At 40.0% G+C, this 56,329-nt stretch overlaps 2 protein-coding genes across 8 annotated transcripts; one reads left to right on the top strand and one right to left on the bottom strand.

Annotated features, from left to right (window-relative positions):
• Positions 1–3,859: 3,859 nt before the first annotated feature.
• On the top strand, positions 3,860–37,962 carry LOC131251679 (polyadenylate-binding protein-interacting protein 3-like). 5 transcript variants are annotated; one of them, XM_058252556.1, is made up of 16 exons: positions 3,860–4,091; positions 11,255–11,395; positions 11,463–11,624; positions 11,774–11,910; positions 12,648–12,838; positions 23,852–24,029; positions 24,309–24,385; positions 24,467–24,536; positions 27,598–27,725; positions 27,863–27,935; positions 28,313–28,346; positions 31,300–31,619; positions 32,906–33,052; positions 35,212–35,310; positions 35,423–35,485; positions 37,239–37,962. In XM_058252556.1, exons 1-16 carry the CDS (start codon positions 3,875–3,877, stop codon positions 37,266–37,268), a joined length of 2,067 nt encoding a protein of 688 aa, XP_058108539.1. In that variant the 5' UTR covers positions 3,860–3,874; the 3' UTR covers positions 37,269–37,962. The 5 variants fall into 5 exon arrangements, with proteins under 5 accessions (XP_058108539.1, XP_058108537.1, XP_058108535.1 ...); XM_058252554.1 differs by having other exon boundaries at positions 11,469–11,624; positions 24,309–24,536; XM_058252552.1 differs by having other exon boundaries at positions 24,309–24,536.
• A 2,217-nt stretch (positions 37,963–40,179) lies between these two features.
• LOC131251680 (PHD finger protein ALFIN-LIKE 4-like) lies at positions 40,180–53,752 on the bottom strand. 3 transcript variants are annotated; one of them, XM_058252559.1, is made up of 5 exons: positions 52,596–53,752; positions 52,468–52,500; positions 48,539–48,767; positions 41,999–42,134; positions 40,180–40,666 (listed from the first exon to the last, which is right to left on the bottom strand). In XM_058252559.1, exons 1-5 carry the CDS (start codon positions 52,693–52,695, stop codon positions 40,406–40,408), a joined length of 759 nt encoding a protein of 252 aa, XP_058108542.1. In that variant the 5' UTR covers positions 52,696–53,752; the 3' UTR covers positions 40,180–40,405. The 3 variants fall into 3 exon arrangements, with proteins under 3 accessions (XP_058108542.1, XP_058108541.1, XP_058108543.1); XM_058252558.1 differs by having other exon boundaries at positions 40,180–40,669; positions 52,596–53,749; XM_058252560.1 differs by lacking the exons at positions 52,468–52,500; positions 52,596–53,752 and adding an exon at positions 48,987–49,014 and having other exon boundaries at positions 40,180–40,669.
• Between the last annotated feature and the right edge of the window lie 2,577 nt (positions 53,753–56,329).

Genomic DNA, 56,329 nt, shown 5'->3' with positions numbered 1-56,329 from the left:
CGTGATGTGGATCCAAAATCTGAACCGTCCATGTGAAGCAGCACGTCATGAAACCCCCCAGGCCCAAGTTTTACTTTGATCCAAAACTTTGGTGGGCCATGAAAAATGAAAACAGTTTCCTCCCCTGATTTGCATTTTAATTTGCTGATGCCCACCAGAATTTTAGACCAGGGTGAAAATTTGCCCCTTGGGGTTTCATGGGATTCCGCATCACATGATCCATTCAGATTAGACACCCATGACACGTGTGCAAAGGTGTGCACGTGCGTAGGTGAGCATGACTCTATATATACGTGTGTGTCCCTCGATTATAAAATCAAACTTGCAAAAAAGATGGGAAGGCAACCCAATTTTATTCAACTATGAAATATTTACAGGTAACTACGAAGGTTTACTTTTGTAATGTGGATATGCAAGTTTCTAACTATAAAGATATACTTCAGACTGCCCAAATATAATATATGCTACCGTCTACTTTAACCTTAAAAATGTAATAAAAGAAGGCAAAAGCCCGGTAAGTGCATCTCTTGTGTGTGCGGCATTTATTGCAATGTACTTGCATGTAGCGTAATATGCTACTGGACCGGCTTGTTTCTTGGTTCTTGCCGGAGTTAGGCTAAGTTGTTGTATCTTTTAAAATTTAGGCCACCATAATGTCTTTGTAATATTCATTCCATCCATTGCTAGCTCACGTTTGAATGCGGCAATTGTACTCAAGTTTAATGAGGCCGTAGGTATGGCCTATCCTTACCCAATCAGTGCATATATGAAAAAAAATAAAAAAAATATGCATCCGTTTAATTCGCTGCTTAGGATATTGCCCTGTCAATCGGTTATTTAATCTGTTTCGGGCCTTGTTAAAAAAAAAAGAAAAAAAAACTCACGTGCACACACCCCACACACTCACGTTAGTGGAATTTCACCACCTATGGGTACTCCAACCCTTGACCAGGAGTTGAAACTCCTGTTTCGGGTCGCTAGCCCAGTACATTGACAAGCTATGTTGGTGGGTATTTGGGCAGGTGGGGTGCGGTAGAGTTCAACCCAGGCACGACCCATTTACTTGAGCGTGTCACGTTTTCTAACCCGAGGCGACCCACTGCTCATTCAGCTTGGCCCAAACCTGCCTCAGAATGGTTGATTTCGTGGCATAATCGTATGTTCAATGGTCACCGTTTAGTTGGTTACCATAGTCAGAGACGTCTAATTTTCTGAGTAAACTCTGAGCTTTGGATGTGCTTCATTTTTGGAATTACGATATAAAATTATCTGATAACACGGATGGACCACTCCACAGTAAATAGTTTGAATTGAACGTTCTGTCTACCGTTGAGAATTTCTTGGGGGCCAAAGAAGTTTTAGGTCGACCCATTAGACAAATAAACATCACTATGGGCCCTAGAAAGGTTTCAACTGTGGAAATCATTATTCCCACTTTTTTCTGTGGTATGGTATACCTGAGCTTTTGATATGCTTCATTTTTTTTTTTCAATCAACTTCTAAAATGATCTGGAAAAATAGACAGACGGCGTGGATAAACCACATTTACTCACGGTGGGCCCAATAAAGTTTACTCAGTATAATAAAAGCGAACTGAATAACTCAGTAGGCAATCCGATTCCCTACTCTCCCATCTACGGTGGTGGCAATGACATCCAGGACCTAGATCGGTCCGCACGGATGCCACGTGTGGCTGCATTATCTGCCGCAAGATTGTCGTTGGTGCAAACTCACGTTCAAAACGGACTTCGATTCGGCAGTGACCTATCCACATCGGAGGTCGGTACTAGTCATTGCTGTGAGCCCCACCATGATTTATGTGTTTAATCCACACCGTCCATCTATTTTTCCAGTTCGATTTAGTGCATGACCCCGGAAATGAGGAAGATCTAAATCTCAGTTGGGTCACACCACAGGAAAGATTGGTGATTGAACGCCCACCATTTAAAACTTCCTACGGCCTATTGTAATGTTCATTTGCCATCCTACCTGTTGATAAGGTCACGCAAACTTAGATGAAGGGAAACTCAAATATCAACTAGTTCCTAAACTTTTGTGGCCCCAAGAAGTTTTTAACGGTAGACGTTCGGTCACCAATCTTTCCTGTGGTGTGGTCCATCTGAGATTTTTATCTGCCTAATTTTTCGAATCACCCCCAACAATGATCTCGCAAAACGGATGGACGGCGTGGATAAAATATATATATATCATGGTGGGTCCCATAGTTTGGTCATCAGGTACATCAGTGATGTTGGGTCACCACGCAATCCGCTTCTGCTAGCACACGACCATCCATACGCTTGCAGACAGACACTTTCCACGTGGCATACAATTACATCAATCCAAACCGTCCAAGTCGTGATCCACATTAACGATGGTGTATAATCCATAAAATGATAATTAACCGATGGCTATAACTTCATGATTGGTGGGCACCAAACCAATATGATTTAGGAACTAATTCAATCTGAAAGTGGGGCCCACGATTTAGACGTGTGGATGAGATGGATTCCTGCCACGGGTGCATGTTGCCAAGAGACTCAATGGTCTTTTACCTTTTTTTGTCCCTGGAGAGTATGACCATCCGTACACGTTCTCACGAGCACTGCACACGTACCATACATGTACGTCAATCCAAACCGTCCAAGACCCAATAGCGTGGTCCACTTCAGAAAAAATATCTCTCCAGGTAGGTAGATATGATCCTATCCTCCGAACGATGTTGAATTTGGCAAATCGATCACTTATCATTTTGACCTTCTATTCTGCAGACACCAATCTGACGGTTCCAATCATCCTTCGCATCTTTGGGCTACAATCAGACCCATGACGTGTGCAATTTCAGCTGTCGTCGCATATGTGCAATCCGTAGGTTGACTGCTACTATTCGTGAGTATGGGTCTTCATACTCTGCCACCGCACTGAATCAGTTGCTGTACCCGCAAAAGGCTCCCATTGACACTGCATGCAATCTGCTCGTATTCGCGCCATAAAATTACCACAATCCAAACCGTTAAGACTGTGGGGCCCACGATTTTAGCCGTAAATCCGAAATTATATTGATTAGATCATGATGGCCATCCTATCAAGAGATTGTAGATCGTCGCTTTTGGATGGAATTTATGATTACCATTCAACGCATTGACGGATTTTGATGGTTTGTCCCACTATTTGAATGGTTGGGATTTATTAAAATTTATGATAGATTACAAAGCCATTGTGCCTATATATGGATGCTCCTATTCCGCAGTGTATTGAGGTTTTTCTTCCTTACCTAAACTAAAATGAATACGGACCCGATTCGCAAGTAGAGATTGGAAGTGCGCTTCGCGGCACATGTGACAACTGGAACACATGCAGGAGATCCTGTCCGCTCATCAAGTGGGAAACATTTCTCTTACCAAAAATCATGAAGGAACAATCATCACGCGATTCAGGTGCGTCCATTCTTAAGCGTCCATTTGAGAGGCCGGATCTCTCACACGCCTGCCACGTGGGCACCAGCACGATGACTCACGCCTTCAATCCATCCTCGCGCGACTCGCACCAGAAAAAGCATAGTGTAGCGATATCGGCTCACGATGTCCGGATGGTGACCAATACGTAAGAATGGGTCCCATGGTGCGGTGATCCAGACCGTTGATCATACGGGGGACTTCGTAAATTTCATAATCCTTCCATCGATGTTATTTACATATTAAAAAAGGGTTGGAAAAGAGGAAAAATATTTGATGGTTGAGATCATCCAATGTGCCAGATTTTTAATTTGGAGCCTTGTTTAACGTGATATCCATAAGATCAACGGCCTGGATCAACGAACCATGTGGCCCACTTCCAATCTGTATCCGAACCTAATATAATTCATCTTTTCCAAATGACCCTGCACTTCTCCAGATTTTCGAAACTCTCTCGCTCTCTTCGCGAAACGTATTCCTCTATTCTCCCATTTCTCTTTCGAAACCCTAAATCTCTCTCTCTCTCTCTCTTTCCTACTCTATACACCGATCGTTTCGGTGTATCTCCCCCACCTCTCTCTCCCAATACACCGATTATTTCGGTGCTTCTCCCTCCTTCCTTTTCCCACTCCAAAGGTACGGACTCTCTCTCTCTCTCTCTCTCTCTCTCTCTCTCTCTCCTTTTTTTTTTATAAATTTTTTTATATTGAAATTCCAGTTCATGATTTTCTCTCCTCACCTATCGTGTTGGATGAAAATCAACATTTTCACTCGATACATGTTTTAAATTTTGTGGACCACACTCATTCCAAACCGATCATTTTTCTCAGCGATGTGTCTTTTCATGATTGATCTGCATTCGTGTTCAGTAATTTAATTTGATCACATCTTGATTACTGTAATTGTTGTATTTTGTTTGATCGGGTTTCGATTTTCTTTGGTCCTGAATCGGGATTCTTATTGTTTGTACAAATCGTTTGGTAGTTTAGGCTGCGTTTGGATGTCTGCCAGATCTCAATGTGAGCTGATTTGGTGTTGGAATGCGTTTTTTGGGACGGGCATTCTTCTCCTTCTTTTCCTTGTGGCATGCATGCAAAAGTAGTGAATTTCAACTTACAAGCATGACTTGAAGCTATCTGGATTCTAATTTTGGAACACATCCTCTGCCTAAAAAAGCACGGGCACCCAGAATCAGTTTTAAGGTTTTTATGCTCCGGATGGGCCCCTTTTCAAATTAGAGTATTGATGGAAGGCTGTTTGGGTGGCGCATGTTTTCCACATGAAACTGAAATGGCACTGTTTTGTGATTTTGGCGGAAAGAATCTGTTTGTTTCAAGACAACTCGAGAAGACTTCGGATTCAGGATTGAGCGGATGAGCTGAATTTGGGATTGAGAAGACCTGTGTACATGTCATGTAATTAGATTTAAAGCAGCTCTGTGGGCTAAACTAGTTAGATTCAGGAATCGTATGAACCAAGTCTGCAAATTTTGTGCTTTTTTGGATGCTGGATTGTCTTTTGATTCTGATAATTAAGTTGCATATGAAATGGAAGCGAAAGATGATATCATTATTCCAGTTCAATTGTTAGAGATGTTGGTTGTTTCTTGATGTTAATGCAATTGTTTTTGTTGCCAGTCCAACTTCCGATGAATGCAGTCTTAGTAGGGACTGGTTATTCAGTTTGAGTAAAGTGGTATGGTGGTAGGAAACCAACTTTGGACACTTCATTCTATTCTCATGTAATATTGTAGTCCGAGAATCTTGTACATCCAAATGCAGCCTTTAGTGAATTTATGTGTTGAAACGAATGCATGCTGATTAATTGCTGCCAGAGATTGATTTTTCATTAGGTGTCCTGCAAATAACGACATGCAAATGAACTGACCTGATCTGTGAATCTTGCAACTATGGTGCTGACTGCATATAATAGTTAGATTGTTGCCATGTCAAAGGAGTTTCATCATACATCTCCATTGGAGGATCTAGCCTTTTATTTCCCTTTTTTATCAGAGGATTTCTGTAATCTTGTAGCCTACGTAGGTTTGTTGATGTTGGGTATGTTGGAATGAAAGATGGTATTTTTATGATTTATGGTTGGAGGGTGATAGTTCTCAAAGGAGCTTTGGCAATGGCATGCTGGTGTGGATGATGTTTTCTTCCAAATATCAATGATCAACTTGTGAGTTACTCTATGAAGTTATAGGAGAAGCTGGTGGAGCAAAGGCTATGACAAGAAACAAGGATATTAGAGAATAAGTTTCGCTTTATGCCTAGGAGATCAACACTTGAAGCTGCTGTTTCACTTCGTCAATTGGTGAAAAAGTATCGGAGATAGGAGAAATATCTTGAGAAAGCATGCGTGAGCACTTAAGGAGGTCGTTCGTTGTGCTCCGAAGAAGAAAAGGGTCTAGGGTTAATATATTAGCATCATTATAGACATGTATGAGGGGGCCATTACAAGAGTGAGAACGACTTGTAATGAGATTGACGTGTTCTTGTAGATGTAGATTTTAATATGACTTGGCATTAATCCTATCATTTTTCACTTGTTATGATGCATGACATGAAAATTTAAATATGCTATGCAAGATTCAGGCTTTAAATCATAATAGTTCAGAAACAATCACACAAAATTTCACATCCCGCATAAAGTCAAGCATTCAACAAGGGGAATCTATGCGGGTCCAGGCTTACATATGCTAGGGCTTGATCAATTAAAGTTATAGATCAAACAATGCTCAAAGGAGAGTAAATTCATCCACATATGCACAAAAATATTTTCCCAATCCAAGGGATTCACAGGTTTCAATTCGGGGAACCCTAGAGTTGAAGAAAGGGTATAAAAATTGGGGATTTAGGACAATCTAAGGTTAGGGTTAGGGAAATCAGGTAAGAGGAAAATTGGCGAGAATGACGAATCACACTTCTTTAGCATAGGGACAGTGGAGAAATAGATGGCTGATGGATTCTGCGTCTCCAAGGCATAGAAGACAAATGTTGAAGAGAATCCATTTCGTGTCCTAAGGGTTTTTTTTGGCTTCTTTGAAATTGAAAAGTGGAAATTGATTTTCCATGGAAATAAAATTTCCGTTGTCTTTTTCTTTATTTTTTAAATGGAAAATCAATTTTCATTCTTTCAAATTTCTAGGAAAATGACCCCCCTCAATTTCCATTTTAAACCCTATGAGTTCAATTTCCTCACTTGAGAGGAGAATTTATTTTCCTCCTCCTTCCCCTTGTCAACATTACTTTTGTATCCTTCCCCTTGTATCCTTAGTCAATCCTAAGATTCCTAACCACTTATATTCCACATGGGACCTAGTGCATGATGACCCTGACTAGGTGGGTCCCATGCTAGTCAATCCTAAACACTTTTATTTCCATGTGGGACCCTTGGTTGGTGATCGTAACCATATGTGGCCAATTGTTAGTCGATCATAACGGTGCATTTCCACATTGGGCCCATCATTAGATGAACTTAAATTCTTAATCGTGGGGGGCCCATCGCTAGTTGATCATATCCCTGGATATTTCCATGTTGGGCACGCCATTAATGATCTTAACCATGTGGTTCCAAATTAGTATATCATAACCATGTGTATCTCCATGTTGGGCCCACCATTAATGATCTTAATCATGTGGGTCTACATCAGTCGATCATAACCATGTGTATGTCCATGTTGGGCCCATTATTAGTTGATTCTAACCACATGTTTTTCCACATAGGTGCATCCTTAGATGTTCCCATCATTGAATGATCTTAACAATGTGGGCCATTGTTAGTTGCCCCTAACCATGTGTATTTTCATGTGGGGCCCATTTGTTAGATGATCGTAACCATGTGGAACCATCGCTAGTCAATCATGACCATGTGTATGTCCAAGTGGGGCCTCGTTAGATGATCTTAATTGCTTGGGGGCAATGTATTTGATCTTAACAATGTTTATTTCCATGTAGGGTCTATCATTCGTTGATACGAACCATGTGCATTTCCACATTCGGCCCATCACTAGATGATCTTAACTATGTAGTTCCCACCGTTAGCTGATCCGAGGTAAGTATGCACGTGGGTGACTGTAAAAGGTGGGCCATTGACCGAGGATATTTATTGATATGTATACCATCATACATTTCTCTGGATATAAGGTGATTTTGGAAAATTAGACCAATTTCCCTGAGAAAATTGATAAGGAAATAAACATAAAAAGTAATTTTTCATTTCCACCAAATTTTCCTAAAAATGTTATGTCTAATGAAATTAATTTTCCTCTGTTATGTTTCAATAACAAGACCTAATGTATCCGACGTGACAAACTCCAAAAACGTCGGGTATGAGAATTCTTTCGTACACAAATAAAGGATATGTTTAATAAATAAAGAAAATTAACTAATAAGGTAGAAAATAAAATAAAATGACGAGAACATTCAAAAGAAAGGAAATAGAAAAGAATACTCACATAGTTTTAACAAAACTCAATTACTTGTAATCTAAGCTAACAATAATTGACCAACAAGATATTGATTAATATAAATAGTAGTTTGTATCAACATCATTAGCTCTCTTTAAAAAAATAGAGAATCCTGATAAAAGAACAAATGGGCAAAAAGAACAACAACGCTTGTGGCTTTCTGTTGCATGGGTGATGGTACATCCTTTTTTTTTTTTTTTTTTTGTATAGGGAAGTTGGGTCGCACCGGAGACCTGGATGTTGAAATATCATGGTACTCATAATTAAAAATGACTCAAATCTAGAGAGTGAGAGGAACTCTGTGTGATATTTATCTAGAGAGTGAGTGGAACTCTTTGTAAAATATCATGGTCCTATTTTCTAATTTGTTTGGCTTGTTGATTGTTTTTGTCTCGCTTCTCGCGAGTCGATAATAAAAATTTATTCACTTTTCAAAAAAATAAAAAATAAAAAATCTAGCAACAACAGAATAGAGGATGCTTGAGGTGTAGGAGAGAGATCTTTAGCTTGGCATAAAAAAAAAGGATAATCGTAAATACCTCCTTTCTAGTTTTTGACAATTGTAAATGACTCTTCTCTAGTTTGGATTATTGCGAGTACCTCTCCTTTGCTAGAGATTTCAATTGAATCAACACCTAATGACAAAAAAAAAACCCCCAATCTTAAAAAAAAAAAGATGACAAAAAACCCATCTTAGGAGTTCGTTTTGCACACTTGCAAGGCCCACCATTGTGCATAAATTGTATCCAACCCGTCCAATAAAGTACCTCCCCATCCAGTTATTGGGCGGGCACACCTTTCCAAAAACCTCCAAATTTATGTCGTGAGTTGCCAGATGATTGGATTTGCATGATTTTTATTTTTTTATTTTTTTATTTTTTGGGTTTACCATTTTCATGGAGTGGTCATGTTGAATAGGTTGGATGACATACATGTACTATGGTAGGGCCACACGTCTTCAACTAGTTACCTATAGTATAGGGGTAAAGCAATCACTTTGTAAAAGATAAAGTTGCAAATAGACACTGCAGAGGAATCTGCAGCGAATCTGTAAACTGGAGTGGAGGTGCTTATAGTTACCCTTGTCTCCGTAGTTCATTTTTCACTCGTGTGGGGCCCATTGTTATGCATTAATGGTATCCCACCCATCTAGGAAAGTCCCTCCACCATCTAGACATTGGGTGGGCCACACCCAGTATTTGTAATATCGATAATATTGGCTAGTATTTTTCGGTATCACACCTTAACGATATGAAACCCTCGGGAAACACCCCCACTTCTTGGTGTCGACGATATATCGCATCGTATCGACGATATTGTCAATATGTTTGCGTATAGACGATGTCGACAGAGAGGGGGGTCGTTTTTCAGAGAGAGAGAGAGAGAGAGAGAGAGAGAGAGAGAGAGCTTGAAAAGGCTGATGTGTCGATACAGCTGGAGGCGCAACCGAGTCTTTTCAAAATGAAAAGGCTGCAACAATGACGTATCGTTCATTCATGCTATTTAAAAGGTGAGCCCCACCGTGATGTCTATGCAAAATCCACCCCGACCACTAGGTGCTCACCACATGTTAGGCCCGGGGCCCAACTATCAACACCACCCGTGATTCAGGTGGACCGCACTATTGGAAATAGTGTATAGGGCAATGCTCACCCTCCAAACTCTTTCCCTTGGTGTGGCCCACCTGAATCATTTTTGGGCCCCATGCCTAAATTTTGTTGCGGTATCTCATGGTTGGAGTGGATTTCATATAATCATTATGGTGGGCCCTATAAAATCAAGGATAGATGTCTCTCTCCAAACTGTTTCCTTTGGCTTGGCCCACCGGAATCACAAGGTCAGCCTAACTTTTTGGCCTTGGGCCTAACATGTGAGTGCACATTTAATGGTCGGAGTGGATTTCACATACCGCCTCATGGTGGGCCTTGTAAAAAAAAAATAGGGGTGGGTGTTCCTCCACTGACCGTTCATAAGTGAATATATTTTAAAAAAGAAGTTACGGGACCCTTAATTTTTATGGGGCCCACCTTGATGCGTATGTAAGATCCACTCTGATTATTAGATGTGCAATCTCACATTAAGCCAAGGGCCGAAAAATTAGGCTGACTTGTGATTCAAGTGGGCCACACCAAAGGAAACAGTTTGGAGAGAGACATTCACCCTTGATTTTTATGGGGCCCACCGTGTTGTTTTTATGAAATCCACTCTAACCAATAGATTCCACAACAAAATTTAGATATGGGGCCCAAAAATCAAATATAAAGGTGATTCAAGTAGGCCACGCCAAGGGAAAATGTTTTGGGTGTGAGCGTTACCCTGTGCGCTGTTTCCAATCATGCAGTCCACCTAAATCATGGATGGGGCTGATTTTTGGGCCTTGTGCCTAACATGGGGTTTACTAATTTCATGGTGGAGTGACCATGCTGATTGGGTTGGATGACATGCACACATTATGGTAGGCCTACACGTCTTCAACTAGTTATCTATGGGATAGGGGTAAAACAATCAACTGTAAAAGCTAAAGTTGCTAACAGACCGTTCCGGGGGGGGGGGGGGGGGGGAACAGGCAACAAATCTGTAAACTAGAGGAGAGGTGCTTGCAATAATCCTAACCAGTGGGGAAGTGCTTACAATTACCCTCATCTTAGGAGTTAGTTTTGCACACACATGAAGCCGTCCATCATGCATTATTGGTATCCAGCCCGTCCATTAAAGTCCCTCCACCATCCAGCCATCAGGTGGATCACACCTACACAAAAACCTCCAAATCTATGCTGTGGGCTACCTGATGGTTGGATCAGACTAATTTTTGGGGCTTACCATTTTCATGGTGGAGCGACCATGCGGAACGGGTTGGATGATATGCACACTCTATGGTACGCCAATGTTTCTTCAACTAGGTACCTATGGGAGGGGTAAAACAGTCAATTCCTAAACAATAAAGTTGCTAACAGACCGTGTTGTGGAATCTGCAATGAATCTGTAAACCAGAGGAGAGGTGCTTGCAATAATCCAATATAGAAGGGGAGAATATGTTTGGACACCTCACATAAAGTGTCCAACACATGGCACTTTCTGCTGACATCACTAGGACATTGTCAGTTCAGACTTTGAAGTGTCGTATTGTGTACAGGAGCATGTCCAAGCATCTGTCCTTCCCCAATTTCCTCACTGATGCTTTTGCCACATTAGGCAGAAAAAATAAAGCGTTTGCTCTGTTATCATGCCATCAGCTATCCATAATATCTGCTTCTTTCTTTGTTGCCCTTCATATTGGAATCTGAATCATAGCGGAAGCTGAAGATTAAAATATCTCTGTGATCTACAGTTAGCTACAAGCTATTGCCGACAATGAGTCTACAACAAGTGGTTCAACCCAGGTCTAACAATTCATTTGGCCGTCGGAGGGGTGACAGAGAGATGGGGACCCGGCTGGACAGGAAGTCATCCGGCAGTTTTAGCAATTCAGGTAAAGATCAATAATCTGAATTTGTCATATGGTTATTTGCTTTCCTTCTAACTGTCTTTTGGTGTAGGTCTAGTGAATGGCAGCAAATTTGGAGGGTTTGAAAGTCCTTCACGTGATCGGCTAGTATATGTGACAACATGTTTCATTGGACATCATGTGGAAGTCCAGATGAAGAATGGGTCTATTTTCTCTGGAATATTTCATGCGATGAGTACCGAAAAAGATTTTGGTATGTTTCATGACTTCATGACATTGCATTGGAACTGAAAGGATTTCATGCTTATTGAGCTCCAACCCCAATTCTTATAAAGTATATATCTTTCTTATTTGCATTAATGTCTTAGTACGGGTTCTCAATTTCGGATGTGATATTTTCAGGAATTATCCTCAAGATGGCTCGGCTCACGAAGGATGGTTCCTCGAGAGGACAGAAACCCATTCCTGATTCTGTTATCAAGGCTCCTTCAAAGACCCTAATAATTCCTTCTAAAGAATATGTGCAAGTTATCGCGAAGGTTTTCTCAACCGTATTTCCTTGGTTTAGTTTTCAATGACAAAAAACTAATCCGCACGACTTTTTTTTTTGAACTCACAAACCTACCATACATTATTGTAGGGTGATGAAGTGGTAGAGATGGACGTACCAGAATATGGTAACCCTCTCTCCACCATGAATGTGTGGCAGGGTGAACTAGGAATGTCCATCTAATGTTCCCTACTCTGGATGACCCATAGATTGAGAAAACCTTATCAATTGAATGATCCTAGCTGTCACTATTCTGCATTTTCATTCTGCATGCCCAATGTTAATCATTTGTCACTTCACCGTCACTTTGAAAGTCATTGATATTGGCCAGGATCATCCAATCAGTGGGCCATCCAGTCGATGAGGACTTTGAATCCCATGGCAATGTCAACTAGATGGATGAACACGTCTCATACATTCTCCACATATAAGTATTTTGCTTTAACTTTCTCTACCATATCAGTGGCAGTCTTACCATTAAAAAAACGAAAAAAAGAAAAAAGAAAAAAGTGATACCTTTGTAACCTTCTTCTTCTTCTTCTTCTTCTTCTTCTTTTATTTATTTATTTATTTAAAATAACAGAGTGAATATCTAAAGCAGATAAATGTGATTTTGGTGATCTTTGAAAGCTTTCTTGTAGTTGTTGGCAGCATAAACTTGCAGAATGTCTTACAGTTTTTAACTTCAACAAGTTCTGCTCTCATTTCGTTATATAATTCTATCAGGATCTTGCGTTAACTGCGGATGGGTTTGCAAACGGGCATGCCCAAGAAAAGCGGCAGGACATCATGATAGACTCCTACATATCCCAGTCTAACTATGTTGAGGTGGAGAGAGAACTCGAGCGGTGGACCCCAGATAAAGACGATCCCAATTTGCCTGAATTGGAAAATATATTTGATGGTACTTGGAACAGGTGATTACAGTAACTTGTATTTGAAAAGGGCACATCTTCAATGATGTAGCATTCCTATATTACCTGAACTAACCCTTTTCCTTTCTTCAATTTACTTCCCCAATTTGTACAAGTAATCTGTTTGCCAAAAACCTTGACCAGGGCCTGGCCCATGGGCCTAAAGTTCAGGTTCAAACCCAGCCATAGGAGATGGGCCTGGACCCAACATGCCACCATCACCCTACTGTGCTTGTTTTTTCCTCTCGGCAGTTTCGCTTATTGAATACTTTCCTATTTATATTATTTTTTCTTGCTTTTTATTATTTACTCCTTTTGTCCATTGTAGAGCTGCTGATTGTTGTTGCGGCTACAGTACATAGTTGCTTAATTCATCAAATAATAGAAGGTACAAGAAAATAGAATATAAATAGGTGGTGCTCTAGAGATTGTAATATTTAATACTCACAGAAGTTCAATTATTGTTGATAAGAGGTGGGGACACCCTGTGTCTTCAAAAAAAAATAAAATAATAATAATAAAAATAAAAATATTGTTGATAAGATGTATGTAGAAAGGTTGGCCTATCTTTGTGTTAAACATCCTTACAAATATAATCTAGAAGCAACTGACAGAAGGTTCAATTGCATTGGAATTGATGTAGAAGTATATGGGACAAGTTAAAAAACGCTACAAAAAAGGAAACATAACTTTTAGTTGTCTTTGACAAATTAAAATATTTTTTTTTTGGAAGGCAAGATAAATTTTTTGACCAATCAAAGATGGATCTAACCCCAATTACGAGCTACATATTATACAAAAGAACGATTCATCAGCCAGGAACAAAGCAGGCCACAGAACAGAGAAAGCTATGAGAAGCACATTAAAGGCTGAATTCTAGGTTGCATTAATTGGTCTTAAAATTTCAGCATGCTACATAAAGTGAGGGAAAGAGCAAGGCATGGGGATGGTGTGAAGTTTCTCAATCATTTTGCTATGCTTGTCTCTGATGATATCAACATGGGCATAGGAGAAATTCTGCAGATTGATGGAGCAACGCCTAGCTTGCATATGAAGAGGCCAGGCAGTGCGAATAGGATCTCGAATTACATCTCACAGGCTGATGCTATGAACTTCCAAAGAGACAGCTGGAACGCTCAATCTTGAATCTTGAGTAGGTCAACTGGGACAGCATTAACGTGATCGGCAGGGCTATTTTGATGGCGTTGATAGCTTGATTAGGTGACCAGCAAAGCAACCCGGCCTTATTATCAATTGAATAGATAGCCAAACACCGGCCAGGTTCCGTAATCACCAGAGGAATTGATCTGATTGGATTGCGTTGCACAGGATGGTAGGCGATTGGAAGATACCAAGCAGCAGATATGGAAGGAGGAGCTGAGAACACATTCTTTGGCCGACATCAGAATTAAAAATCTAGCACGAATATCCTCAAAATCATGTGCAAAATGGGCTCTGTAGAAGAATCCCCTTAGAAAATGCGGCTGTTTCTCTCATGCCAAACATTCCAAGAGAAGGAAGGAAAGCACAACTTGCCAAGAAGCTCACAAACCTCAGAACCAGAGACTTCTTCAACAAATACCCGATCTAATCTGAGGCATGACTGGAGAAAGGTCTACGGGGCCCAATTTAGCTGTTAATTGATCCTAAAGCCAGTGTGTAAGTGGACAGCGAGTAGTAAACTTATCTTTCTTCACTTCTTCCTACCAAAAAAAAGGAGGTATGTGGCCAGTGAGCAAACAGATTCTGATTAGATTCGACTGCCGCTTTGCGAAGGACATGGAGATCTCACTAATGATATCTTGACCTTTTAGAACATCCTTGGTTTTTAACTTGCCAAGCATAACCATCCTAGCGGTGCAAGAGTGACTAGGAATGCACCCTCTAAACCATGTCAGATCAGTCCATAGCACTGATAGGAAGTGATTTATGTTGACTTCAATTGCGGGAGAGTGAGAAAAAAAATAATTCCTTGGAGGGTCAGGCATCCACACGATTTCATCTTGAAGGACTTAAAGCTGGACATTTTGGATTTCATTGTAGGCATCAGCAAGCTCTGGTCGGCTGGGCTAAGGAAGGCACCCAGAGTTGTTGCAGATAAACCTGCTGACTGGAGTTTGAAGGCCTAACCTCATGTCATAGGCAGCACGGGCACCAAATCTATCAAGGAGAATACCTCCTGGGAGCCAAGGTTCGTTCCAGAACCAAGTTGAATTTCCATTTCAGATGAGAAACGAGTGTGAAGTTTTGCTGGATCTTGCAAAATGTTGATACTATGTCAGGCTCAAGGAGCGTCAGATGCCAGCTTGACCATCCAAAATGAGTGCTGCTTGATTTATTTTGTGTGCACCCACTTGCACCACAGACTTTGGTCACCTACTGGTGATTTTCCATGCTTGAGGTTGGCCTTGCTAGAGACGGATGAGAACAATGCCCAGTTTACCTTCAGTGGTGATCGGTTCGTCACCAACTAAGTGAACTTTGGAATTGCCCCACAAAATTCATGATTTTTTTTCAATAACACTAATGCAGGTCTTAGGCATGAGAAAAGCGTTTGACCAATAAATGTGAAGTGAAGAGAGCATAGATTTGATTAGCTCCAGCCTTCTCACAAAAGATAGAAGGGCTGAATGAAGCCAACCACCTAGCTTTTGGTCTATTTTGCCAATCAAGGAGGCTCATTCTCTTAATTGCAATGCAGCTGAATACAGAGGGAAGGCAAGGTATTTCATAGGACGAGATCCTTCCTTCATATTCAAAATACAGAGAAATGCATTTTCATGGAGATAGGAACCAGAAAAGATAGCAGAACTTTGCAAACAATGATACTCAAACCTGAATGGTTGCTGAAGTTTGCAGATGAATTATTGATGTGGCCAACTGTTAGAGGATTTGCATGAGAGAACAACAAGAGAATCAAGAAAGATGGTCAATGGACATTCCACCTTTAGAAAATGGAGTTTAGTAAATAGTTCCATCACAATAGCAAACATAAAGTGTGAGAAAGGATCTCCTTGTCCGATGCCCCGAGTGCTTTTAAAGAAACACAGGCCTCACAATTAACCAAAATTGCAAAGACTGCAAGTATTGATGCAAGCCTTAATCCAAAAAAGGTACAAGTTCACAAACTCAAAGGCTTTGAGGCCTTTAAAACGAATCCCATCTAACACAACCAAAATTTCAAAAACTGGAGTATTGATGCAAGCCTTAATCCAAAAAAGCTACAAGTTCGGAAACTCAAAGGCCTTGAGGGCCCTTAAAATGATTCCCATCTAACACAATCAAAAGGCTTCTTGAGATCCAACTTGATGCATATTCTAGGAGGATCCTAATCCTTATTATACCTGTAATGAGATCATTACTAAGCAAAATGTTGTATCTCTCTTGGGAACAAAGGCATATTGGTTTTGACTAATTATCACAAGTAATGTTGTCAAAATTGTTATGGTATTGCAAACCATAATAGTGGTTGAATCGTCTTGCAAATCATATTGTAAATTGTAAGATTTTTTATTATCTTCTTAAAAATATGAAAAATATAAATAAATCAGAAAAAATTAGAAACTCATAAATCATCCTTTTGCATCAATATGCACCAAGTAATACCATGTCATGATAGTGTTAAAGGATTCTTATATTGAAGTCTTTCAAGAAATTTTCCTTAAAAACATACCAGGACCCTTTGATAATTTATGTTCTTGTTAACTTGCTTGAATGTAGAATCAAGTTGAAAAGCGGCCTTTGATTCTGTAGATTGATGAAAAAAGATATTTTGATTTCTAACCATCATTCCACAATACATTAGTCAACCTGATCGTAACCATCCATAAAAGCATTCCAGATAAGTCATACATCAATTTGGTGTTTCGACTAGTTTAGAAGTAAGAAATAATAATAATAATAATAATAATAAAACTATACAATTTAAGAGAATATATATATCATTTGATCTCTTATAAAGAAGAAAATAAAGTAATTTATCTTTTCTAAACGATTCCTCTTCTTTTTTTTTTGAAAGGTTTTTTTCTAATTGATTCTTAAAGCCCCCACAAATTTAAAAACATAAAATGAATGTCACATGAAGCTTAAAATAGAAGAGAACATGTAGGATTTGAATCGTAAATTGTAGGATTCAAATCATAAAATCGTCGGATTCATATAAAAAGGGATTCAAAGGTGGGATTCAAATTGCTCTGCCTAAGATTTGACTCAAATTGTAAATCGTAGGATTTTTGACAACATTGATCACAAGCATGAGAGGCCTCATTTTATGGACCACGATGTGAGATGAGAGTATTGATCTTGTATAATCCATTGGTAATGGTAAGGGATATGGGTCTAAAATCATTAGGGGAGTCAACATTCTCAGACTTTCCGATGAGGACGATGTTGTTAAAAGTGCATAATGGCATATGCGATCACATACTTTCCATCTATTTTTATTTTTTTCATTTTTAAATTTTTTTTTTCAAAAAAAAGAAAAAGAAGTTGTGCGATCGCTAAGCGATTAGGCATAAGTGATCGCACATTATCGCTTATGCCATTTGTCAACATTGAATGAGGATGATGGATGTATTTTGGACTTGAAGTTAAGCTATGTGAAAAAAAAAAATTGTCGATGGCATTGTAAACATCTTTTCCTATAATTGGCCTCTTTTTTATTCGAGATTAATATAGAAGAGAAAAGAAGAACAAGTGTTGTAGAGAATATTTAGATGATAAAAACTGAAATGCCCAAAGTATCCCTAATTCCTAAACATTAAGAAATAAGACGAAACATCAAGGTTAGGCGTCCATACAGTTCTACGGCCCATACTCGTGTTTGTAACCCTCCCCCTAAAGTTAGAGCATAGATGGCGTTGATGCCAAGTGTGGAAGAAATGTGAGTAGATTGATTGCGACTAAGAGCCTTGGTCAACATGTTAAACAGTTGGATCTTGATATCGAATGTATGGTGTAGAGATTTCTCCACTAGAGACCTTACATATAAGGTGACAGTTAAGTTCGATATACTTAGTTCTTTCATGATAGACTTGATTGTTTTCAATATAGGAGTCTTGATAGTCACAAAACACTACATTGTTAGGTTCATTGCAAAACCCATTTTTTGCAGCAGCTTCTTGATCCACGAGCTCACAAGTGGTATGAGCCAATGCCGTATATTCTCCTTCATCGTTTAACCGGGCCACAACTCTCTGCTTATTCAAATTTCCTCCCATAAACGTGTAATAACTGGTAGTAGACCACTTATCAGTTAGAGAGCATGCCCAATCTAGATCAAAATACCCTATGACTTGAAGATAATTATTTCTTGTGTACGAAGTTCCCTAGCATGGAGCTCCCATTAGATACCACATAATTCGAACAACTGCATCCATGTGAGGCACTCTTGGAGATCTTGTAAACTGGCTCACTATGCTTGCAACATGTGATATGATATATCTAGCCTGGTGATAGTTTTATTTTATAGTTTTTGACCAATCTTCTATACGTTCTTGGGTCTTCAACCACATCTCTTTGATCACCAACAAGTTTGTGATTCAAATCCATTGGTGTATCAATTGGCTTAGTACCATGAAGGCATGTCTTTGTGAGTAAATCCAAAACATATTTTCGTTGAGACAATTAATTCCTTCATTTGATCTGGCAACTTATATACCAAGAATTTTGAAGATAACCTTACCAAATTGATCAAACTATGCACGGGGTGACTCTTCAACCTCTAAAATGCCTTTCTTAATTTATAAATCTTATTTGACTCCCCCTGAACAATGACCCTAAGTGGTTGCTCCATATAGACCTTTGTAAAATCACTATGGAGAATTGTATTTTTGACATCAAGCTGGAAGAGGGGTCAATCATGATTAAGAACCCCTGAGAGAATAAGTCGAATAGAATTAAGCTTGGGAGAGAAGGTTTTAGTATAATCGACACCGAGTGTCTGAGTATATCCCTTTGCGACCAAGCAAGCCTTCTATTGTACAACTCTACCATCGGGTTGAAATTTAATGATATACACCCACCAACAGGCAACAACCAATAGTATGTTTACTAGTGAGAAGACTGGTTAGTTCCCAAAGTGTTATTATGATAGGGCAAATCTACGGAAAGTGGAAGATAAGCACTAGAATGAAACTTATTTGGAGATGGGATGGTTAGTACACGCCCGGTTACCTTTCCTTAAAGCAATAAGAACAGCAGATGAATTAAGAGACATGAGGCATTGGATCAATATGCTTGGAAGAAGATATGGTGGATGACAAATTATGATTGGGCCACACTGTCTTCCCGTTTTTGTCGTGAGTAGAGTTTAAGAGGAGGCATAACAGGAAGTGATGAACCAATGGAAGGAGGCGATTCGATAGTATGTTCTCCAACATGAAATGGAATAGACACATGCACTGATGGTGAAACTTTCAAGTCAAGAGATTTACATACTTTTGAGAAGAATGTAGTTGACTAAAAAAATGGTAACATCCACATACATTGTTTTTGAAGTGAATGACTGTAACATCTGTAACCCTTTGTGTTCTAGAGTACCCAAGAAAATAGCTTTTAATTGCCCTAGGATCTAATTTATCATGGCCTGATTCCAGCTGATGAACAAAGTATATACGTTGAAAAACTTGGGAGGCAAGCGTGGCATGGTGTTAGCCTAGGCAAGCAAAGAACCCCTATTTGGAGATTAGCCCTCCTGGCTAGCTGGTGGGCAGTTTGGGAAGAAAGAAACGGAAGAACTTTCAGAAATGAGTCCAAGTCGATGGAGTCTCTAGTTCGTAGAGCTAAACAGATGATCATAGAATGGACCGTTAATGTAGATTCTTGTAAGGGTTGTAATGTTCTTTTCTTAGGAGTCTAGGCAGTCCGCTTCCTCAGCGGCCCCCCTCTCCTCTTCTCTCTCTCTCTCTCTCTCTCTCTCTCTCTCTTCAATGAAATCTTCGTAACCCAAAAAAAAGAAGAAGAAGAAGAAGAAGAAGAAGAAGAAGAAAGTGAAATATCCAGAAATAAAACCGCATGAGGTGATTGACACATTAAAACAATTGAGGACACTTGATCTGAAAGCATATTTTTAGAACTGTGTCACTCCATAAACTTTTGAGAACATTCATATGAATCAATAAAGCATGATCACCTCAAGCAAGTGACAACTTTTTTCATTCTACAACACTATTTTGTTGTAGGATGTGTGCACACGATGTTTAATGCAAGATACCGTTCTTAGAGAAATACAAATAAAAGACTTGGAAACATACTCCTTAGTATTGTCTGAACAAAACACAGACACTTTGGAAATAAACTAATTTTATACTTGCATATGAAAGGTCTTGAAAACATAGAACAATTTAGATCCATCTTCCATTAAATAAAGCAAAGTCGTTATTGAACAATCATCCACAAATGTAACAAAAATTCTTTGACCTATTAGAGACTCTAGCTAGTCCCCAAACATCTGAATGGACCATAGAAAAAGGAACTAAGCTAAGCTTCTCCACACATGGCGGAAAAGTGACTTGATGATGTTTACACAACTCACACACACTTTACATTCTAAAATTGATACCAACAACAAGGAATGAATAACGCTTTTCAGAATCTTTAGGGATGGATGATTGAAATGATAGTGTCATTGGTAAGGAGAGATGTTCTAATGTGCCACTGCACCAAGTTCTTCGTCTTTAAATCCTGAAAAACATAGTGTGAAGGATGGAAGATCATGGAGCGGTTAATAGATTTGGTGAATTCACTAACAGAAATATGGATTAAAGGAAATTTAGGGATATAAAGTATAAATGGTTGTGAAAGAGAGGAACTTGGATTAACAATACCCATTACACACACTTTGGATTGGGTACCATCTGCCAAAGTGATTGATGAAACTACGTAGGGGAAAAAGCACTGGATTCACATGTCATACGGTCATATGCCCAAAGTCAATGGCCTATGGAGTAGAAGACTTGGGACTCAAAGCATGTCATACCTAAGTTCATGAATGTAGTTGTAGGAGTGGGAGTAATAGTAGATATAGGTTGGTTCATCAATAACTTGGAATAGTCATCTTGGGTAAGCTTGACCGTCTCTTCAGATATATGTCATTGTTGAGTTGTAGAGGTAGAACTCATAGAATGGGGTCCATCGCTCTCTCCAATATAGTAAGCCTGATTAGCTCAGGGTATCTTCCCATGGAGATTTCAACACTTTTCAATAGAGTGATTTCTAAGCCCACAGTGGGTGGCACTTCCTAGGTCCACGACCTCTACCAAGACCTACTACTTTACCACAACCACCTTGATTACCTTTACCACCATGACCACCACCTCTGTCTTGTCCAGTAAATGATGCGAAAGTAGAGCTATCATTGACTCGGCTCGTAGATCCAACGATACTCGTTGGAGGCGAGCACAATTCATTTAGAGATGGAACATCCTTGCCACCCAATATCAATGAGAGGTTGATACATGTTGCTGAGAGAACTCTAGATAGATACTTAGCCACATGGAACTCCTCACATTGTTGACATTGCTTTTCCATATCACTAGTTAGAGGTAGATACACATTTAATTCCTCCCACATTATACACATTTAATTCCTCCCACATTCGTTTAAGTTCTGAATTATATTCATCGACTTTTCTCCTTTATGGAATGAGAAATCTCTTCAAACAATTGGTACATACTAGAGATGATTTTGTCAAATGGTGCATCTCTCGTAATGCATCCTAAACCTCCTTTGCAATATCCAAAAAAATACATCAGCACTTGTAGATGTTTCCATGTTCCACAACCATGTCATAATCTGAACATTCTCCTAGATCCTCTGATCATACATGCTATCATTCTTATATGGCTTCTCCATGGGTAAATATTTCAATTTGCCATTGGCTGTTGAAATATACTTGAATATATTTAGACCACTAGAGATAATTTGCTCCATTTAATTTTACAGAGTTTATTTGAACCTCTAGAAAATCTGATGGATCTATAAAACCAGAATTTGGATCACTGTTCATCTCCATTAGAATAACAGGTTAAGATGAATACCACAATGCTTACATGAATATGAGCCGATCTTTCATGATAGGCACAATGCTTACATGAATGCGATGTGCACAACACACTTGACAAGAACAATCAGCCCACACATCCACACATTCCAACTGTAGAGAAGTGATGATGATCATGAACTCGGCATCCAACGGGAACAATTAGCCCACACATTCACACATTCCAACTGAACACGAGAGGGGATGATAACGAACACGACATTCACCCTCTCACACGCGGACCATTACACAGGACTGGCACACGCACAAACAAAAAAAGAAAGAAAGAAAGAAAGAAAGAAAGAAACCTTAGGTTTCTTGAAGAGCTTTTAGCACAAGAGAGATAGGAAGGATAAAGAAGAAAAGAAAGAGAGCTTGTAAGATAGGGGACTGGAATATGGATAAGATTAGAAGTAAATACTCTTTGATTCTGTGTGGATTCATATAGAAGAGAAAAAAAGAAAAAGAGGAAGATAAAAGTTTTGTAGGGAAGAGGATGAGAAGCTTAGAGAATAGGTTAATAATGCACACCCCCCCCTCTCTCTCTCTCTCTCTCTTATATTTAAGAGGTAGAAACCAAAAATACCCAAAGTACCCCTAAACGTTAAGAAATAAGACTAAACACATAAATAAGACCAATCACCAAGACTTTGTGGGCCGCACTCATGTTCGTTAGCGCTGACAAACTTGATTTCCTCAATGATAACAAGCTTGCGCAAATTGTTGCTTTGGGAACGACTCAGCTTTTGAATGTTGTCAATGGGACTAAGGCCTGATTCAAGAATTAGAATATCTGCAGCTGGGATTCCTGAAAATGATCAATAAAAACAGATTTGATGGTAGCTTGGGAATTGCACGTGTGGCCGTATTTATTGTGAATAACCCAGATTTTGTTTGAATCTTGACGGGCTTTGATGGAAGAGTAGAAGAACTTCTAGTTGAAATCCTTGTGATGCAGCAATCTGTCTAGATTTCTGCTTAAGCATGGTAGCTTCCAAAGATTGAAGCCAATTAAGACGGCCTTTAGCATTTCTCTCAATTTGGATATTCTGGTTGGAAGAATCGGACTGAATAATTGAATGATAGGTAGAAGCTCTGGATTGGGAGACTTTTAATCTTTCCTGTTAAATCTACTGCGAACTGTTTCTGGAGAACTATGTACATATTTTTTCTAAAATATTAGATGTAAGAGGTCACATCCTAGATGTCAGGCTGAGAAACCCCTGAACAAAGCCTTGTAAACAAACCATCCTGATGCTTCTTGCCACGAAATTGCTCCTTTTTAAAATTATTTTGTGATGCCCATTTCTTTGGTGGTTCTCTCTGTAAAACAGGACTGTTAGATCTATTGAGGGTCAAGAGCTACTTTTCTTGGGGATATTCTTACGTTTTCATATTCACTTTAGTGTCGGTGGGCGCTTTCTGTAGGAAAGTTTCTTGTATGTGGAAATATAATCCTTGAGAAGTGGAAGTTGTTAAGATCTTTGGATTGTTCTTGCTTGGTCCGTTGGGAGTTGATTATATGTGAATGGTCTTATTTACGTTTCTTTTTTTTTTTGCTTTTCCAAATTTGCTTTTAAGAAAAATAAAAATAAATTGATTCTCTCAGTACCAATAGCCATTCAGGCTACATTTTGATGTACGAATGAATTGAATTTGCAAACACCCAGCTCAGTCAAGAGGAAATGATGTGACTATAGCAGTGTTTCTCAGCATTAATAACAAAGATCTGACCTCCAAGAAGTTGCGTTTGTTTGAAATTCAACTTGGAAACTAATTTAAGTTCTTTTTTCGAGACTAGTCTCTCGTTATGAATACTCGGTAGGATAATAAAAATCTGCCTTCTTCCACTTTATTTTGATTTCTGAACTAATTATTAAAGTTCTATTCAATTCAACAATTCATGCAATGCAGGCAAAATTAGTCCACACTAATCTTATATTGACTGTGGCATTTTTCTCATATTTCCTAATCAGGAACTGGGATCAGTTTGAAACAAATGAAGCATTGTTTGGAGTGAAGAGTACATTTGATGAGGAGCTTTATACTACAAAACTTGAGAGAGGTCCTCAAATGAGAGAGCTAGAAAGAGAAGCTTTACGAATAGCGAGAGAAATTGAGGGAGAGGAAACACAAGATATTCATTTAGCTGAGGTGACATCAACATGCTGAAACCTTTTATGCTTCAAACTTTCTTTTGATTGTGAAAGTGCTCCAATCGTTTATTTTCTTTTTTAATGGATACTAAAAAGCTGAGTTAAAGAAGCAAAACATGCATCTTGTAGCTCCTTCTTTCTCTAAGGTGTTGAGAATTTCATTTGCCCCTCTCTCTATCTCTCTGTCTATTGACCTTTTATGATTGTCTCCTCTGATGAGCTGTATTAATTCTTATTTTGTCCCCATTCTGAAATGCCTTTGTTGGAATACCAACAGGAAAGAGGCATCCATTTTAATGACGATGACGAGGAGAGCAGATTCTCATCAGTATTTAGGGGAGTTGATGATGGGAGGTATGAGGAAAATGAAGACATGGTGCTGAATGATCGCAATTCTGAAACATTTGGTGACTCCTCTGCCTCTGTCACTAGTAGGTCATTTTCTGATGTAGCCAGGGGAAAAAACAATGATGGAACTCAGCCATCATCAAGCTGTTCATCAGTGGTAATCCCTCTAGCGTTGACTTTATTTCTAGGAATTCTGGAGGCATTGCATAACTGTGGAAATGCACATTATTATTTTCCCTGTGAGTTACATCATTTACCCATCATGGCTTATGTTGCAGTATGGGCATTAGTCAAACTTGTTGAAAGTGGAAATAGAATATGTAGCAAGTGTGCAGTGTATTTTTAGTAGGTAATAGCTGTTGGCATGGGCCCACGGTTAATTCTCGGAATATTCCCGGTTGGACATCCCTTCTCCAACTCTCTTCTCCGAAAATTCAAATACAAACTAGAGAGGATTGGGATGAGAGAGAGAGAGAGAGAGAGAGAGAGAGAGAGATCGGGATAATCCCTATCGTATTTGAATTTAGTTGAGGGCATTAATCAACCATTTGTGGTTTAATTGGGCCATGATTTGAGAAGTGACGAAGGGTAATTTGGCAACATCTATCCAATGGCGTGGTCCATTTTTGCAATCAATGGCTCGATCTCCCGTAATGATGATGATCAATCCTACTGATAGTAGGCCTCACATTTTCTTCCAAGATGCCTAAAATGTGTGACTCATCATAATCTAATTCTTTCTCATTATGATTACGTGTGTGCATGCATTATTACTGCAGTTGTGTGCGCATTATGACTGCGGTTGTGCGTACATTATGATTGCACGTGCGTACATCTTTGCGATTAACCCATGCATCACACTGATCATGGATTCACATGTGGTCGAATCCATCGTCAATGGTGATGATCAACATTGATGATTGGATTTATCATTAATGATTATCATCAATGTTGATGATTGGATCCATCATCAATGGTGATGGTTGGTTTCATTATAAGATTAGCATTCATTTTTCATTGATTCTTATGGTAGAGAACTATAAGTGATGTAAGGAGAAATACCACCAAAGCTTTAGACACTTAACAACTTGAAGGGTAAAATTCAATGGTAACAACTATGATGTTTGGTCTCGCGCCCTAAGAATCATCCTAAATGAGGATGACATATCGCATAATCTGGATGTAGTTGAAGTAGAATCAACTCTAGATGGCAACCTAGTCGACTATAGGGCTGTGATGAACTACCACAATAAGTGGTGTAAGGAGAATCGCTCGGCCCATAACCAAGGTATTGCATAATGGTAATGGTGGCTGTAACAGCCACTGCCATTACCATCACGATATGGGCCATAACAACGAATATCTTTTTTGGTTTTTTTTTTTTTTTTTGAAAAACCTATTTTGGTCTCGTAATGAATTGTTATGGGGCTGTTATAGGACCATTATGGGTCTTTTTCCGTAATAGCCAATATGACTCCGTAATGCATAACAGTTGCCACCATTACCATTACGTAGTGGCTTTTACATAACCGTTTTGGAATGCCTTGCTTGTAACATCTTGTCGAGCAGCATCACAAAGAGGTCATACCTATGAGGCATATGAGACTGCAAAAGGGATGTGGGATACATTGGCTAATGCATACGTAAGTCGGATGCACTAGAGTTCTAGGATTATAGGATGCTAGTCGGTTGAACCATCAAGAATCACCTATGTCATTGACTTGGCAAAGGATAACAAACACTACAAAAAGTTCAAGCCAAGGTATTCCAAAACGGTTGTGTAACGGCCGTTACTTTACGGTTACAGTGGTAACCGTTACACGTTACGGGTCATAATGACCATTATAAAAAAAGATGACTAATAATGGCCCGTTGGTAACGACAATGGCTGCTACAACCACCATTATCAGTATGGAATACCTTGGTCCAAGCACATCAAGATTAAGTATCATTATGTTTGTGATCAAGTGAGACAGAGATGTTGGCAGATCCCATGACGAAACGTACAAGTAGAGATATATTCTAAGTTCACATCAAGTAGAAGAGCTCGAGTGATGTAGTTAGGTACCTCCATCTTATATGATATACCTTTTACCTCTCATTTATAAATTATCATTCATTTTGTCTTGTATTGTGCACTGTTTTTACTAGGTGTGTAAATCATCAACATTTGTCCTGAAATCTTGAGAGGTATGTCTGTCTTTGTCGGCAAGCTAGTTGTCCACTCGCATGGGTAAACCAACCCTAAATGTACATGAGATGTACAATTTAGTTGATGTTTCATACAATGAGGTGTGAATCACCCTCTATTAAGAGGAATAGAGGATGGCGATATGGGTGATGAGACATCGTGTCCACCTTCGGTCCTAATGAACTTTTTATAAGGATAATAAGCTCATTTTATTAAGAGGTTGCACACTTAGAATTCAAAATATCACAAAAAAAACAAGTATGCATAACAAGTTTCCTTTGTATAGTCCTAATCCGTGCATTTGTCTAACAAAAATGATGCAACTATATAAGAAGTGAGTTCGTATAATTCACAAATCATAGCGCAATGTATTGCTATGTACACTGATACATAACGCAATGTATCAATACAGAAGAATTTTATGAAAGGTTTTTTTGCAAAATATTGCAATGCATCAATATATCGCTATAATATCGGCGATACATTGCAATATTTTTTGTGATACATGGAATTTAATAACTCCCCTTACATCATATCGGCCACATGCAATATCGATGGTATTGACCGATACTGTCAATAGTTAAATGGTCCACAGCCAATGAAAAACAGGCAAAATATTGAAAGGTTAGTGTCTCTCAATTTGGGATAATTTTGGGGCATCCCCATGCACAGTCGGTCCAATCAGATAAATGGTCTTGTTCAGAGAACCGTAGGCCCCATAAATTCGTAATCTTGTGCCTCAGCCGACCATGCATTTTCTGAGGCTCGGTTCCTTATAATTCCTCTCTAGTGATTAATTACTGTAGACAAATGTGTGCAGAATAGTTGAAAGGCACTTCTCATGTATTATGCTGATCACTACTGTACTAATTGAAATTCTTATTGAGTTACAAATCAGAGGTTTCAAGGAAGAAAGTGAAAAATAGAATCGGAGGTTTTAATGGTGGTGGTCTGGGTGGAAAAAAAACTTCCCCTGTAATTGTTGCTGTTCTATTTTACAATCAATAATTCGGTTTTTGCTGCACAGGATGGGGGGACATCTTCTCAGATACCGGCTGTCAGGGATCTATATCGTTCTGGTTCTGGGGATCATGTTAGGGAGCTGTCCTCCGATTGTGCCTCTAATGATGTCCTAGCTGTGGCTAGTGAGAGGAGGTTTGTAGTTGTTCCTCTTTTGCGTTAATCTTTGTCTATCTTCTTTGTTATGATTAGAACTTGATAATCTTTTTCGCATGGACACCATTTAGTCTTTTTCATAGAATCTGTCTATGTGACTTGTGAAATACTATCAGGATGAACGAGTGCCGGGTCAGAGACCAGCATGGAGGAAAGAGTGGACCAAAGGAATCCACAGAAAGGAATACCGTAAGTTGATTTTTAGATATCATGAAATAATGCTCTCATTGCAAACTTACTGTCTCTTTTTCTAATTAATAAAATTTTATATAATAAAGAGAAATCAAAGAAAGGGGAAATGTTCCCAATGCAAAGATTGGACCTCAGCGGACCTTCTTTACCTAAACTGTTGGTAAGATCCTCAGCTTCTTTACCAACAAGTGCAAACAGAAGGTTGACCTAGATGCTCGAACATGATTCTCATAGAAAATAAACTCATACTAGCATGGAACAGATAAAGGATTCAAGAAACATGAGTCTAGATTGACATGTTCTTTGATGATCCTTGGATATTCATGCATGTTCTTTCTTTCAACAACTTACTACAGATCTTTTACTAAATGCAGGTCTCTGTGGAGGCTCAAACTTCAAAGTCTGAGGGTGAGTAAAACAATATTTTGCTTGATAAACATTCCTAGGCATTTGTTTGTATGTCGTTATTGAAAAATGTGGTCTGCTCTCTATATAACTTATGATGACTGGGTCTTGGTTTATTATTGAGGATATTGCATGCCGTGAATAATAGCATTGTTTCCTGCATCAACTCTTATCTGGTTCACAAGGAATTGTGCAAGCCTCACCCTGTGGATGTGCGTGGTATCCTTGGGATTTCATTTATAAAAGTTGGGCCAATGATTCAGTGATCCCGTTCATTGATTTGATGGGTCCCACCTAGAATGCACCATGCTGTAAAAACCCACATTGGAGGATCCTAGCCACTCCAGTCCGTGGCCTTTTCAAACAATCTGGACCATACTAACCTTCACCTATGAATCTGCACAACTCACCTAAGTCATTTTGTTTCCATTACAACAGAAAGAATGATGTATGATGAAGTTTAGTTTGCCTGAAACGGATCTTGTCTCATTGTCTATCTTGCTCATGGAAGTTACCAGCAAAATGCAGTGAATGGGATCTGCTAGTGGCAAATAGAAAACGAGAATGGATCTTCGCATTCTTATTTCACTTTCTTTTCTTTTTTTTTTCTTTTTTTTGTTGGGGGGGGGGGGGGGGGAAGAGAAAAGCAGCAACCCAAACTAATGCTGTTCCTTTCACCGAGCCTCTACAAACACTTGATGGTTCTGCTGAAAAGCAGGATCAATCGTGATTTTGAGGAATTCCAAATGGAGCCTTAAGTTGTGCTTCTATTAGTTAAAGATTTTAACCATGTTGGTTCTTTGGTGCAATCTGCTCTGAGCAGTAGCCCATTTGCAATAGGGCTAGTTGATTGAACTAAGCAAGGATATTCAAGTTCGTCTACATTTCTCAAAGTGGATCCTTTCTCTTCTCTTTCTTTCTTTCTTTTTTCTTCTTTTTCTCTTTTCAAAAGGTAGATGCTCTTGTCACTTTAATGGCAATGGGGGAACACGCAAAAAGCAAGAAGTCTATGAAATCACACATAAACAACTGACTCACAGTTCCTATTAATAGACAAACAAGAATGCCCTGCAAAATCTGGCTGGACTAACAACCCTTCCACACAGGATGAAATAATAGTCTGCTTGATGGATTCCACCCGCACAACCTTCCCTTCAAACATCCTGTTGTTCCTTCTTCTTTTTTTTCTCGAAGAGCCATCCTGGTGTTCCTTGTTCTCGAAATCCCCACAAAATGGCAAAAGGCACCAGCTTCCATATTAACTTACAAGGAGCCAGAAAAGGGCTGACAGGCAAACCAGCTATTACCTCAAAAACCAATCCATTGGCAACCAACTAATCTTGAATCTCTGCCAAAAGTTCCCACACAGCCTGCGCAACCGAATAATGCAGAAACATGTGATCCCATATTCCTTAGCAGTACTACCCATGACATGTTTGGGATCGCCATATTCTGCTTCTTTTTTTAAAAAAGAAGTAACGGGCTTGTATTAAATAAAAAGGAAGAGAAGAAAAACAACAGACACTGCCAAGGTGGCAGAAGCAGAAAAGAAAAGCTCAAAAAGAAAGGAAACTAGAATCCTAAAAACTGGAAATCAAAACCCTTGAGTGCTGAGACATTTGCAGCCCATTCGATGAGTAATTTCTTCGCTGAGGAACCCACTACTAAAGCCGAAGATTGAGAGTTGTTGAAGCATCTCTCATTTATTTCCTTCCACACCACCCACCAGATAGCGACGATAGCCATTTTCCAGACCCTGGATCTGCTTTTGCTCAATTTAAAACCATTCCAGTAAGCCAGTAAGTGACAAGCAGAGCCCGGCACGCACCCTATGACGTTGAATCTCGACAGAAAGTCCTCCCGAATCTGGGATACGAAAGGACAGTGAACCAACAGGTGGTCGACAGATTCCTCGTTTCCCATACAGCAGAGGCAGATGTTGGGGAGTTGCATTCCTTTTTTAGATTGTCCACTGAAGAATTTTATTTGTTGCAGCAACTCACACAAAAACCTGCACTCTAGGGGGATTGGTGACTTTCCGAACATAAGAACAGTAGTGGCTGGTAGATCCGCCATCACATAACTTTGACAGTGATATTTTAGAAGAAAAGATCCCCCTTGGGACCATTTCCAATACTTCTAGTCCTCGCATGAGAGATTGATCTTAACTACATAGAGGACTCCTAATTGATAGCATAATCTAGCATTTCATTGTTTCTCAGGCCTCATCCCAAGCATATGCATTCCACACTACCGCTTCACCCAACACAACATAATTGTCACTGACCATGGCCTCGCTATGCAAGGCGACTGAAACAAGCATGGATAAGCCATCTCCAATGAGGAATCCCTAAGCCACACATCTCTAAATAAATGATGCAGTTGCCCTTTCCCACTACAAATCTTATCCGTCCCCTCAACTTACAGGTCCTACGCATATTGCCAGGAATAGAGCGTTTCATCAGACCCTGGACTCCTACCCACCAAATCAATACTTTCCAGACCTTTGAGCATTCATTTCCTCTAGGATGACCCAGGAACCAGCCCCCCCAACCCAGAACATCCATACTTACGGATTATCACCTCTCTCCATGAGGCTTCCAGCTCCTTCCTAAACCTCCACCACCACCATTTAATGAGGAGAGACCAATTCTCTTCCCTCATTTTCCCCAATCCCAGCCCTCCTTAGATTTTTGGACATCCTCCACCTAAATAGATGAAATTTATGAACCTCATCTCTTACGTTCCACGAGAGGTCCCTCGTAATTTTCTCTGTTCTCCTATTTCTTTTATTGTTCACGATGCATATGATCATGTATTTGGATTAAGATTTTGTCAGGCTTACTTGAGGCTTGCAACAGTGATTGCATCTCCCATGCTTATAGTTATGGTCTATTTTACTATTGGAACAATGGCAATATGCTACTGACTGGTGCCATGCCATCCCTTGATGCAGAGATGCAACACTCAGTGAATCTGAAAAAGGCTAGCTTTGATAAAGGGGGATTATCACCCCGTGCCACTGCATATGCCCCATCTTCTATACCAACAAAAAGTCAAGAGCCTGCTGTTTCTGCACGCGAATCTACAGAGCATGCACGTACCGGCAAAGATGCTACTCAATCTGTTAACCCTCATGTACGACCGGGTAGTTCTACATCATCCACCTCAGAGCGTGTAGTTGCTACCTCTGTTTCGAGCGGTCCTGCTTTGTCACCAAGCTCATCAGTGGGATCACTATCTTCAGAAAAATCTACCCTGAATCCTTTTGCTAAGGTGAAACAGATTTTACACCTTTTTACGGGGAAAGTATCTGGTACAAACACTTGCATGTGGTTATCAAGTACTCTATTTCCATATATGGCATGCGTCAGGATTTGGACTGTCCATTTTTCTAGGTTATACCATGAATGGGTCGTACCGCAAAAATCAGCCCGGTTGGTTCACCCTACCCTATATTCACAGAATCTTGATGATTACAAATTGACGTATAGAGAACATCCCCACAATGGTGAACATTGAATGTGCAAACATCATCAAATTGTCAACAAGAATCATCTGATTGGTTTGATACTTGAGTATGTACCGCAGACAATATGTCCCAACGGATGAATGGCGCTTATCTTGTAAATGTGTGGCATAAGGGCCTGTTTGGCTTTGCTAAAAAATGTGTTTTTTGAAATTATTTGATTCTGAAAACCACTTTTTAGGCTCTAAGTATGTTTTGTTAGCCACATAATTAATCAATTTTAGAAAAATAAAAAATAAAAAATCCACATATCCTCTTTTTTCCACTGCACCTGGCTCCCTGTTTCCTACAGCCATTTCCGCTTCTACAAACTTGTGAAAAGAACTCATAAAATTGAAGCTCTCTTGTTGAAAGGTTTGTAAATTGCACTCGAGTGTGGGCCATACACCTCCACAAATGTGCCATGATGGCATGTAGGTCTGTGATCAAATTTATCCACCCGTTAGTTGACCATGTTTTCCCTAAAATAATCTGGTCCACTAAGGTGGACCCCAATATTGGTGAATGGGCACAAAATTTCAGCCAAGTGTTTTAGAGCTGTACATTTGTTGTACATTTGCAAACTAGTGCCTTTCTAATGGATGGATTGGATCTTGGACCCACATACCATGATGGAAAACACATGGTGGACCACACCTTGTTGGGTAAGATGAGGTAGATCCAAGACTTAAGTAGGCCACACCACAGGAAACAGTGGGGATTCAACACTCACTATTGAAACATTCATTGGGAAATTGTTTTTTTTATGCTGTTTGCTAAGCATGCACCTTTTCACATATGCAATTCTCAAGAAACAACTCAATAGAACTTCTTGTTGAGAATCAGTTCTGCAGTGGCTAGAAGTACCACCAACAGGCCCTGAGGAAATAGAGTTTGCTTGATAAGTGACTCGTAAGTGCTAGAACCAGATTCGTTCTTATATAGGAATTTTCTTTACAAACTTTGATGCTAACAGCTGCACTGGCTTTCTGGTTTGTGACTAGTGGATATTGCCAAACTGTGTTTCTTTGTTTTTGTAAAATTGTTGATACAGGAGTTTAAGCTCAACCCAAATGCAAAGAGTTTCATTCCATCTCAGGCTTCCTTAAGGCCACCTTCTCCTGCTTCTGAAGGCTCCTTCTATTTTCCAACTAACATGTCTGCCGTCCCACATATGCATGGCCTCCCGGTGGGCATTGGGGTGAGCTCCTGATGCAACTTATATGATGTCTCTAGCTATCACCTGCCTTTCTCCTTGCCTGTTTTTTAGCCCATATACACTTGTTCAAGTGCTTTTACAAAAAACTGCAGATGGTGCATTTTTCATGCCGTCACGTTTTTGTTTTTGTTTTTTTTAAATCATTTTATGATGATTATGGAAAGCGTTGTTTTTTTCTCCTTTTTGCCGCTCTTCAGATTCTTATGGGAATTTTTATATCCTATGCTTGCGAATTCTTCTTAAACATGCTGCTTCTCTGCACTGTTGTCCAAGTCCAATTTATTTTATGTCATTTTTCCTTTCTGGTTGGTAACAAAAAATTGTTAGAAACATGATGCAACTAATTTTAGAATGGAGGGTGGAAAAAAGAAAAAGTTAAAGAGAAAAATTCACTAGGAAAAAATTAGTCATGAAAAAGGCTAAGGGAACTGAAATAGGGAGAATAGCTCGTCCCATCTATTCACCCAATTGACAAGGTTTGACAATTCCCTCTCGGCTAGAAGAGCCCGTCTGAAGAGCTTAAAAAACCTGAAATCCCTGCATTATAGTTTCAGCTTCACCCTCAATAGTATCCCTCTCTCCGTAAACGCCTGAGAAATGCATCTTCTTACAAGAACGCCGAGAACAGTTGGGCTCACATTTTCGAACGAAATACTGTTGAAGTTGAGCTTAAGGATCCTCGTGGAGGTAGAATCTATCTAACAATCAACTTTGCCCCAGTAGCCCACTTTCATTTCTTTCCAGCATCTATGCATCTCCACACATCTAACTCAAATTCTTTCGATCAAGGCCCATGAAATAATAGAACTCTTAATCTGATCTGTGATGATGATAGCATCCAATCTTTCCCTCTAAAATCCAATCGCCATGCTCTTTGCAAACACTCCGAAGAATGGCTACTGGGCACAAGTTAGATAAAAGCCCTTGCCCCTTGGAGACGAGGTTTTTTTTTTTTTTTTGAATGATTTGGAGATGAGGAATACCATACCAAGTCCACAAAATACTGTCCATGAAACACTGAAGAGACAAAAGAAGAGAGACCAGGGCAATGGAATGAATGGGTGGATAGCTAGATCTAGCACATGACAGCTTGGAAAATGCTAACACAATGTTGGAAGGGATTACAAGTCAGAAACTTCTCCAAAGGCCTGTCCAACAGAAAGCATCATTACCCTAGGGGGGCATTGTAATATCCTCCGCACCCAAGAGGGTTAGAAAAATCAGCACCTCTTTTTATAAAGGCATTTGAACTTCAAAAATGTAACCAAGGAGAAAATTCTTAGCCTCTGTAGTTGGATTGCAAACGTGGCATGAGGTAATAAAATTCTTGAGTAAAAAAGATAAATAGTAGCCCATTTCCCTCAATGCTTCGAAGGGTAGGACTTCACACTATCCCCTCCTACGGTAGTAAATGAGCTGGGCTGGGCTGATCCAATTGGAGTCCAGGCCCCTTCTAGCTGAGGTATAAGCCCGTGCCTTGAGGCTCATGGGCTGGACACAAGCCTGAGTATTAGGCCCGGCAATTAATTGGACTTGGTGTGGGTTTGCACCGTGCCTAAAATCCCAACAAGTATGCTCAGCCAGCTTGACTTTGGATGATGGGGTGTTTTTATTGTTGGCCTGGCTCAGCCTTGGGCCTGATTTGGTTTCGACAGGGCCTGGGTGGAGTCCTTTGCTCCTGGACTGGATTTGGACATGCTTTAAGCCTGGCCCATTTGCCACTTTAATGGTAATTACCACCACCTTCTTACCTGGAGCAAGTTGAAGCATAATTGGAAAGAATTGACATCAGTGCTTGCCCCTCACGTCTAGCATCTCTTCAAATTTCTTTCTCATCAGGGTTTGGTTGTTGTGGGCTGAGGAACCATCCTATTTGCTGTCTCCGTGCCTATCAGTTGGTGGTTTTTTTTTAATTATTATTAAATACATTAGCCAGTCTTATCAGCAATAGGCTTGATACTGTTTACTACATGGGACTTAACACATACTGGATTTGTCTTCTTATTACATCATAACCATCACCATTCTCATCATCATCATTATTGTTGCTGTTCTCCGTGTTTTGTGCTGGATTTACATCTAACTTCATGTCGGAGCATCATTTTTTAACAATAAGTTATTGAACCCTTTTTTTTTGGTAGATCGGACCCTCATTTGGTGGACACCAGCCTGTTATTTACAATCCACAGGCTGCACCAGTGCAATCACCTCAGGCATATGTCCATCCAAACGGGCCTTTGGTATGTGGATGGATTTCATTTCTCTGTTGGTCTAAAATAATATTCCACTGCTATCATTCCCTTGCAAACTCCATAGGAAGTCTATACTCATTTGCACTTCTATAATTTGTAGTACGGACAGCAGATGATTATAGGTCAGCCCCGGCAAGTTCTTTACATGCCCAGCTATCCCCCAGTAAGACCTCTTAATCAATATGCTTTTACTTTATGTGCCTGACAATAACACAGGTTTTTCTTATCCTTTTTCGTTTTCTATTTTGGAGAATCAAGCTGTGTAGACTAATCATAGATTGTCTGGTGAAGATAAATGCTAAAAGTAGATTTAGGCAAAGGCAGATTTGAAGAGGAGATTTTAATACATGTGCGAGCCTAGCATTTGTGTAAAATCCAGGCCATTCATCAGGCAGGTGCACCATGAACATACCCTGTTCCTGAAAATCAGGCAGGTCCAGTCATCTGGTGGGTAATGTGTGTATGAAAAAGTTCGTGGTGGGACCCCACGTGATCAATTGCACTGAACGTATGTACCACGGTTCTCATCCATCTGCCTTCATGCAAATGTCATTAGCATTTCTCGAGTGTGAATTTGGCATCTAATTTATCCTGAGAGATGCTTATGTCCAACCTGTTGGATGATAACTTGCTATCCACCCAGCAGATAACTTCCAACCTGTCATATGCACGTGACATCCACCCTGTCCAATGGGTTGACCCCACCATAAGGATCAGCTTGTGCAAAATTCAAACCATCCAATGGGTTGACCCACCACTCATCAGGTCGGCCTACACGATAGAAAAGTATGTATAGCCATTGATAAATAACAAAATACAACTTCAGTCTGCCTAATGATTGAATGGGGCTATATTTTACTCAAGGTGATCCTCATGGCGCACACATGACACGTTGGAAGTTACCCACTGGGTGGACGGCTACTTATTGTCCAACTAGTTGGATGTGAAAATCTCTCGTTCTTCCCTACAAGATGGTTCCAGCATTTTTGCATCACTTAGGACTCCACAATATATTCATCCGATGGAGTTTTTAAGCATTCGGTCACTGAGAAACTATTTCATTTCTGTTCAAAATCGTTGGTTTCTACAAATGATAAAGAGAACGAGATTTAATCAAATGCCACTACCCAGTTTCCAGTTCTTTCAAGCTTCCCATCTGGTGGGCCACACTGTTTATATCTTCTGGCCTAAATTTCACTCAGGTGGGCCATGGTTTACAAAACAAGTGGATGGTTAGGAAAACCTCTTTTAGTCATCCATTTGTTTTGTTCATCTGAGGCCTACTCTGAGCTCGTGTGGATGGGGCATGACTCTCCTCTACCTAGAATGTGGGCTTGGCAAGCCCTCTAGTTGTTTAAACAGAGGACTAGTATCCAGCGAGGAATTAAATGGCCTGTTCCAGCAGCCGATGATATTTGCAGTATACTTGAGTTGGTGTGAGTGGGCCCCATGGTTCTGTGATCTAGTCCTTTGATTGGATGGGCCCACTGTGATGCTTAATTTCCCAGATATCTTCCTCATGGAAAATTTAAAATTTCGAACTCTTGGATCTTTGGAATGCAAATATATGGTTAGGAAGGCAGTTAGCCATCCTAGTTCAAAAGAGGAGACGGCAAAGTGGAAAGCTACACAATCTTCCCATCAGGGAGATTTTCAGGGGTTTTTCTCCATGGGTCATTAAATCAACAGTCTGGATGTGACCAACAAATGGGCCCCACTAGTTCCGACTCAAGGCTTGAGATAGTATGCATGTGCTTGGCTCAAGGTCATATAATTCCCCATTTCTATATACCCCATCGAGTATGTTTATGTGTCAGTTAAGCATTTGATAATCCTGTATAAAATGTGAGCCCTGATTTATTTATTTTTACTCATCCATGGCTGGAGCTTTTGTGACGAGGATGGTTCTGATACAGGAAATGCAGTACAAAGGAAGAGATTTCTAACCTGCCAGGCAGCCTTCCCATGGCCGAAGGTGTTTGTAAATACCAGCTTCAAAAGAGAAATGGCTCAAGCGATTTCAGACTCTCCTGGCAAGATTCAATAATTGAAGAGCTGTGACTGGAGCCATGGGAAATTTTAAAATAACTTCTGAGATAGGTTTTGCTATGCTCATGCGCACCATCATAACTAGTATGTGGGACACCAGACCTGTGCATCATGAGTGCCCCACTGCGTAGATAGTCTGGCTGAGAAATCAGGCCAGCCAGCCTGCTAATTGGGTGGGGCGCATGTGCAAGCCCAATGCAGGCTGCTGGCCAACTGGACGAGTGAACTCGCTAATATATTTTTTTGGGGTGGGTGGGGAGCAGGGCTGTTACACAGTGGGGCCCATCTCTAAAGGTTGATAAGTTGGTGGAATACAAAATATTCTGATATGATGCCATTCCCATCATGCATGGCTCAGATGCCCCACCTGGGTGTGTTCATGGTGCGTGTGAGCTTCTGAAGACCGTCTTCATCAGGCCTTTTGTATTTGTAACTAATGAAAATGCCACCTTACTTGCCATAAGACTTCAAAGGTTCTTGGTATTTGGATTATTTTGGGGTTTTTTCTTTTTTCTTTTTCCTTTTTGTGTTTTTAATTGGAGGATGATATATCAAACTCGTTCATTCAAATAAAAATACTAATTGCTAACATTGATTGATGCCCATTTCTTGACATTGTTGACCCCACCTTTCACGGTTTAAACATTGGAAGCCCACTTCCAAATACTCTGGGTCCCACATTTGATTGTTTAAGATCTCCTTTGGATGTACCCCAGTTTTTTTTTTTTCATTAAATTACCATCGAGTCCTACTTATGCACATGGTAAACGTGTACAAAATCCAAAATCGACCACCCATTGGGACCCATCTCGTATGGTTGATACACAGTTCCATATTCCATACTGTTAGGGCTGTTCCTCGTAAGACTCTAGGCCATGCTGTATTGAATTGGCCATCTTGGTTTGCATTGTCTTGCTTGTTTTTCAAACACCTTTTAACAGATGAGAAAGTGGACCTGCACATTTGGCACATGTGAGGTGCTTCTTATGGATGGTGCAGATTGACATGTGGCATATATAAGATTGATGGTGGAATGTAGTTCCTCCCAGCTAGGGATAGGCTTTTCTATTTTCATATCCCCATTTCAAAAATGCCATAATTCTTATCTATGTAGTTTTTAATCAGTTTTTGCCTATCATATGGATTGATCCCAGATCTGAGTTGGGCAAAGTATACATTTCATTAAAATTCAGCTACCATGTGGAAATCGCTTCAATCAGATCGTTTTAAGCATCCCATCAATGGCCTATAAAATTGATGTCTGAGATCACTCATGACATGAGTAGGTCTAACTTGAACCGTTTATTTTATTTTATTTTTATTTTTTTGGGCTTGCTATTCATCACTGGTGATTTCATAGAACACATGATTCTAAACATCCCACCATGGCTTGGAAAATGAATAGATGTAAACAATTGAACCAATATAGAGATGGGTTGGATAATCCGATCGGTGCGAGTTTTGTTTGGTGGCCATGAAATACAAGTTAGAACCAAATGGATATTCCGGATCGGTTGGTTGGATTGTCCATCAGTTCCGTTTTCGAAATATGCAGAACTTTCTCAATGGAGCCCTACACATCTTTGGATGTTTCTTTATGCATGCATGCCAATGCCATGGTATAGTGCGTGATTCACCCCATCCAAACCTTGTGACAACATTCATATACAGCAGCTCGTGCACGGTGACAAATCATGTTTAGGACATCTGATCCGTGAAAAAACGGAACCCATCATTTGTAGATTGCTTTACATGAAGACCAGCCTACTTGTTGGTGGGTCACGTTTATACATATGGTGGGCACAATACGGTAGATCCGGACCTTCCAAATAGAGCCTGTTTTTGGTACCATCATGTTCCAGGACATTACTGGGCCTAAAAACAACATTTCATGAGCCACGTTTTACTTGTCTGCACGTGATCCAGACCATCCAATTAGTAGGCTACTTGCTAGACCAGCTACAGGTCAAATTGAATTGTACAAGAGTACTAACATTTGGAAATTGTCCAAAAAAAAAAAAAAAGCGGGTTATATTGAACAATGGCCCATTCATGTGGACTCAAAAGCTGGTCAGTTGAGATTCTTCCATGCAAGAAGTAGCATCACTCATTTTCATCGTAAGCCAGGAGTTATGTTAACAATGCCACGCATGCGCTTGCGATCCAGTCCATCACTTAGGTCATACCCACCAGAGACACTCTGGCCAAATTGGCCATCCTGGTCATCACACCTGAGCCCTAAACTTTCACTAGCAGGGCATGTTCATGTCTCACACATTAAACCCAAGTCATGCCAACTGGGCTAAACCAACTGATATACTGAATCTTCCATCACAGTGCAGTTGCGTCCATGATTCTGCACAAGATTTAGATCATTTGGGGAATTGATATGCATTGGCAATGAACATGGAATCCATGTGAATTGGAACCACCGGTTGCATTTGGCAGCCTGCAATTGGAAGCCACTGGAACAATCCAGCGATTGGAATCACCTAATTGCCTTTTGTATTTGGAAGAGAGAGAGAGAGAGAGAGAGAGAGAGAGAGAGGACTTCTGACTTATGAATTGGTGGTAATCGGAATCCAAAAAGTGTCTTTTGGTGTGTATTTGACGCAAATTGGATTCCAATTCACATCCCGAATGCACCAATTGACGCTCCCAAGCCCCTATAACCAGAAATTTATGCCTTTTTGCATCGGATGAATAGAGAAAACACAGGTCATTAACCTAAGCTGCACTGCTGCTCTTCGGCAGGCAAGGATAGAGACATGATGGCAGGTGAAAAGAAACAAAGGAGAACAAAAAAAATGAAAGAAAGAAATGAATTCTACTCTGAGATCAAATGAAATGGGCAGTTTTAAAACCTACCTACAGGGAGTTTCTACTGTCCCCACGAGTGTGATTTCAAAAACCGTAAGTACTCGTACACGTGCAACCCAGTGTTCGCCCAAAGGAGCAGAAACCAGGCCAACACCCCCTCCTATAAATGAACTGAAAACTAGACAGACAGCAGGTGGGCCCTCCTTCCCCCCAATCAGGGGCGAGCTCTCTTGTTGCTGCAAGATGGGCACTTGTACTGCTTGATGTGCTCAGCCCTCGCCGGAGTGATCTTCACGCACTTACCATGGAACCACTTCTCGCAGATGTCGCAGCAGATCCAGAACTCATCTGATGCATAGTTCTCCCCACATGCTCCACACAGGGTCTCCCCATGCTCCTCGTCTTCCTCATCCAGGCCCTCCTCTTCTTCCTTCTCCACCCCCTTTGGGTACTTGGGCTGAGACTCGGAGACCCGCTGCTGTCGAAAATGAAACAATGAATGATACAAATGATGCAGTCATCCATTAGTACCCATAGGCGTGCAAAGTGAGCGCACATGTGAGCTTTCACATGCAGCAGTGTCTTCCCTGTGTAGGCAATCTGATCAGTACAAAAGGTCTGATCGAGTTGGGTCGGGTTGCAAGGTCCTCAGGTTGGAAAACATTAACCCAACTTGAAATCAGGTTGGGTTTGGGCTAAACAAATTTCGGTCAGGTTGGGAATAATCACATGCAGTCGGTTTGGGTCAATTGTAGAGGATTTCAGGTTAGTTTCGGGTCGGGCATGTCGGGTGGGACTTCAGGTCAGGTCAGGTTTCGGATTAGGTCCAGGTTGACCCTCAATCCGACCCAACCCGACTGAGTTGCATCCCTAGGCCACACTAGGGAGATCACAACCGGGGTAAAAATCAAGCCAATTCACTCGGTGTCTCAGTCACTTGAGCGATGACATCAGTTGTAATTTGATCTTGATAGTGTGGCCCGCCAGATGTGTGGATCAGCATGATCTTCATTCCATGTGATCTCCATGGTGTGGCCCACCTTTTGCACGGTTTGATGCTCTACACCAAACTGACACGTTGGCAGGTAAGACTGCTGTAAGAGAGAGTTCACAGACAATGCCATGTAAACAACTGATTCATAAACATTTCTCATCTTTTGCTAGAGATGTGTGGGACAGATTCTTTTTAAGTATTCAAAGTGTCATGGTTGGTGATGTTGGAGTCTATCAAATGTTTTTCTTCTAGGGTCGCATGGGAGTGGGGTTGGAAAAATGGAAGACTGATATGGAGGTGACCTCTTCTGGCATGCGGCTGGGCTCTATGGGGGGAATAGAAGTGGGTCAGCATTGCAGGTCAATAGAAGGGCAAAGCTAGATGCATTGGACCAGGGTCTCAAGTACAAAGGCCCTAGATGAGTGTACCCTTTCCTCTTTATATTGGTCTTCACTGGTCTAATCTGCCTTAGATTTCCTCCTTTGGCTTTCCTTTTTCTATAAAATTCAATTATCTTTCAGAAACAAAAAAACATTTCTGATCAGGTTTAAACCGGTTTAATACCTGTGTATTGTCCATGGACAATACAGCTGTATAGTACTGTATCGTCCCTAAATAAGCCCAATACAGGGCGAGATGACCCCATAGTGGTGCTGACCAATATGATGTGCCAAAAAAATTTAATTTTTAGATGGTGATTCTGACAAGTATGCTACGGTGACCAGCTTCGTTTGTTAAGAAGCTGGACATGAGCAACCATGCCAACACAGTTCTTGCAACCACTGCCCAACAGACTGTCACAGTGCTTTTTACCACTTTTGGATTTGGCTTCGATTTGTTGCTGCTGTGATTTGTCGTTGACGATTTCTCCTTGGATTGCTTCTTTGCAGTTCCTGTCACCACTTCAAATATTGTTGGGAGGTCGTTTATCATGCCGAAGAGGCGTTTCCTGCATCATAAATAAAATTGATCTTAATGAATAGAGAATAAATCATTAATCCAAAACATTTTTTATATGCAGTAATTTATGCCCACTTTGAGAGATGCTCACATCCAACCGGTTGGACGGGTTGGATGCCGCACACACATGATAGGTTAAAAAGAAAGAAGCTTCAGGCTCATATTGGTCATGGGTTGAGAATGGAAGTCCAATTCTGTGAGATTATCCACTGGGTGGACAGTAACTTATTGTCCAACCATGTGGATGTGAGCATTTACTCCTTCAAGAGATCCAAGCAATTTTCGTATGTTTGAAGAGCAAGGCAGGTCAGGACTTCTGTGGATATTTTATACCAAGATATCTGAATCCAAAAAATTCTAGGTGAGATCAGAAAAGACGTCAGGAAGGATACATTTTGCAGTCTCCCACCAGAACAAAATGGTATATGCCGGTGTGGAATAGGGATGGTTAGGTTCGGAATTGGGAAAAGCCAGGCAAGTTCTCATTTTTATTTTTTATTTTTCCATTTTATGATGCTATTCAATCTTCCCCATCTAGACGGAGAAGCTACCCGACAGAATTCATTTGGTCTTATAAAGGACAGCCTAGGGCAATGGCCTTCATGTGGCTTGTGGGCAAATGCAACCTTAATATTAAAGCATGGGGTGGCTACCGTTGAGCTACATGCTCGAACCCAAAACATTACGAGTGATGCAACAGCAAATGAGTGGCCAATTAGGGGTGGCAATGAGCTGGGTGACCCAACCCTGCAAGGCCAGGGCTTGGGCCACTAAACTGGATGCAAGAGCCAGGCACAGCTTGAAACCTAAGCCCAGTGCCTGGGCCAGCCTGGCCCATTCTAAATATCATGCCACCATTGTACAAAAAAGAATGGATGTTTTAAAGACACTTGTGGGCAGCTCCAATTCACCGAACATGTGTAGTTTAAAGCCACTTGTCCAGTCATGGTTCAGGTCTTTGATCATTTAAATCTTTTTCCTCACAAGACCAGCCTTAGCACGGCCAAGCCCTGTAGGCCATGGCTTGAGCTAGCTCGATTAGGATCAATGTTACCTAAAATGCAAAAACCCCACGTTTTCCATTTAGGATCAAGTGTTCTGTATTAGGGGTCATTTGCGATCGAGATTGCTTATCTTTAACAACCCAAATTATTGCTCTTTGTTAATATTATTGAAGTTGATGCAAATTTATGTTCACAATGTAAAGATCTATACCTTCATTTACTGAGTATTAATATAGCAATAACTATGCAGGGTTTATAACAATAGCATTCATCATTTCATATATAAACACTGCATTATGAATTCATATATAAAACTATATTGCATACCCCAGTGTGTGTATTGGAGTGATGCACATGATCCTAACCCTAGCGTACCACGTATTGAAGGAAGTAGTGTCCAGGTACCTGTCCCATTCCACGTACCAAAGTGACCAACAATCCAGGTAACCTTGGTTAGGACCACAGCCAAGCTAAGTCCAATGCATACGGAACAAGGGCTGTACTAGGGACAACCTCAGTCCCGTCCTAGCCCACCAATGCCAGCCCTAGGACCAATACAAGTTAATATATTCCATAGATCTGGAGCAGTGTTTTAAATAGCAGTAGTGTGTTGCGTAGCATTCAACCTATGTAGCGTGTAGCGTAAACTACATGATACTTCTATTTTTTAATTCAAAAAAATATGAAAAATAGAAAAATAAACAAAACAAAATAGAATAAAATAAAAATGCCTAAAAGATTATTCATTTTGTCAAGTATAACCATGTTCAAACAAGTTATTAATTATCATTTATCAAAAGTCAATCCACATATATAAACCAAACCAAATCATTATCACATCAACAATTTTCTATGCAAACCACTTTAATTAATAATGTCTAATTGAAACCACGAGTCAAATGTAAGAAAATAAATAAAATCACACAGGTTGAGAGTATTTAGTATAAAATATATACAGTTATCATTTATAAAAAATAAAATAAAATAAAATAAAAGCATAGTGTACGCTACATACACTACAACCCCTGTAGCGTACACTACAAGGGATTTACGCTATTTGCTAACACTACGTAGTGTCGTAGCTACGCTATGGGCACTATTCAAAACACTGATCTGGAGCAACAGTTGTTGTAGCATAATCACCAATGAAGAAATGACGACTCAAGGGAAGCTTCTAATAGTTCACTAGACATAAAATGCTAGCATTTACACACCCCTCTTCTACCAATTAGCAACACATGATAAACACTCAGAGAAACACTCCCTCTTTTATGCAGAAACAAAATATTGGGCTTGTATCAAAGCTTACTCAATCGGCTTTCAATAGGGACCAATTTCATGTCATTCAGACATTGTCTAGCCAAAATGTGGGAAGGCATATCTGACTATGCTAAGGGAATTTATTCCTTTTCTTTTCTTCTTCTTTTTTTTTTTTTTGGGAAATACTGCTAAGCAAAACTTGTATTTAGGAAAATGGACATCATTTGACGAAAATTCCAAGGGAACCTTGTTTAACTACGATTCCTCTTCTTCGCAAGGCTGGTCCATGTGGTGGTTTCTTAACCACTAAGTCAAAAGTTCGAGGAGTTGCTGTCAACATCTTCAAAAAACTTGTTTAGCTAATTCTATCCCTAGTAATCAACTAAATGAGAATTGATCTGATCCAAAATGGACATCAGGACACCTAGTACTCTCATCAGAGCAATGTAGACCCTCAAAATGGTCCGGATCTTCGATATGGATGGTAGAATATTCCAAATCATAGAACAAGACCTTTGGAGAGGCTTGATCTTCGATTAGTAGACATCAGGTTACATCAGTAAGCAGAGAATGCTGTGCATCATAAGCCATAGATGGTCGAATAGCTATCTTATAAGAATTTCCCTCAAGTTTCAACCGCATTGGGCAATTGCATAGCACTAGTTAAATGCTCTAAAGAATAGAACAAAAGTCACTTAAACCTAGAGGAAGAGATATATCACCTTGTTTCATTATCATTGACCAAATTTGTGGGCCAGACCAAAACCTGCCCATTGAGCCATGCACAATTTTTTGGATGCCAATCCACAAGATACAAGTGTTTTCTTCTAGTTTAGGAATGTTCATGCATCAATGGGCTCGTCGTCATGAATGTACTCTCAATATGTTACCTGTTGGGGCCCATCTGAGTTTTGGATCGGATTGATTTTGGGAATATGGGGGCTTTCTGACGTAAAGCATCTCATGACAGTTTGGATTCTGTAAACATATCACAAGGCCCCACATCTGCCCAGTGCCACTGTAAGCTTACAATTGAACTGCTAACATTTTTCCTATAGAATGAACCTCCTTACTCTTTTACTCGGCTTTGCCTAAAAATGGGTTAACACTAACAAATTACAAGTGACTCAAATATCTCTCCGACTTCGGAACCAATCAAGTCCGATTGATGGAAAGCATGACATATTACATGCGACAGAATCGAAGGTGTCTTAGTTGGGCTAAAATTAAGTGGAAAGCGAGTCGGATGTAACCAAATATGCATGAGAATGTTCCATCAATTCAAAACTAAGGATGAATTAAACATCTGTGAACACTCAATGAGTTGGAAAATCCATTCACAAGATGGGCAAGGAATGGAGTCTATAGTTTCAAGGAGATGTGGACGAGATGAATGAAACAATTGCTGCATTAGAGCATGGGAGGGAAGAGGAAATCAACTATTGGGAATGAAAGCAAGATCAATTGTGGAAAAGGGAAATCCAAATTAATTTCCTTAATTCTGATGGGAGCAAGGGGTAAATAACTGAGTGTTGAAAGAAGCTACAAGAGAACCATAACAGGATATGGAACAAGTTCACACGATACAAAGCCCCCAAGGAAAAATGCTGCAATTTCCCGCATCATCAGCTCTCTCTCTTTTTTATGATAACAAGGTGTCCCTGGCCCCTTTTGATGGCAAGACTACCCTGCGGATGCACGCAATCACCTGCAAACCATGTGCATCAGGTAAGAGCGTGGGAGGGGAATCGAAGCTACATCTATGGGGAGCACACCCACGACGCTAGCCATTCCCCCAAACCCACGTCGGGTATCATCAGCCTCTCTTACCACATAGGGAAACAAAATGTTTAGCCTAGAAATAGTTGTGCTGAACTTGCTCAATGGCAAAGGACAACTTTCAAGGCCCCAAATGCTGGAAATATGCCCAAGAGATGACCTTTTGGATCCCTTCCACAATCAGATCATTGAAGAAATTATTGAAAGATCAATGAGCCCTTGAAAAAAGAACTCAAGGTGAAAGCACCTCTAGGAGCAAATTTCCGCAACATAGCATCCCCTTCTTCTAGGAACAAACAACTTGCCCAAAAACCACACAATGCCAATGAATCTTTTGCTTCTTCCTCCTCAAGGTTCCTTCCACATGTGATATTCCTTAGAAATTTATACATTAGAATACAAGGGAAGGGACCAACAATTGAAGGATGGCATGAAAGAGATGCAAGGAGCATGCATTCATACATAGGTATGTCAATAGACCAAGCCCAGACCTGATTACCGAAGGAGATGGAAAGGGTGTGTGTGTGTGATTCATACATGTATATGAATGGTGTAATACATACATCACTCATTTCTATTATTATGGTTGGACCTATAACCCAAGCAAATGGACCTATCTGATCCCAGCCTGATTACTAATCATAATCAGGCTCTAACTTGTAAACATAACCCAACAAGCCTAGGAATATCTAGACCAAATCCCAACCCATGATAAGCCACAGCAAGCACTTGATGAGTTGGGAAACTAAAATAGAAAAGCCTCTGGTTTAAGTGACTGTTTAAAAAGAAGAAGAAGAAGAAGAAGAAAGAAGTGACACCCAGGTTGCCCAAGGACATCCAATTCCAAAGTTGGTGAAAATCCAGGGTGTTACACCTAACCCATTTAATAACCCATTTAATAGTAGGGTCTGGATTCAGCCCCAAACCCAATCTACTAGTATATGCATCAGGTCTGGGTGGGATCCAAGCATAACCAACCCATTAATCTACAACTCAGAGTCTGAGTTGGGTTGCTCTAATTTCTTATTCCTTATTTGATGTAAACTTCCTATTATGAAACAATTGAATTTTTCTTTAGGCAACGGAGGTGTTTGGGTGCACTAAAGTCGGGATTTCATGACTAATCAGTCTAATTTCATGCAAAATATCATGTAATTTGGTGCAACCAAATGCACCCAAACTTTTTACATTTTAGTCAAGAGAAATGACCAGGTACTGCTCCTAATACCATAAACTTACCATTATACACATTTCTTCTGCCAATGCATTCCATGTGCAGGACATTCACACTGCAAAATGTCAGGCTTCATGATGAAGATCACATGCAAGTAAAATCAGGACAGTACAAGCAGTCTGTGGGCCAAAGTGCCACAACTGACAATCTGACCCAACGTATAGGTTTAGCCTACAAAAATGGATTAGCCCTATTTTCAAGCTACATGTACTTCATGATGGGGCCAATCTTTGGCACCAATGGATTTCCAATACATGTGACACATTAGCAGAAAACAAACTGTGTGCAGAATCTTATGATAATAGGGGGCCATATGTGATTATTATCTTTAGCCAATCGCCATAATTACCTTAGTTACCTTAACTGAAGGGATTTTAAGAAGCTGTCTTAGATCAAGTTTAGGCATCTAGGCAGCCTCTATTTTTCAGTGGTCCAAATCCAACCCATTTAAAAGTCAGGTCTGGGGCAGGGTGGGTGGGATCAACTTTGAGGGGTTCTAGGACCAACACATTTGATAACTGGGGTGGCATTTTGAACCTAGACCTGACCCAGTGGGTCCAATTTCATATCCAAACCCATTTATTATTGGTTGAATCCAATGACCTGTCAGATCAACCCAATCTGTTTACAGCCAAGGATAACATTTGCCACACATAGATATCCCACAAATTATAATCCATTTTACCATAATGTGTTGTCCATACTAATGCTTGTTTCATCTAGTGAAATCGTGGTTGATGACTAAAGAATAGACATTAAGTTGTCCATAAACTTTAAGCCACAACTTACAAATAACATCAAATGGATTTACAACAGTAAACAAGTTACAACTAGTGGAAAACAGGCACAGTAAATTAAAATCAGAATGAAAGATATTAAACCCATGTTGAAACAGCCATCCAAAAGAAAGTACAAGGAGAAAACAGATTCTAATAGTTAGAAATTTGATGTTCGAGGAGATAGTCAGGGCAAAGAAATAAATTTAAAGAGATGAAAAAGTTTTAACACCAATGTCTCAAAATTTGGTAAAATGCATAGGTAAGAAAAACCAATCAACAGAACCTCTACCAATGGGATTAGATGACCAGCTTTCAAGTCAAATGGGTCAAAAATTACCTGTCACTTTTATCAAATCCAAATCTAGCACCAAAATAAAATGCAACGGCAAGTAACCATGCATCGCTGTGGACGGCAACTAAAGATAACCAATCCTTCTCTTGCATCCCATCTCTGGCAAAGTTGATGCCCAGTGCAGGTTCAGGGAGTTCTGGAGGAACCTCTTCAGCAGGTAAATTGACTTCCCATTGCTCATTAGGAAGCCCATAAAGGCACAAATTTTCCTTATCTGCAAGGTCAACCACATAACTGCCTTTGTTACAAAACCAACATCATTATGTAGAACCAAGAGCAACAATCAATGTGCTCAATCAGAATGATGCTTAGAGGCAAGAACAGAACACAAAATTACCATAAAAATGACAGTTTTCTAAAATGCCCATCAAAAGAAATTTTTTTTTCTAAAATGCCTCAACAAAAAATATCCTTTGATAGGCTACATACTGACCTATACATGCCATTTTTTCAACCATAATGATTAATTTGATATCCGTCTTGTGTCACCAGTGCCACACCACGTCCGAAAATTCGCACCGATAAAATTATATGAGATGTACATAATATAATATGCATAATTGCAGGAGCAACTGATACATGTTCTGCTACTTTGATCACCTCACAAGTTTCAACAAAATAATCCATTGCAGCCAATATCCATTCCAACATATCGAACACCGAACAAACCAAAAGTAACAACACGCGAGAAAAAAGAGAAGCCCGACCAAATACCAGCATTAGAAACGAAAACAAACATGTTTGGATATGATTGAGCTACAATCGCACCAACTAAGAGGTCAGAATAATCATCGTCACTACTATTATGCTAGCCTGCTCGCAGCTATTCATGTTCCACCATGCATACCAAGCTAAGGTCCTATCTTCAGCGCGTAAACCCTGATATCCCTTCTCACCACCTCAATCCAAAATCCATTAGAGGTCTTCCTTTGATCCTTCTTACAAGCCCTTCAACTAAATCAAAATGCTCTCCTCAGTGAGGTCATCTCAGTTGCATAGCACCTTTTTTTTTTAAGTGAATCGTCTCACTCAGATTTTCATCATTTTATCTCCTATTGGGACCACTCTTCAGCTGCTTCGAATATCCTACTTCTCGATTTTATCCTTCCTAGCATTCAATTCATCCATTTCAACATACTCATATTTGCAATGCTCATCTGCTGCCCGTGTTGTCTCAGAATTATCCAACCCTCAGACTTCTAGAACATAACAAATCAATGAGCATTCTTAGAAAAAATTTCCCTAAGTTTCATGGGCATGGGCCGCATGGTAGTCGTAGAACCAGTGTTTCAAATAGCGCCCGTAGCATAGCGGTAGCATACGCTACATAGCATAGCGTGGCTGTAGCGCTATGTAGTGTCCCAAATAGCATAAATCCCCTGTAACATATGCTACAAGGATCGTAGCATATGCTACAGCTACATAGCGCGTAGTGTCCGTAGCGTAAGCTACAATGAATTTTTTTACTATTTTATTTTTTATTATTTTTTTCTTGTTTTCTTTGTTTCTAATGTTGAGGAATGTGACACTTGTATTATACTTGATACTTTTAACCTATGGGATTTTTATTTCTTTTCATAATTGTGACTTGTGGTTTCAATTAGACATTATTAATTAAAGTGGTTTGATTAGAAAGTTGTTGATGTGATAATTATTTGATTTGGCTTATATATGTGGATTGGCTTTTGATAAATGATAACTAATAACTTTTTTGAACATGCTTATAAATGATAAAATGAATCATCTTTTATGCATTTTTATATTTTTTCCTTTTTTCACTATTTATTATATTTTTCATATTTTTAAATTAAAAAATAGAAGTATTGTGTAGCTTGCGCTACACACCACGTATTTACGCCATACGCTATAGAGGGCTGAGTGCTACGCATCACACTACCGCTATTTAAAACACTGCATAGAACACTTGAGAGGCACATCTCCACTTCATCCACCCATCTTTGATTCTATTACAAACTCTAGATCAAGCTCTTCATCCTTTTTGAATTATAAAGTCAAGGGAATGAAACAAATCACTATCCGCCAATGACAGATTCTAATACATGAAAAAATTGTCATTACAAGAATAGGATTCCAGAAAATTCCTGCCACCAAAAATACACATTTTCAATAAGCTTTAAAAGTCTACCATAGATGTGCATAACAACAAACCCAGTCTGAAAGTAAAATATTATCACAGACTTTATCACTTTTATTTTTCCTCCCTATAAGTGACTCAAATCCTGTGCAGAAGTGAAACTTTACAAGATCCAGATAGTTCATCTTCTGCCCCATTAGGAAGCCACAGCCCAAAACGATACCAATCAGATAATCCTAACCATCCAAAAGGAGAAATCCAGACAGTTGTAAGCAGTAGCGGATGATGAATGAAAGCTGACCAATGGTTCACATCCAGTGGGGAAAGTGGAAAGTGTCATATTGGAGGATTGTCAACCCAATGTGATTTTCAGGTTATGGCATATCCATAGAGGGGCCAATGGATGTAATTAGAATCACCAGCAGAACTAGGAGAAACAGAAGTGTTTGAAAAAGGTACACCTTCCCAGCATTATGGTGTATCAATTTCAAAAAGGAGAAGAGAAAAATAACCTGTCCATAGGATTACTTTGAATAGCTATCACACTGCACTTCAGTTTTTAAATATTTTAAATAAATAAATAAAAAAACACACACACACACACACAAAATGCCCTTCAATAAGATCAGAATATTTGTGTCTTCTGATTATGCTTTTACCAGAAATTAGCACATTGATGAATTGGAACACTTGAAATAGCACCTAAAGATCCCACTTCAAAAAAAAAAGAAGATGCATACATGCATTTTTTCCATTTCATGATACATACCACATAACACAGATTAACACACTCTTCAGACTGAATATTCCTCTAATATCCGGAGAACAATATTTTGTAAAAAAAAACAAAAATTGGGTCCCGCAATGAGGTTCGGATGAAGCATCATCATTCGCATTGTAATAAAAAAATTAAAATTGCTTGGGTGGAAATTCGGCACATTTTTTGAAGGAGAATCCCATGAACCAACAACACTCCATGCAAGTGGTCAACGTGGACCCACTCTTTTAAAAAGTTGAATTCAAATATCAACGAATATAGTAACAATAAGGCGGGCCTAAATCAAAATATAAGCACGGGCTACTCTCTGACGTGCATTTGCCACACCGTGCTGAACAGTTGTGACTCATACACTGTAACATACAATTATCTCAATCAAGACTGATCAATTTTTTTGCCCCCATTGTGACTGGGGCATAGCCCAAAAATCAAACCAATCACACAAACATAACCTCCTGATATCGTCCACTGAATTTGAAATGTTGGCCATTTTCTTTTTAAACCATCCAATTGATGGATCGGGTTCGTCAAATCATTGTTATTTACCAACTGTGCTTCATCCACTATGTGGCCCACAAATTGCGCAACCCAGATTAACGTACAAGTGCGCTGTGTATGTGGTTGATTAGTCACCATAACATAATGTGGGAGACTCGCACCAGTCCAACCCTACACATCACTCTGAACAATATCAATCACAATCCATAAAGAATGCCAAGAAAAAAAAAAACCATCTAATGCATCGTTCAGCTCTTGTACGCCCTGAAATTCAAAATTAAATAAATAAACTGGGTGGCCACTATTTACACCCCCATTTATATACTTTTTGGTTATATAGTACTACAAACTTGTACTGTTATATGACCAAGATTAGAAAAAGGGTGCATGTATCAAACTGGGTGGATGAAAATGTAAATTCCCTAAAACTAATGGAGAGCGAGAGGCACTAACAGAAACAACCTTTCAAAAATCACACATGCAGAAACCAACAAGGAAAATTTCAAAAATAAAAATAAAAAAATAAAAAATAGAAACCCTAACCTGGATCGCACTGCTGGTAGAATTCCTCAACATCTGCAGCCAAACGCGACAACATTCAAAACCCTAATTTCGAAAAAATACGTGAAAGATTTTTGAAAAAAAAAAGTGAAAAAAAGGGAGAAAAATACCGGTGGTGAGGGCTTTGATCATGCCAGCCCTCCGGCCCTTGAAATCTCTGAAGACTTCTTCGACGGTTCGAGGATTGTACTGTGCGGATCCAGGGTCCATCTCTCTCCCTCTCTCTCTCTCTCTCTCTCGAACGGTTAGAAAGCTTGAAGAGGAGGGAAAGGAAAAGATAAAAAGATGGGTAGGATATGGAAGGAATTTTAATTATTGATAGGGGTATTTCGAGGGATTTGAAGGAAGAGAGTGAGAAAACAGCATATTTGAGAGAGAGGGAAGGAGGTGGGGGTTTTTGTTTTGAAAGCGGAAAGACAGTGAGAGGGAGAGAGGGGCTATATGATCCTCCGCCCAACGATATGGATATACTCGGGGTTCTTAGTTTGGAGAACTGGGTCCACATTCCAGTGATCTAGACCGTTGGTCTATCGAGACACAACGTAGATGTATCAAATAACAATAAAAAATCTCAGATGCAATTATTCTGGCCGATAATCTTGGACATCTTTTCGAACTGAATTGGACTGTTGCTGGATTTCTCTTCTCAACGGTCCATTTGCATGATAGAAGACGGATGACTTGTTAATGGCGCATTTAAGGTAGAGGGGTAAAATATCAACGGTCAGGATTAATGAATCCTGGGCCCATTTTGTACCGACTAAAAGCCCGAGTATACTTTTACCGTAGGGTCGAGGGACAACATCCCGAGGAGGCGAGCGAGGAGCGGATTTGAATGGGCTTGAAATCGACGGGTTTAAGTGGATTTGAGAGAAAGGGAAAGGTCCGGAAACGGAGTATATGTTAACGTGCGCCTGGGGTTTGCTTTCGAAAGGGTTGAGAGAGAGAGAGAGGGTGGGAAGGGTTTTGTGGCGGATGGTTCTGCTTGCCAGCTGGACGGACGGAAAGGACTAAGGAACGCCTTTTGAGGAAACTGTAGGTGACCCTGCAGCCGTTGATGGGTGGGGTCCTTCGGGCCTTCTTCCTGTGCCGGTGGGCCATGGATCCATACTCATCGGATGGCTAGGATTTCCCGATCCATTTGCCTTGGCGGGTCCCGCGTGGGCCCACAGATCCCGACGGGCGATGGGCTCTGCCAGATCCGAGGATCATCTCGGGTCTTTCCCGATTCTTATAGGGTGAGATACGGGATGCTTGCGCGGCCGCAGGACCTGAGGTTCTGAGGATACCATGGCGCGTGTTAGCAGACACCCGCCGCTGGAAGGATCCGGATTCCGGATAGGGATCGGGGTGGGTCTTGGAGGAATTATATGATACTCCACCGTAGGATGAGTATATGGCGTCATCGGGCCCCTGGTTTCCACAAAGATGGACCGTTGATCTGGTGGGCCCCATCTTTAATGGGACGTCCCTGGACTGCTGGTCTGATAATAGACGGTGGAGAAAAGGAATACATCAATGTCCATGTTCAATTGAAAATGGTCATTAATCGGATGGTCAGGATCATTACAATTGAAGATATTTAAAGGAATGGCCCATTAATTGCGGATTCAATCAGATCAACGGTCTAGATCATTGAAATGTGGGTCCCACTTTCAAAAAGTGAACCCCCTTACTCAGATCTTTTTCCCTCCTTTTGATTTTCCAGCGCAACCGAGAGGACAGCTTCGTTTCTTTCCGAGTACCGTACGTAGTATCCGAGGCCAGTCCGTAGTCAGCGTCGTAGAATAAGCTTACTCCTCAACACTTCGTGTGGGGCCCACCATGATGTAGAGCTCATATCCAATCCGTCCATCCTTTCCATCCACTTATTTAGTGGGTGGATCCCAAATCATTCCCATCCAAAACTCAGGTGGGCCACTCCTCGGGAACGGTCTAGATGGGACGCCCGCTATGAAAACCTGCGTGGTGCTTACCTTGTTTAATCCCATCCAATCCATTCAGAAGATTCGCCCCACCAATATGAATGGACGCCTCAAATCTCATGCGGTTCAAAAACTCGGCCCACGCCACATGATTTAAGAAGTTCTAGGCATGAGTTTACATGGTGTGGCCCACCTGATTTTTGGATCGAGCTGATTTTCTGGATCCACGGACAAAATATGACTGCTAACATGACGGACGGGTTAGATATATATGATCTCTAAGAAACGAACAATAAGCTAGGGTGTTCAACTTGTACCATTAGGCTCATGGTTCAGTGATCCAAACCGTTCATCAACTGCGACCCATGATGGATCAAAAATTACTAACTTTTCAACTTGTGAAAATAGTTTATGGGAATTCCTATCTGGGAGACTTTTCGACAAGTCCCATTTGTAGCGGGGCCCAACAGACCAATGGTCCGGACATCCAAATGATTTGAGTGTGGATGACCATCAATCGTATAGGACTATCCCAATTTAATTTTATATTGGCATGTTCCCTTTATCATTAGGCATTTTAATATATTTTAATATAGCATTTGATTATTAAGTTATTAACATTTAGAATCAGAGCCAAATTATTTATAAACAATAGTTCAAATATAGTGTTAAATCGTAATAGCAGGAGTCGTATCATTCTACAAAGCCTTTGGTGCAAAATAAAAAATGCAAATTACTAATACTTTATAGTGGAAGGTTGGACAATTGCTTTCAACTTGTCATTTTCAAGGCATTCCTAGGGGTAATGTCAGTACCTCCCCAAGCCCATTTGAAGCAAGAAAAGAAAAAAGTACTAGGCATACACCAATGTGTCACGTGATATATATCAAAGCCATCAATCAAGTGGGAACTTGCCAATTCAATCTTTATATAAGCCTATAAAACTTTTAAAATTTTCAATGGCCCAACTTGAGAGCCTCACTTGCATATTCCTTTGATGACTTAAGTTATTGACATTTGATATCAGAGCCAGAACATATACAAATAATATATCTTTATCAACTTGAAGTTGTCTGGATGTATAAGACCTCACATGTGTGGAATGATATGATGCATCAAAAAAGGGCAGTGTATAGGCCACCAATAGAGTTGCAAATCATTAGATTATGGTTTAGTTTAAGGGCACAGTTTGAAGGGCCACATCAAACCTTTGGACTTTCAAGGTATGGTCAATAGATTCAAACCCCTGACACTTCTTGCCATAGAACACTAAACAATTGCTTTTAAATTGTCATTTTTAAGGCATTCCTAAGGTGAAATCAGAAGGTCGAAAAAACCCATTTGAAGCAAAAACCTAAAAAATGCGCCACATGTGCACCAACATGTCAAAAATAAAAATTAGGGTCGCTGATCACATAGGTACTATATACCTATGCCAATCCAATCTTTATCTTTAGATGGGCGCATGAAACTATTAAAAATTGCTACAATCCATCTTGAGAAACTCATTTGGAGCATTCTCCTAGATCATAAGACTTCTGACTCGCTAAAACCAAAACCTTGACAAACAATATATCCCTATCGGCACAAAAGGCCAAAATAGCCCCGCAAATGCAACATTATATTTGAGGTGAATGATACGATGCAGCAAGGAGGTTAGAGTGTGTGCCACCACCAAAGTTGTAGGTTGTGGCAGCATATTAGGCCTCATTTAGTATCGTGGATTTAAAATACTCGAATTAAAAATCTCCTAGATTTGAAATCCTCTGGTTGTATTTAGCACCCTAGATTCAAAATCCTCGGCAATCCAAAAGTAGTCATACTCTTATTTTTATAAGGGTTTGAATTGAATTATTAGATCAATTTTAATATCCTTAATTAGTGTACGTGTGTAATGTTTGGCACAATAATTATAGTAA

This window comes from Magnolia sinica, chromosome 7, assembly GCF_029962835.1.
Source record: "Magnolia sinica isolate HGM2019 chromosome 7, MsV1, whole genome shotgun sequence".
NCBI lineage: Eukaryota > Viridiplantae > Streptophyta > Magnoliopsida > Magnoliales > Magnoliaceae > Magnolia > Magnolia sinica.
Note: the sequence above shows the minus strand (reverse complement) of the source record. Positions and strands in the feature narration are given on the sequence as shown.

Bases quoted from the DNA above. Each gene is read 5' to 3' on its own strand.
- LOC131251680 (XM_058252558.1), bottom strand. From the start codon at position 52,695: ATGGACCCTGGATCCGCACAGTACAATCCTCGAACCGTCGAAGAAGTC. The intron at 52,501-52,595 runs GTATTTTTCTCC...GTTTGGCTGCAG, and splicing joins GATCAAAGCCCTCACCACCG to ATGTTGAGGAATTCTACCAG. The intron at 48,768-52,467 runs GTTAGGGTTTCT...TTGACCTTGCAG, and splicing joins CTACCAGCAGTGCGATCCAG to ATAAGGAAAATTTGTGCCTT.
- LOC131251679 (XM_058252552.1), top strand. From the start codon at position 3,875: ATGACCCTGCACTTCTCCAGATTTTCGAAACTCTCTCGCTCTCTTCGC. The intron at 12,839-23,851 runs GTGATTACAGTA...TTTCCTAATCAG, and splicing joins TTTGATGGTACTTGGAACAG to GAACTGGGATCAGTTTGAAA. The intron at 35,486-37,238 runs GTAAGACCTCTT...GTTCTGATACAG, and splicing joins ACATGCCCAGCTATCCCCCA to GAAATGCAGTACAAAGGAAG.